This window comes from Gastrolobium bilobum, unplaced genomic scaffold, assembly GCF_033153095.1.
Source record: "Gastrolobium bilobum isolate Gb01-03AN ecotype WA unplaced genomic scaffold, APGP_CSIRO_Gbil_v1 utg16185, whole genome shotgun sequence".
Lineage (NCBI taxonomy): Eukaryota > Viridiplantae > Streptophyta > Magnoliopsida > Fabales > Fabaceae > Gastrolobium > Gastrolobium bilobum.
The window spans coordinates 838,844-910,932 of record NW_026899733.1 but is presented as its reverse complement, the minus strand read 5'-3'; the positions used below and the strand labels follow the sequence as shown (position 1 = coordinate 910,932).

Sequence of the window (72,089 nt, the reverse complement as noted above, 5' to 3'; positions counted from 1 at the left end):
AAGCCAATTGGATCTGTTTCTGACTTTAGAACAGCAATAGAGTTGAATCCTACTATACTAGGGGTAGATTGGTCACTACAATTTGAGAAGGTTTGCCTACGTGCATCCGAAGAATGAACTAAAGCAAGTTCAACATTGTACTGATCCAAGCTATAAATTGAGTTTTCCTCAAAGTTATGATATTGGAATGGGTTAAATCCTTTCTGAATCTGACACGTGTCACTTTTTTAAAATCTGTAGAAATAAAGGAAATAATTAAATAAATATTCAACATTTCTAAGGAAGAAGGAAATAAAGGAAATAATTAAATAAAGGATATTCTATATTTGTGATTAAATAAAGATTTGATTTGTGATGGCTTATGAATGTTTTTCAAAAATAAAATTACCTAAATTAGGTGTGATTGGCTCTTGATTGAAACTCAATTTAGAAGTGATTGGTGATGTGTTAGGATTTGACACGTGTTGACACGTGTCACATTTTTAAACTCAGAAGCCTCTGAGTTCTGCGTTAGTGATTTAATACAAAAAATAAATCAAGATTTGATGTGTGATTTAAATTAAAAAAATAAATTTTTTATTTTTATTATAAAAAAATTTGGTTTGTGATTTAAATTAAAAGTAACAAGTATTATTAATAAGGAAAACAAAATAAAGATTTGATTTGTGATTTAAACTCAAAAATCAATTTGAAAAATATGTGTTAATAAAGGAAATAATTAAATGCAAGGCAGTGCTTGACATGATTGCACCCCAAAGTAAAAAGGAGGTTCAACAGCTAATCGGACGATTAGAGGCGCTAACCCGGTTCCTTCCAAAATTGGCTGAAAATGCCCTCCCATTCTTTAAACTTTTAAAGAAAGAATATACAGCCCATAAACCATATATACAGCCCTTGATCATATTAAGCAAGCATCACTGAAAGGTCACAAAGATGCTAGCTACCTGTACTCAATGATACTGATGTCAGGGGTTGATGAAACTCAAAGGTCGGAGGGATTTGAAATTTTTCGTTTGTTGAAACAATCATGCTCTGTTTCTCTGTGCAGGTTTAATGTTAGACTTTTCGTTAGAGGCCTGTGGATGAGAAGAAAGTTCGTTTCTGAAGGGCCACCAATCTGCAAGCCACACAAATGCCAATCGAACATATGGGAAGATGATGAAGATGTGTGAGTTAGCACAATGATGAAGATATGTGAGTTTTGCAAGGCGGACTTCGAAATTTACCTATTTCGTTGAATGATCATGGTTTAAGTCAATTGAAGGAGATGATTATAGACCATGTTTTGCAATGCAGTCTGCAGTGTTTGAATTTTGGAAATTGCCCTGCATTTTTTCGTTTCCTTTTGGTGTATTTCTGGTCTGTAATTTGTGGATATTTAAGTTTAGTTTTTATGTTGTTAATTTCTATTCTCTGTTTTTCTTCAATTAGTATTGTGATTTGAATGTCTGGAATTTTCTCCATAATTTGATTAGTGTTATCGAGTATTAAAAAATATATATAAAAAATAAAGGGGGCCATCACAGAGATTTAATTGAAAAAAACTATTTTTATATAAGGTTGTTATACTTAGTAATTGAAAAACTAATTGAATAATCAAAATATTTTGATAGATCATGTGAAATAAATAAATTGAGCTTTTACTCTCTCTTTTTTTATGGTAAACGAATAAACTACATATGCTATGAATACATTCAAATAACCTCTAACCAATGTCATCATAATATATTGGTCAGTTTATAAACAATAATAATGCTCCTAAGTAATATTCAGATAAATACATAAAATTTTAATTATTTTTTTTGTTAAAATATTAGTGGCACTATCATATACGAAATGGTCTAAAACAAAATGATTCCATATATGAAGTATGATCTTTATAAGTATTAATAGAAATACAGTTATATTGATAATCAAATAATTAAAATATTGAATTACGTTAAACAACTAACATCTTAATATAATTTTCTTTAAATAATAATTTATTCATCAGTACTAAAAATATAGATCTTAAAATTTTTGTTGGGTAATATATGTAAGAAGATTAACAAATCCCTTTTGTTAATAAACAAGCGTCAACTACATAAAAATGGGGAGGGATATTCTTACTACCAAAAAAATTCACTACCAACCTATTACCTCCACAATCATCATTGGATTCATATTTTCTCTCTCTTCAAAATCTTTTCAACATTCTCTCTCTTGGATCCAATGGTAATTATGAAGGTAGTAAGATGGTAGTATATTTTTTTGTTAGTAAGAATATCCTTCTCCTATAAAAATAAAGATATAAAAAATTGGTTACGAGGAATTATAAATACATTCAAATTTGCAATTTCAAATAACTAACTATTGGACAAAATTAAATGATGTGAGTGGGATATTGTTATTTTTTCAAAAAGTTGGTTACCCAAAAAAAAAAACATTAGTGTGCTTTAATTAAATGAATTTGGTTTTGTTATCAAAAAAAAAAAATGAATTTGGTTTTTTTTTTTTCAATAAATCATTACTTCTTTTCATAAAATAGTATTCAGAATATATAAAATGCATTAACAAATATAATGTAATTAATAATTTCTTAGTTTTTCAGATATCATTTTATTATATTTAGTGTTTAATTAGTAAATATTTTATGTACTATTTTAAAATAAATTAAAAAAAAACAAAATTCTATCTAGGTTTGTTTTAAGTATATGACAATCTTTTCATTTTCCTTATAAGAATACAAAGCATTTACATTGAAAACATCAATTGGCTTGAAGCATACTTTTTCTTTTTGGTGTATCATCATTAGAATTGTTTGGTAGACATTTATAGAGTACAACGATGAGTTATTGAGCATAGAAAAAAGCAACCTCGATTATCATGATGCTGAAGCAAGAGAAGAGGTGGTACAGTAGTTGCATTTCACGTTGAGTCTGATAAGAGAGCAAATATGCTATAGGAGAAACATCATATTGATTCTTAAGCATCCTCTTTATTTGTGCTCCAGCGTTAATACAAAACTTTCTTCCAAATTGCAAATGTCGACGGAAGAGAAGAAACACTGGACTTTCGAAATCTTCCTGTTATAATTCTCCTGAACAATTTAATCCATCGTTTGAATCCGCTGTAGAAAATCAAACTCCAGAATTTGCTTCTTCCGTTCGCAGGTTTTTATTTATTTATTATTGAATATATATTCGAATTTGGTCAATCTTTCTTTGATTTTATTGAGAATGATTAATGTTTCCATCTCTGTTATTAAGTGTTTTTAACCCAAACAGTTATTATGGAGTACTCCCTGTGCAAAATGGGTCAACTTCCAAAAGACAGGTTTTTAGTGATATTACAAATGGTATGTTATTGGATTTCAAATGTTTAGCAGTTTCTTTGTGTTGGGAAAACTCGGTTCCCTCAAGCTCGGCTAAACAGCCTTTGTGCAGAAGTCAATCAACAAGATCCTGATCTCGGATCTCGGCAATACCTCGGCCTGAACTTCACCAGGTCAGGCAGCGCAGCGGAAAAATCAAAACAAAAACAGGAGAGAGAGAGAAAAGAAGAACACAACCAGATTTAACGTGGAAAAATCTTCTTCAATGAAGAAATAAAAACCCACGGGACCTAGTCCAGATCAGAAATCCACTATGAAAATAATGGTTACAAAGAATCAAATACACCAATGTGGTGGTTAACTCAACCTCTCCAACAATGGTGATAATCAAACTACCCTAGAGATGTTTCACTCAAACTCTCTCTAGAGATCTCTCAAATGCAAAGCATAAAGCTTTACTCAAACAATCAAAGAATTTTTCTCTCAAATTTGTTCTCTCAAATCTGACCTAGCCTCCACCCACAACTAATGAGTATATATAGAGGAGGTGGAAATTAGGGTTAGGGTTTTTAGGAAACCCCTCAAATGGGCTTGGGCTTAGCATTGAAGGAGGAAGCCCAACAAATCTCCCCCTCCGACTTCAATGCGTCGGCTTTAGCATCAACCCGGCTCCTTCACAGCAGTCTTCAAATTTTCTTGCTAGAACCGGCTTTGTCATCATGTCGGACCAATTTTGGTCAGTGTGCACCTTGACGAGTTCAAGCTCACCACCTTCCACCACATCCCGGATCCAGTGATACCTCACATCAATATGCTGAGTGCGGGAGTGATAGGTAGAATTCTTTGCAAGATGGATTGCGCTTTGATTGTCACAACCCAGCTCGTACTTGTCTTGATTATGGCCGAGTTCCATGAGGAACTTCTTCATCCACAACATATCTTTGCTTGCCTCAGTAGCGGCAATGTACTCAGCCTCAGTTGTCGATAGTGCAACACATTTCTGAAGTCTTGATTGCCAAGAGACAGCTCCTCCGGTAAATCTCATCAAATATCCTGTAGTCGACTTCCTCGAGTCAAAATCTCCCCCTAAATTCGAATCTGAGTAGACTTGCAACTCGGCTTTGCCTTCTCCAAATCGGAGACATAAGTCTGTCGTACCTCGGAGGTACTTGAAGATCCACTTCACTGCTTCCCAGTGCTCTTTGCCGGGGTTTGACAAATACCGGCTTACCATTCCTACAGCATACGCCAAGTCGGGTCTAGTGCAAACCATTGCATACATCAAGCTTCCGACGGCGGATTGGTAAGGGACCTTCATCATCTCATCTTTGTCTTCATCAGATCTCGGACATTGCTTTTGGTTCAGCTTTATGTGTCCGGCTAGAGGGGTGCTCACTGTTTTGGCTTTGTCCATGCTGAATCTCTTCAAAATCTTCTCAATATATTTCTCTTGACTCAGCCACAGTAGCTTCTTCTGTCTATCTCGGATAATCTTTATTCCGAGAATCTGCTTTGCAGGGCCGAGGTCCTTCATTGCGAAGGACGAGCTCAACGCCTTTTTCAGGGCGGCTATCCTCGATTTATCTTTCCCTACAATAAGCATGTCGTCAACATATAACAACAAAATCAGAAAATCTGCGGCCTCATACCTCTTCACAAATACGCAGTGGTCGGCATCTGTCTTTTCAAACTTATGATCATTCATGAATGATTCAAACTTCTTGTACCACTGCCGAGGTGCTTGCTTCAAGCCATAGAGGCTCTTTTTCAAACGACATACCAAGTCTTCTTGGTCTGGAGCTTGGAATCCTTCAGGTTGCTCCATATATATTTCATCTTCTAAGTCACCGTTAAGAAATGTTGTCTTCACGTCCATTTGTTCTACCTCGAGGTCCATTGAAGCCGCCATGGCTAACACAGTTCGGACCGAGGTCATTTTCACCACAGGAGAAAAAATCTCCTCAAAATCAACTCCTTTCTTCTGATTGCAGCCTTTCACTACAATTCGGGCTTTGTATCTCGGCTTTTGCCCATTCTCTTCATTCTTAATCTTGTAGACCCATTTATTCTTCAAAGTTCGTCTTCCTTTTGGCAACTCAGTCAGCTCATAAGTCTGATTCTCGTGCAGAGACTTCATCTCGTCTTGCATTGCCTTTTTCCATTCTTCTTTCTCTGAGCTCATCACAGCCTCATCATAACTCTGAGGCTCACCGTCTTCAGCAACAACGGTGTATTCATCAGATGGGTATCTTGTAGAGGGTCTTCTTTCTCGAGTTGGATATCTCGACTGTTCTTCAGCTTGAGGACCCGGTTCATCATTCTCATCCCGGATCTCATCATCAACTCGGACCTCAATGTCTTGGTCATCATCAGCTTGTTGCTGATCATCAATTTCTTCATTTTCTTGATTTTCTCCCCCTGCTTCAGCTCGGACAGGAGGGACGAGTTCTTCACGTCTGACAGTAACCCGGACTTTGGGCTTCGAGATGTCATGAATGTTCTCATGCTCATGAAAGATCACATCTCGGCTTCTCACGATCTTCTTATTGATTGGATCCCAAAGTCGGAACCTGAACTCACATCTCGGCGAACCAAGATAAATGCATTCTTTAGTCTTTGCATCAAGTTTGGCCCTTTCATCTTTAGGGATATGCACGAAAGCTCGGCATCCAAACACTTTCAGTTGATTGTAGGCCGCTTTCTGACCTGTCCAGACTTCTTCTGGAATTTCTCCTTCAAGTGGCCGTGATGGTGAGAGGTTGATTAAATCAACAGCAGTTTTAACGGCTTCTCCCCAGAATGATTTCGGAAATCCGGCATTGGATAACATGCTTCGGACCTTCTCTTCAATAGTTCTGTTCATCCTCTCAGCAAGTCCATTCAGCTGAGGTGTCTTGGGGGGCGTCTTCTCAAGTCGAATCCCGACCGCTCTGCAATATGCATCAAATGGGCCGCAATACTCACCACCATTGTCAGATCGGACCACCTTCAATTTCTTGCCAGTCTCCCTTTCAACCATAGCATGGAATTCTTTAAAGGATTGGAGTACTTGGTCTTTAGACTTCAACAAATATACCCACACTTTGCGGGAATGGTCATCAATAAATGAAACAAAGTACTGAGCTCCTCCAAGGGATCTTTCCGACATGGAGCAGACATCAGTATGGACGAGGTCAAGAATATACCTGCGTCGTCTTGGTTGATCCGGTCTCACAAAAGAAACTCGGTGCTGCTTTCCAGCTAGGCAATGCGTGCAACTCTCCAACGCTTGGCCTTTCAACCCGGTCAATAATCCTTTCTTGTTCAGGATCTGTAGCCCTTTCTCGCTCATGTGGCTGAGGCGCTTGTGCCATAGCTCCAAGCTAGGTTCATCTCGAACAGAATTGGCTTCTCCGCCATTGATCTTTCCTTGCATCACGTACAAGGAGCCGTCTTTCTTACCTCGGGCCACGACCAAGTTTCCCTTGGCCAACTTCCATCTCACACTACCGAAGTAGTTCACTAACCCGGCATCATCAAGTTTGCCTACTGAGATTAGGTTCAAACGCATGTCAGGTACATGCCTCACATCCTTCAACACAAGTTGGCACCCGACATCCGTGGTCAGAGTTACATCGCCGACACCAACAATCTTGCTGGTCACCTGATTTCCCATCTTCACGACTCCAAAATCACCACCTTGGTAAGAGGAGAAAAACCTTTGTGTGGAGTAACGTGGAAGGAGCCACCGGAGTCAACAATCCAGGTGCAGTCATCATAAGCAACATTCAAATATTTATCCTCACCAAGGAGGAATATCTCAGCATCAGGGTTTGCAGCCACCGCAGTGGTGCTCTTGTCTTCCCTCTTCTTGGGAATAATCTGATCCGGCTTCACAGAGCCGTTCTTCTCATCATTTTGTAGGGTCCAGCAGTCTGGCTTCTTATGGCCTGTCTTTCCACAGTAAAAGCACTTCAACTCATATTTCGGCTTTGACCGACCTCTGGACTTGTCTCGTCTGTCACGACCTCTACCTCAGCTTTTGCTTCTACCGCGGGTGTCGGATTTCCCTTTGTTCTCAGCAACGTTGGCCTCAGACGTACTCGAAGTACCTCGTTCTCTTCTCCTGGATTCTTCGCCCAGGAGGCTGTCTGTCACGACATCCATCTTCAATTTTCCATCCGGAGTCGAGTTATTCAGGGTCACCACCAGAGTATCCCAGCTTTCTGGCAGCGAGCTCAACAGCAGCAATGCCTGCAATTCTTCATCAATTTTCATATCAGCCTTTGACAGTTGATTCACAATACCTTTGTAGGTGTTCAGGTGTTCAATCATGCTCATGCTGTCCTTGTATTCAAGCTTAACAAGTCGGCGAACCAGGTGTGCTTTGTTCCTGGGAGTCTTCTTCTGAATCATGGACTCTAGCTTCGTCCACAACTCATACGCGTTCGTGAATTCGGACACGTGCTCAAAGAGGCTTTTATCAATATATTTCCTGATCGTGGCTACCGTCTTCCGACTCAGGATCTCCCACTCCTTATCAGTTTTGCCTGCCGGTCTCTCATCAAGGATAATGGGCTCATGCAGATCTTTGCAGTAGAGATGATCTTCCATCATCGGTCTCCAATAAGTGAAGTTGTCTGCGGTCAACTTGATCATATCTCCATCATGAGTTATGCCACTGGTCTCCATCTCGTCTCCTTCAGAACCCGTCGAACCCGGGCTCTGATACCACTGTTGGGAAAACTCGGTTCCCTCAAGCTCGGCTAAACAGCCTTTGTGCAGAAGTCAATCAACAAGATCCTGATCTCGGATCTCGGCAATACCTCGGCCTGAACTTCACCAGGTCAGGCAGCGCAGCGGAAAAATCAAAACAAAAACAGGAGAGAGAGAGAAAAGAAGAACACAACCAGATTTAACGTGGGAAAATCTTCTTCAATGAAGAAGTAAAAACCCACGGGACCTAGTCCAGATCAGAAATCCACTATGAAAATAATGGTTACAAAGAATCAAATACACAAATGTGGTGGTTAACTCAACCTCTCCAACAATGGTGATAATCAAACTACCCTAGAGATGTTTCACTCAAACTCTCTCTAGAGATCTCTCAAATGCAAAGCATAAAGCTTTACTCAAACAATCAAAGAATTTTTCTCTCAAATTTGTTCTCTCAAATCTGACCTAGCCTCCACCCACAACTAATGAGTATATATAGAGGAGGTGGAAATTAGGGTTAGGGTTTTTAGGAAACCCCTCAAATGGGCTTGGGCTTAGCATTGAAGGAGGAAGCCCAACACTTTGTATAATATAGATAGATGTGTCACTTTGTTACTTTAATTTCATTTAAAGTTTTTTTAATTTACATTTTGCTATATTTTATGAACTTCAGCAACTCCTTTGCAAAATACAAACAGCTCATCAAGGTCCAATGGTATCAGCTATGATAGGGGGTAAGGTTTATTCTTTGTAACGAAAATTTTCTATTAATAAAACGTTATTTAATTTGGGAATTAATAAAGGAACTTTTATATTTTATTTGTTATTCTGAATAGATTGTATGAATTTCTACATACGCAAGCAAAATCAACGGTTACACAAACATTTGAGCATGAAGTTAGTGGTTCATATCCAAGTAAAGGTAATGATGTTATTAAATCAAATGTTGTTTTAATACTTTTTCATAACACAATATATTTACAATATTCTTTATTTTTTATCAATTTTATAGACAGCAAAAATGCTAGGCAGAGACGCAAAAGCATAATGGATCGGAAGAAAAATTCTGAGCAATTTGTCAAGTCCCTAAATATCAGTAAAATGAGTGATTTAACCAGTAAGTTATCAACGACTATAAAAACATCTTTGTAGTATACTATTATTTTAAATTTATTATAGCATTCGTATTTTTACAATACAAGAATTATTATCACTATTCTGATATAATTGTTGTGATAGGAATTGATATGACGAATGATGAATCAATGCGTTCAACTGATGGGCCTCCCATATGTGCAGAGAACTCTATATCACAGTATGCTGATACAAAATTAAACTTTTTTTATATTCAGTTATATATATATATATATATTAAATAAATGTTTTATAAGGATGATTCCTGTTCTCATATTTTTTTAATTTTTTTTATATAAGGATGGAAATCTCTTCTCCAATTGATTATTGTCCACGATTAATTTCAGGTGATTTGTTTTTCATTTTTTAAATTTAATTTGCCAATTATGATATTCTTTGTAACAGACTTTCTGTATTAATGCATTTGTTTAGATTATTGGGATGTGGGTGATCCCACTTATGTTTGTAAACATTGTGGAGCACAAATGTGGTACGAAGAGAGAATTAAGAAAGATCGTAAGGCTACCGTTCCTGAGTTTAGCATGTGTTGCGCCAATGGAAAAGTTAAACTTCCTTTGTTAAAAAAAGCTCCTGAAACGTTGCTTGAACTGCATGATAATTCAAGTATAAGGAACCGCCATTTTTTACAAAATATCTGTCTGTATAACATGCTTTTCTCCTTCACATCCTTAGGGGGAAAAGTTGATGGGTCAGTAAATGATGGTTCGGGTCCTTACTGTTTTAGAGTTGGAGGACAAGTTTATCATGCAATGGGCAGCCTTCTTCCCCTTGATTTTCATACTCCAAAATTTGCTCAACTTTATATATATGATACTGAAAATGAAGTTGAAAACAGATTGGGATTCCTAAGGTATATAAGTTGATTTAATTTTTTAAATATTCATTTATGAATCATATTATAATTCCTGAATTTAAGCTAATGTCTGTTATTTAATTGTTTAATACAATTTACAGATCAAACAATAATGAAGATTTGCTCGATCAAAGCATTGTCCTATCATTGAAGGAGATGTTAGATAAACACAACAGTATTGTCCAATCTTTTCGCTATGCTAGAGACCGTTATAACGAAGATCAACTCAAAGGCGTGAGATTGAGGCTTATTCGAAAGCGTGGCAATGATGGAAGACTTTATAATCTTCCTTCCGCATCTGAAGTAGCTGTTTTAGTTGTTGGAGATATAGACACCGCGATGGGTGATAGGGACATCATTGTTGAGACACAGGATGGAGTTTTAAAGCGCATTGATGTTAAACATCCATTATATTTGGGTTTGCAGTATCCTTTGTTATTTCCTTACGGTGAAGATGTTTATCGCGATGATGTCCATCGTAATTCAATTTCTACTGGTAGGACAAACCCAAGATCAACTATCAGCATTAGAGAATTCTTTGCATTTAGACTTCAGATCAGATTGGAGAGTCCCAAGTTCTCCATCAATCTAGAAAACTTTTCCAACAGTTCTTGGTTGATGCTTATACAATGATTGAGCACGAACGTCTTAATTTCATTCGTTACAATCAGGCTAATCTCAGAGCTGATTTGTACGAAAATGTAGTACATGCGTTTGACATAGGAGAAGATACAGCGGTCAAAACAGGCAGGCGTATTATTATACCTTCTTCTTTCACGGGCGGCCCAAGATATATGGCAGAAAATTGTAAGGATGCATTTGCAATTTTCCGTTGGGCTGGATATGGGTTTTTCTTTCTTTATGGGTTTGGAGGCACAGGAAAAACATTTATATGGAATACTTTGTCTGCATCTGTTAGATCAAATGGAAAAATTGTACTAAATGTTGCTTCGAGCGGAATTGCTTCCCTTCTGTTGCCTGGAGGACGTACAGCACATTCCAGATTTCGTATTCCTATTCAGATCAACGAAGATTCAACGTGTAACATAAGCCAAAATTCTACTCTTTCTGAGTTGTTGTCGAAAACAAGCTTAATTATTTGGGATGAGGCCCCAATGGTACACAGATTTTGCTTTGAGGCTCTTGATAGAACACTTAGAGATGTTCTTAGATTTTCTAATCCGAGTTTCTGTGATAATCCATTTGGTGGAAAAGTTGTTGTTTTAGGAGGTGATTTCCGGCAGATTTTACCTGTGATTCCTCATGGTAGCAGACAGGATATAGTTCATGCCACTATTAATTCGTCTCATCTTTGGCCGCATTGTAATGTATTGACTCTGACCAAAAACATGCGTCTAACTTCAGGAAATAGTAATCAAAAATTGATGGAAATAAAGAATTCTCCGAATGGCTTCTTAAAATAGGAGATGGTGATCTTGGAGATGATGTGGACGGGGAATCTATTATAACAATTCCAGATGCACTATTGATCAAAGAATCGGAAGATCCACTTTCAGATTTGGTTGATTTTGTGTATCCGAATATGTTGAATCATATTTTTTATCCTGCTTTTTTCAAAGAACGTGCCATTTTGACTCCTAAATTGGCAGATGTTGCTATCTTAAACGAGCGGCTTATGAGTTTTATTCCGGGTGAAGAACGAACATATTTCAGTTCAGATAGTGTTTTGAAGCAAGATGGAAATTCTGAGCTAGAGGATGTTGAATTCTCTCCTGAGATTTTAAATACCTTCTCATGTTCCGGACTTCCTAATCATAAATTAACTTTAAAGGTTAATGTGCCGGTTATGCTTTTGAGAAACATTGATCAATCAAATGGGTTATGTAACGGCACAAGACTGTTTATTTCTAGATTAGACAACCATGTTGTTGAGGCAACTGTTATTACAGGATACAATATAGGAGAAACTGTCTTAATCCCTAGGCTCACTGTCAGCTCGTCTTCATATACGTTTCCTATAAATTTCCAAAGAAGACAATTTCCCTTGGTGGTTTCATTTGCAATGACGATCAACAAGAGTCAAGGACAATCGCTTTCTCATGTTGGAATTTATCTTCCTAGACCTGTTTTTACTCATGGACAATTATATGTGGCGCTATCAAGAGTAAAGAGCAAACAAGGATTGAAGATTCTTATATTTGATGATAATGGTTGTGTTACAAATAGTACCTATAACATTGTCTATAAAGAAGTAGTTGATTTGATTTCTTTTTGCAGTTCACAAACTTGAATGCATTTATGATGAAAAAATCTTTTTATTTTTTTTAATTTCGTGCATGTCCTTCTGATTTTTTTTACTTATGATTCCGGATAAAGTTATGCTATATTTTTTTAATTATTTTTATATATTTTTAAATGTCGTTAATGTTATATATTTTTTTTTCTTTTTTCAGATTATGATGTGCATTGCTTACAGAACCATCAAAGCAATTAGGAGTAAATTCAATTGGTGGTACAAATCCTATAAGAAATGCCTCTATTATGTTTGTGAAGATTTTGACAGATTGTTTTGTAATAACTGCCAAAAACATTAGAGTGATGACCAACCAAAGTGAGTTATTTTGTCCAACGAAATTTTCTGATTTTTAATGTTTTGTTTTACTACATAATTGAAACTGATAATTTTTAAGTAGTCATTTCATATTTTGTCGAACATCTTATATATGTGTAATATTTTGGCTGATTGTTTATGTGATAACAATTCCCGTACCTATAGTTATATAAGTTAATAATTTTTATTAAACGTCAATTCATTTAGAAGGATGCGACAAGATTCGATCGACAACCGACTGAAATTTTTTTCCCTCCGTGCAGCGCACGGGTAAATAACTAGTTATATTTGAAATATCCCGTCCAATAGAACAATATTTAGTAAACTTTTATTTTAAAAAATATAAACCTTATTTTGAGGTAATTATTTCGATATGCCTATAGTTGCCCCGATAAGATTCTATACACAACACTCTCACTAATAGTATTAGAATAATTTATTTTACTACGATCTTTATAAAAAAAACAAATAAAATAATTCACATGCCTATATGAGGAATTATTTTACAGACTCGTTCAAAAACTCATTATCATTTATGAACGGTTAATTTTTTTTTCACAATTAGATCATTTAAAATTTTATTTTTTTCAGCTATTTATTTAAAATGAAAACAACACTGCTACAATAATCAAACAATTGTATTAATATTTATGTATTTATTTATGGGATAGTATATTGTAACAACCAAATAATATTACTAATAATATTGTTATCATATCTTAATCGTTGATTTTCGTCAATCAACGATTATCATTTATTGCGAATTAATATTTAATTAATGAATTTGATTGCGAAAATAATAATCATTGTTCGGCAAAAAATCAACGATCAAGATATTGTAGTAATATTGACAGTAACATTATTGGGTAATAATAATGGGAATAACATCTATCCTTTTAAAGGATATAAACTTGTATCATTTTAAATCTTAACCGTTGATTTTCGTCCATCAATGATTATAATTTATTAGATTAAAATTATTAACTAATTAATAATAAATTTAGCCAATTAAGTTTGGCCCAATAAAAAATAGAATAAATATTTCCAATCATAATACGTGCGAGTTTGGGGTCAATCACTGTGCGTGGCTAAAAGCTATTTGTTAATTGTTATGATTGGCACGGACATACTGCAAAATCGCACGTGCATTGACCACTAAGACTTGGAAGCTTCGGAGGAAAGGTCAAAGTGGCCCTCTGTCCTCTATCCTTGGTAACAAGCCCTAATCTTTCTTCTGTTCAAACTTCCGAAGCAAACCTTGTACTGCAGTGATCCAATAATAACAACCCCAAGCCCCAATTCATATTATTAGGTTTTGCATTCTCTTCTTTTACTTCAAATTCCAAATAGTTTTTATTTTTATTTTTTGCTTCATTGCGTGAATTGCCTGTTGTGAGTTTCCGTTTCTTTGATCAATTTGGTGCACTGAATTTCGTCCTCTGTTACTTCAATTATCGATTTGAAGTAGCTTAACCGTTATTAATATCTGTGTTTTGGCTGATTTGTTCTTCACAATTCAGTAGCGTAGCGTTTTTACTTTATATCAGTTGTCATGTTTGTTTGTTTTTTTTTGGCTGGAATTTAACGGTTTCTGAACAAACATTGCAATTGGGTTTTGTTTTCCTAATTAAATTATGAATTTTTTTCTATATGAGGGGTCGTATCTTTTTTTAACCTAATGATGTTTTGATTCTGATTACAGTGATAACTTGGGGAAGCAGGATGCCGGGCGTGCGGTATTTGCCTCCTGTAAACACGTTAGAGCAAAAGTTACAGATTGAAAAGAGGCTTGGTAGCGTAAAATCATGCAAATACTTTAGTCTTCTCACGAAATTTCTCAGTCTCAAAATTAGTAAATCTGAATTTGATAGGCTCTGCATAGCAACTATTGGTAGAGACAATGTTCCGCTTCATAATCATTTTATCAGGTCAATCTTGAAAAAAGCGTCTCTCTCCAAGACAGCCCTGCCAAGAAATAGCACAGTGGAAGGTTCTTTGAATGTCAAAACGCCCAATGGGTGTAACAATCTTCAGTTTCTGTGCAAGGATTTTCTTCAATCTCCTCGGAGAGGTAGGACTCCAAACTTGCGTTGCCGCAGATTCAGGGACCGTCCTAGCCCTCTTGGTCCTCAAGGGAAGAACAACGACATTGGGTTTGAGGATTCGGCCCCTAAAATTCATGAGCAGCAAAACACTGTTGGTCCTCAAGGGAAGAACAACGACATTGGGTTTGAGGATTCGGCCCCTAAAATTCATGAGCAGCAAAACACTGTTGATCTACATTCTGTAGGTAGCAAGCGCCCTCTATCTCTGGAAGATGGGGAGGAGGTTGATGAGGATTCTGAAAGCCTGAACATATATAGAAGGAGTCCTGTTCGTGCGCCTTTGGCAATTCCCACCTACAATAAAAGAGCACGAAAACTTTCATGTAAAGGATTACCATCCGATACCGTTACTGATACCTGTAAAAGCATTGGTCAACTGCCTGATGCACCTTCTTTAACAAAAAGGTTGGAGCAGAAATTGGAAATGGAAGGATTGATGATATCAGCGGATGCAGCCAACTTGTTAAATAATGCGCTTGATGTTTACCTCAAAAGATTGATTAAACCCTGTTTGGATTTAGCTGCTTCAAAATCGGGAAATAAATTTAGTGGTCCAATCCAATCTGGTTTGTATGGGCTACCTATTGGTAGGCGTGTGCAAAAGCCAATTGGATCTGTTTCTGACTTTAGAACAGCAATAGAGTTGAATCCTACTATACTAGGGGTAGATTGGTCACTACATTTTGAGAAGGTTTGCCTACGTGCATCCGAAGAATGAACTAAAGCAAGTTCAACATTGTACTGATCCAAGCTATAGTTTGAGTTTTCCTCAAAGTTAGGATATTGGAATGGGTTAAATCCTTTCTGAATCTGATATTGGTTTTTCTCTCATAAATTGCAGACGAAATATTAGTGTAAATATGGGAAGTTTTGAATTCGGTGACCATTCTGTACAGGTTTCAGTGCTGACTGTTTTGGTTTGGAACATTATGACATGTTAAATCATAAAAATATTGCCAACTGTAAGAATTAGGGATCTTCTAGATATCTGTAGGTTATCTCTTTATTTCATTATGATTCTTTTTTTTATAAAACATATATTCAGTCTTTCAAGACCTAGAGTTGTGTTCCTCAGTGTTACTATTTCTGAGTATCATTGATGTGGTGTGTGGTAAATTCTAGCTTTTTCTATATATGCTTGTATAAAGATACTCATGAATTTACATCTACAATGAAAATGTCATCCTTTTAGTTTGTTTCAATTGCATGCAAACTGCTCTTCATATGTGTAAATAGCAGGACATATGAAAATGCTTGTTTTGCTCCACTTTGTTTTATTTGTGCATTTTCTAGAGGTTGAAATTGCAAAGCATGAAAGAAAAATGAAAGATCCCACTGAAACCATTTTGTTTTTGAAAAATGCATATTCAAGCAGTACTAAGTTTTGTTATTTTACCTGCGCTGTTTAGGGATCTAGAGATGTAAATGCTTTCTATGTAACAGTGTTCTATTTTTTTTTATCGCAACAGCTATAAAAGTAATATATAACAGTTGGTAGGGGTGGTGTTGTTCTTTCTTCCAGGGATTGAATTTCATGCAATTAACCTGAAAATCACAAATGTGCTTTTTCTTGTTGGGTATAAAATACTTGAATGTGCAATTACATGCTTGGATTTAGATTCCTAGCAGTTAGTTTCTGATTTCTGCATACTTTAGTTGTACTTTAGATATGACTCAGAGTCCGTAACCTGTCAACCTGTTGGTTTTAACTTCTTGGAAATGTCTATCTTCAACAGAAGTGAATGTTAGTTTGCCTCAATTGAAACAAATTTATAATAGTCTTTTAGATTCTAATGTAAAGCCTCATTCATTCATTTTATTTCATTTTGGTGGTGGGGAAATGATGATCCTATGTGACTGCAATCTTAGTTAATTAAGAATCTTGAAGGTTAATAAAATTTTGGCAGTTTCCCTGTTATGGTGAGCAGCAAGAGTCATGCTCTACCTTGTAGATAGGTAAATCGAAAAGCGCGTTAGTTTTAAATATTGCTAACCTTCTGTTTCAAATTTCACTTATACTTCTACTTCAATATGAATTATTTATTGGGTTCTATTGGAATTTGTGTTTGCTTTGGATAACTTAGATGGTTTTTGCCTTGCTTCTTATATGTGATGTTTTAAGTGTATATAATTGCCCATGTTCCTACGAGCTTTTGTGATTCCAGAGTCTTTGTAACATTCCTCTATATCACACTTCAAGTTGAGCCATGTGTTGGAGAATTTGGCATTCAACTGAGCAGAATGGGATGTGTATCCTAGCCTTGCCCAAATAATTTATCCACTTTCTTTGTGGAGGAGATATTTGGATGACCAGTGAGTTTTTGTTGATGATAAGGGTTACTTGCAAGTTAAGCGATGTCTCTTACCAAGTTACATAGTGTATCTTTTACCAATTTTTCCTGAAGCATTTGTTTGCTGATTGTTTTTGTTAAGTGAAGGTATTTATTGCTTGTTATGGACATGGTTTTTCAACACCTGGCTCTTCAATCTTTTTTGTGTATAGGTCGGTTGTATGCAGATGGTTTGTTTAGACTACTCTTTCTTCACCATCCCTGGTTGGCTCAACTTGTTGAAGGGATTCAGAAAAGGCTCTTAACGCCCTAATAAGTGAATGAATTTAAATTTACCCTTTACCTGGTGGTTAACCCTTCCTAAGTAGATTTCCCTGCGCCTAGCCTTTGATTGGTGAACCTTTTGTGGCCTTATAGGTAACTTATCCTCACCACAACTTTTTCTTACCCAAAAGCAAGAAAGACTAGTCTGTCTGTCTGTCTTTTTTCTTCAGTTTTTCTTGTTTTACCATTTGGTTTAAGGAATCAATACGATTTTTTAATTTAGTTTCTGACTTCCGAAAATCTCTTTTATATTGATGTGGTCCTTGTCTTAGCCCCTCTTTTGAATTTTGTTAGATCCTTCTTGTATGTTTGATGTCCTTCATTATGGTGTATTATGCATTTCCAAGTTATCATTTTTCGCATATTTTATTTTATTTTATTTTCTTTTTGGGTGATGGAATTGTTTTTATTTTATATAGAAAATGGAGGACACAAAGTGCAAAGACAAGATCGTCCTGGTCCACGTGATTTTGAAATTGATTGCGATCATAATTAATACAAATACGGTCAGCAAATTTAACTTAATAGGTTTACACTTGCTTGTTTGTTTGTTATGCCGTTGTATTCGTGCGGTGAAGTTGATTGTCACAAGCCAACAGACGAAGAAAAAAAAAATTAGAAAATTGCCAGTTGAGTAAGCTTATCTAGAAAACTTAAATTAAACATGAAAGAAAAAATATTTGCATAAATCCAATTTTTTTAATGGTATGTTTGGATAATGAAGACTGGAGTAAAGGAAAGATTTTAGGTAAACTTTCCTCACGTCACGTCAAGAGTTTTATGAAACGATAACAAGAAAACGAGAGATGCACAAGTGATCTAAAATCCATTTACTCATTTTATTTGAATAAATTCAAAATTCTTAATTTTGAGAACTTTGAATTATTTGGAACATTCAAACAAAGCAAAACCCAACCTTAACCTTTTCTCTTTCCTTACATTCCTTTCCTGCACATCCAAACATTTCTTTATTATCCGGAAACAAATTTATTAACAACAAATAATCTACCTACTCCTTGCGACTTTCCCACATTAAAAATTGTAAAATGCATTTCACCAAAAAAAAAAAACATGTACTATTTGATTTGAGACTTTGTGTTCAATTAAAGCACGGAACAATCGGTACGAATTTTTCCATTTGCTGCATTCTTGACTCCAACGCGACCCAGTTTGGTCATGGCAGCAATGAAGTTGTTATTGAAAGTGTTGCTATTAGAAGCAAATGAATTAACAGTGGCCCTGGACCTTGTGTCCGTGAAGAGGATTTGATCGGAAGTGAAGAGACCCTTCCCTTGCTGAAGGTTCTGGTAATAAACATTGTCGAATGTACGAGGAGTGGTTGGGTCCATGTTGATGGCTATCCTTGGATCCACATTCCTTGGGCACATTTGTTGTAACTGTGTTGCGTATTGCTTGTTCAATGTTGGGTCCACTGGACTTTTGGGACTGAAGTTGTATATTCTATTGGAGAACCTGTTACAGTGGGAGAATCCAAGGGTGTGTGCCCCTACAAAATGACAATTGAAATTGAATTGGCACGTTGATAGAGGAAGGAAAAGCGCAACACTACAAAGAATTGGCCCTATATTGGTTCACATTTCAAAATGAGGATTCATTTTCACAATTTTTCTGACTGGTTTTTGCATGTGCGATGTTATTTGAATTATTTGGATTGGATGCTTAGGCCCTTCGTTGGGTTTCGAGAAATTTCAAAGTATATATTATTTATTTATTTTTGTACACCAATGACCAAACTAATAAACACATAATTTATTTGATAAGATTTCAATTTAAAATGTACAAATAATTGTGTTTTATTATATTTAATATACAAATTATTTAGCCGATGGGAATCAAATAGTTTTTTAAACAATTCAAGCTAATGTTGTACAATCAAATGTTTTATACTTAATTTTGATTCACTATTTAGGTATGAAATTTTTCCGAGTTTGCTGGCATAGTTAAACTTTTTAATAATTTATTAGAAATTGTATTTTAAAATTTACTTCAATAGTGGATTAAAAGTAAGAATTTATTTTTGATGTACTGTCACTGTCAAAAAAAATTTACATTTTCAATTAATAATGTGCTATTATATCATTTATTAATTTTGTCAAATTTGTTAAATGATGTGTGAGCACTGAGCAGTCAATACATTAATGAATGATAATATAGAAACAAAAATTACATTAATACAATATCAAAATTAAAGTCTAAAACCAAACTCAAAAAACTACAATTAAACTTTATGTAAGCGACTAAGGTTAATTATATATACGGTGTATCAATATATCTATCAAAATAATTCTCCTGCAAAATATATACAAAATAAAAAATCATGATAATGGGAAGATTATTAACTACTCATGTATAAAGAAAATCTCTTATTCTTTATTAAAAATCATTTCAGTCATGGGGTCATGATTTGTTTATATTTTAACTATATTTTTAATGAGGAAAATATTCTTACTATAAAAAAAAATTCACTAACTATCTAATTACTATTAGATCAGTATTTTCTCTCTTCAAAGAATTTTCAACATTCTCTTTCTGATTAAATAGTGATTAAATAAGTAATAAGAATATTCTCTTCATCTTTTAATCTCATAACTAAAATAATATACATCTAATAGCAGGAAATAATAAAACTTTTGGTGCATAAGCACCTAAGAAATTCTATGTGCTTTAGGGGACCACTTAAGAACATTCACGGGCATTACCTGAGAGGGCAATCATGTCAGTTTGGGAGAGCCCGTTTGCCGCAAACAGTGAATTCAGCTGATTCAAATTAAAGCCTGGCTGAGGAAGCCTTCCATTTACATCTGAAGCTCTTGAAACTAGTCCATCAAATCTTCCCAATTCAACCGTATAAGAAGGTCCACCAGCCTGCATATTCAGTTAATTACATCTACTAATTATTAATTAAGCTCCTAATTAATCACAAAATCCAAATAATGTTCACTCGAATTTGAATTATTGAAGAACAAAGTCACAAACCAATGCAACAACATCCCGGGTTGCCAAGGCTAGAATATCAGCACATGAGACTTTGTTCCTGCACTGTGGTACAGCATCTACTGCTGCTTTTGCTTTTATCACTGTGTCAAATCCATCACCCGCCAATGACAGATTGTCAGAGTTATCCTTCTCTGCTTGGTTGTTTCCTGTGGATGCTACCATAATTGAAGCATCACAACCCTGTTATATTGTAAACACAACAAAATTATTACTTAGAATTTTAATGAGTTCAACAAGGTATATCTCATTCCACATTAAACCATGACTAGTACTAACGGGTGAGGTGAGGACGATTCTTATGCGCATTCTTAATTTTACATAATTGTAAAGATACTGTTTTTCGAATTCGAATCCGTGACCTTTCGGTTATAAAAGAACAATTTTAACACTTCTCGAAACTAATAAAAAAGTTACATATATTACTTATACGTAGGGGTTATATTGACAAATTTTTTTTCTTACAAACTTATAAATTACACTAAGTCTGACTGGTCAGACTTCAACCAAGAGTGTATGACCGTCAGACTTAGTGTAGTTTGTAAGAAAAAAGGTTTGTCAATATAATCTTCCCCTTCCTTATAGATAGTAAGCTAATAAAGAAGTTATGAAATTGATTACCTGGACAAAGCAATCGTGAAAGAAGAGACGAAGGGTAGCAGGAACAGTAACAAATGTTTGTTGGAATTTCTGTTGAACAACTTGTCTAACGATGCTTTCAACATTGGGGCAGATTTTAGCATAGTGGTTTGGACTAAGCTGAGCAGAAGTAAGATAAGGATAAAGACACAAACTTAATAATGAGAGTGAACAAACAAGTATAAGATTAAGCCGACCCATTTTGCAGCTTTTGTGGTGGGAGATAAAGAAGGACAAGAAAATGCAGAGATTTTTTTGTTGTTGCAAAGGAGTGAATGATGTTTCAGTGGTAAAGCATAAGGGGGTATATATGAACTATGAAGTCCGAAGTTGACGTGGTAACGACTCATAAGCCAGTTGTCTTCGAATCTTTTCAACATTATTTTTTTACAGCAAGAAAGTTTATTCTTTATTCTTTGAATAATAATAGAAACAATAGTTGGGCTTCGAAAGGGACACCGATCATGAGGTTGGCTATGTCTATGGCCGCCTCGCGTTTCATTCAAATCAATGCTTTAATCTTCGAGTTAGGACTTAGGACCATGGAACGGATCTTATTTGAATCCAAATTTTCCAACTTGCTTAAAGTTGTCGACCAAGTTCAGTTAGCATTTAATAAATCAAGAAGAAAAAAAAGTTAGGGGCTCCTCAAATTTAACACTGGAATATGGTGTAAAGTTTAATTTGCAAATATATACGAGAAATATAATGTGTAACTTGGGTTGAATTATTTACTTTACATAAACCACACGCGGTTGAAATATATGTGCGCTCACAGATTTAATAAATAATCAAAATCAAAAGAGCTTGAAGCACATCACTTTTAGTTTTGAGCAGGGGAGCCACCGACTGTATATACATCACCATATCATCCTGAAAAGTAATGAAAATAGAGTTTTTTTAATACAATAATGGAAATTGAACACATAATCTAATACAAATTACTTAAATCTCTTATCACTGGATAAATCATAGTGGCTTATGAAAATAGAATTTTTACACTACGAGGAACCATATATTTTAAAGTTACGGACAGAAGTTTAGTTTGACTGTTGAGGAGACACTGGTCGGTTTTATAACTATTAATTGGTAGGGTATTAATTAGGCCATGTCCTCTCTTAAGAGCCTCATGACATGTGATGAGGGAAAAGACATTCGCCCTTAGCAGATATAGAAAAAGAGTAATGTTTGTTCATCCAATAAATTGTTGCATTCAAATTATTAATTGCACATACATAACATTGGTTAGATTATTACATGTGGAGAGTGTAGTTCAACTGGTATCTATACTTTGATCGTTGTCAGGGATTGTGATTAATTATTATGCGGGAGTTCGATAGGACACACTCCCATTTATTTTTATAGGATTTTTTAATTTAATGCGATGTTGTCTCTATACAATTTTTTGGAAATGAACGGAAATTCAAATTCTAAACGTGAAAAATACTACTTTTCAACGAAGGAGGTAGTGGGGGGAATAATATCCTTCATATTATGGATTAGCTTACCTGTATATTAATTTATCTCTTCGATTCCATAAAAAGTCATTCATGTTATAATTAGAAAATTTTGAAAATATTTGCAGACTAACTCTAAATAATTAACATATTAGAATATAAATTTATAATCATATACTTATCACACCACGTACTTGAATGCCATTAAAACAACCCCTTAATTAGCTTTTCCTTAAATATATTTTTGTACAAATGATTTCAAGGTGTTTTTCTATTATTATTATTTTTGTAATTTTCTTGTGAGATGCCTTATCCTCTAACTTTGTACTCTTCTTTTCTTTTTTAATGGAATTTCTTCTAAAATCAATAAAAAAATTATTTGTTGGACAATTATTTTGATGGCCATGTGTAGATACAGACATTTCTCCCTGTAAGCAATCAAGAAAACTATTTGTTGAGGAGCATAGTCTTTTTTTTCAAAAAAATTGTTGATCAGATAAGTTCGATCTGGATTATAAATAATATAGGGATGATGAACTGTCCGTGATTCTTATTAAAACAACTTGTAGGCAATTTTAATTTTTTTAAGCCATTTTGTCGGATAGTATTAAGCTTATGACTCATAACTTTTAAACATTGCCCATGGCAATAACGCTACCAACCAAAAACTAAAAATTGGGCAATGGGGTATTTGTTAGAGGAAATTATTTTTTTATCCGAGAATCATGATGTCCAAGAATATAGAGAAAAATGAAATTTATGGGAATATTATCAAAAAATTGTTTGATATGTCAAAATATTCATGATAATGTTGGATTAATTTTTTTGATACTATATTTGGTTGATTGTAAAATATTGCTGGAATGTGGATTGAGATTAATTATCTCCAAAAAATTATCAAATATTCTCATCACATGAGATTATCAAAATATCATCCATTTGATGGTATTTTAAGATATAATTTTTCTTCATAAATATGAATATCGGGAATCTGACTTTTTCGGAAAATGTTTTACAAACTTTATACTAAACGTGGGTAAATCGAATTCTCAATATCACTTTTTAAGAATTTAAAAAAATTTCTTTCTACCAACCTAAGGGTAGCTTAGCGAGTGCCAACGGGTTTGCTTTCGTCAGAAACTCAAATTTTGATCAAAGTAAATTTTTAAAATTCTTTGAAATCAGAGGAAAATCGGTTCCATCTCGTAAGGGGGATTAGTTTCACATTTTCTCCCGTGATAGTAGTTCAACGCATTCTATATTTCAATAAAAAATTAGTCTTGGGGCATACTCCAAAAATAAAATAGTTAAAGGAGATTGTCCGAGGATACTTTCAGATTATTTAAAAATAAAAACAAAAACAAAAACCATCCCCCCAATGATATTAAAAAGAAAAAGAAAAGTCAAGTAGAGGATGCTAATGTGAGTCATAGAATGTAAGCAACTAAGGCAGTTTGTGGTGTTGTGAACCACATGTTCTTTACACTGCCGTGGGAGATAAACGATTTGGGTAACAGTGGTTCGAAAAGGAAAGAGGTCAATTCAAACATTATAAGCTAATTACCCATGTGCAACTACTTTTAATAATTGGCAGCTCATGCACGTAATCTCATTCTTAACTTTATGTCTTTATCTTTGACTTTTCCAGCTCCCTAACTTGCTTCGTTTTTTTCCCTCTTGCTCTTGCAAAGCTTGAATGGTTTCTTAGGTTGGTTTAAGTTCTTATCTAATCATTGTGGTTCAGGTTTTTCCTGGTACAGAGTGTATGGGTGCGTTTGGTTTGAGTAAATTTTTTGTTTTTATTTTTATCTATTATTTTAAAAATATTATTTTGTTTGCATTTTATTTTATTCTTTATAAACATTTTACTAGTACTCTTGTCGTTTGTCGTATTCGTTGGTTTACAGTGTCTAATTTATGATTGGGCACATTCAAGAAACAACAAAAGAGAACGCTACAAAAAGGTACTTTGCTAATAATGTCACAATTATACAGATTTGAACCAATATTTTATATAAGACCACTTGTATTCATTATCTGTATATTTTACTCAACATAATATTGCTTGTCTTTATTTGCCATATTCTCTAATGCCTATTGTGTATATATACACATATATGTATTATTTGGATGAATAGCTTCTTCAAAGATGGTAGAAATTAATTGATTAATTAATAACATTTGATGTGTCATTAATAATATTCTATTGGTGTTTATTATTTAATTAATTTTAAGGAAAAATTATTATTACTTTTACTAAAAAATTAATAACTATAAAAGTACATATGATCACGAGTTTTAATGTACTTAAAATTTGAATATGAGGTGACATTTATATTTTTTAATTTCAACTAAATAATTGTTTTTTCTCTCTCTTAATATTGCAAAAAAAAAAACAAATTACTTCAAACATATAAATGCAAAATTTAACCGCCTAGAATGACCCTTGTCTTTTTTTCCCAAGTAAGAAAATCCTATGTCTCTATCTTAATTCCAAGCATCGGTAAATATAATTGTCATATGTATGGTTCTCTCACAATTGTAACACTTTACTTTAGACATATATAATAGAAAACTATTTAAGAATTACTCAAGATGATAATAAAATCTTTAACTGAATCATTTTCACGAAAATTTAAAAAGCATTCTTAATCTAGAAGAATCAAAAGACATCATGACAATGATGTACTAACCAATAAATTATTTTTTCTCATCCTCCTTCTAATTTATAAGAATCTTTTGATGAGCATAAATTGAAGGGTTTGATTAATCTCATGTTAAAGAAGATAAGTTATCTCATGTCATAGAGATAAATTTTTGGGCTCTACCATCTAAAAAATAAAAAGAAAAAGGTGGCACAGTTATCGAAGGGTGTGTAGGAGAGAAAGTTATCACATGTAGCATAAGAGTAGTTTTTCCCTAAATTGAAATAATAGCTAACATCTTAGGGCTCATTTGGTGGACAGGATAGGATAAATGTAGGATATGATATGAGGCTGATAAGGATAGGATATGATATGGGGCTGATAAACATATATCATGTCCTGTGTTTGATGAGCACATGATTAGCAATCTGATAAGATTATGTAAAAAGAGAAAGGAGAGAAAAAAAACAAAATATAATGCAATAAATATAAATATATTGGGCAACGTGGGGATATATTGGGTAACGTGGGGATATATTGGATAACGTGGGAATATATTGGATATCTAGTATTGGTATCCTGTCCTATTGAATCTTAATCCAGCTCCCCCCATAGGACAAGAAATCATGTATTAGATAGGATAAAATGAGACAATAGGATAAGCTAATCATATCTATTGACCCACCAAACAAGAGATAAAAGTAAGATATATATGATAAATTATCCTATCTTATCTTCTTTATCAGGTGCTCCAAACAGGCTCTTAATAATCAAAAACTATTGTAATTGTTAGAGATATATAAATTCATTAATTTAGCATCAACCATCAGCTTAAGATTTTGGATTGAATTGATTCTTTATATGGTATCAGAGCCTCGGTGTCACAGGTTCAATCCTCACAGTTCCCTATTTAATTAATAATTAATTAAATTTTGTGGAGTTTCTCAGCACAAATAAGTGAATCTGTGCATTGTCTACCATTCAAGCTCAATGAGCTTTCGTGTGAGATATAACACCATTAATGTAGCCTCACTCATCAGCTTAAGCTTTTGGGTTGAATTGGTTCTTTACACAGTATTTCATATAATCGTGAAATATTATAACATTATCTCATATAAATGAGAAAATAATATAATAATATATTTTAAATTAATTTTAGTATATATACTTTTTGTATTAATTTTTTAATTGTCAAGGGTTAGTTCATGATTTTCTTTTTTTCTTTTTTCTCCAGATTAAGTTTTAAATGAATTTTTGTTAAATCAAAATTGTTGTTATTTAATGGAGGCATTTTTTAATTATTAAATATTAAATATTTTTACTTAATATATTATGCCCATGCATGTCGCATCTTTGTTCAGAAATTTATTATTGACTAATATACATCTTTCATAAATTAATCCAATCTTAAATTGTCAGGATTCATTGAAGTTTTTTTTTTTTTTGTCAAAATTAGTTTTTAATGAATGAAAATAAATATTCATTAAATCCTAAATTAGTTTTATCATTTAATTATTTTCTTTTTTCTTAATTTTTTGAGGAAACACATGCATTTTTCATTTTCTTTTTTTTTTCTTTTTTTTTTACTTGATTTTTTACACTGACTCTTGTTACTTTACTCGTTTATATTATCTTTTTTATTCTCTCTCCTTTTGGTGCCCTTGCCTAGCGAAGAAATTTCTCCTTTTTTCTCCATATGTAAATAGGAATTGGATACACCAATAAGCGAATTATAGTATAAGAGGAGGGCAAAAGGTTACATCCTTAAAAAAAAAAAATCACTTGTAGAGAGGGCGTAATTGAATTATTCTATGCTTGAAGGGATAAGTTGTATACTCAAATAATGTTGAGATATTTTAGAAAACTATATATATATATATATATATATATATATATAGGTCATTTGAAAGAGATGTCCAAGGAAGAGACAGTTTTTAAAGCAAATAATTATGAATGATTAATAATTTTAAATTATTGTATATTTTGTATATATCATAGTGTCTGGCCATGAGGGTGACATTATTAAAAAAATCCGCGCTAATGCCAGAAGTTAGACGCTAGAACACTTCAACTGATGTGAAAAGTAGCTGAAGAACATGAAGAACTGTAAATGATTGCTACTTATATCTGTTTATGTGAGAAAAAATGTATTCAAGTAAATAGGAATTTAACTTGAATATTTTTATAAAAGAAAAAACTGAAAAAAAAATTATTTTATTTTTCAGAAAAATATTTCTGCAGTTAATGCAGATAAGTTATCTGAATTTTCTCCTAAAATGACGTTATTTTGGGATTGAAAGATTAAAAAATTATAATTATGATTGACTATAATAATCCCGAAATAAATTAAAATTACAAAACACCATGATTTTCGTCCCAAAGTGATGTCGTATTGAGCTTACTGTAGATAACTTATCTGCAGTAATTGCAGAAAAAATGAACCTTTTATTTTTATATAAAAAATTAGGTATTTAGTGTGGGATAGATATGAATATAAAAAAAATTATTTAGATTTAGACGAGAAAATATAAATAAAAATTCTCTTAATTATAGAAGCTCTAGAACCTCTGACCCAAAACTCATCTTCATTCATCAACATATAGAGAGAGAGAGAAAGGTCTCAGTAGTTTCGAGTCAATACTAATTATTAGTTTTGGCATGTTATGAGATAAGAAACTGCTAGTGAAAATAGTTTATTTAAATGATTTCTCAATAAGGATAATAAGAGATGCAGTCTACTTATTTTTAATAGCTTGATTTGTTTTCGAAATTAAATGTTCTTTCAACAATTTAATGTATTGGGCAAAACTGTATCAATTATGAACAATAACGAAAAAAAAAAAAAAACTAATGCCCACCATTTTGCCAGCTATAATGTTAACTAAGACTCTTTTACTTGTCGTATTGATGTTGACAAAACCATCTTCCCCACAATAATTAAACGTTATCATCTATTATTCTTAAGTGATTTGTCATATACCTGCCCTCAAACTGAAAGACACACAAGAACTTCCTTCTTATTATATCTTTTATTTGCAAGAGAATCAGGTTTCTCAAATCTCGAGTCCTGCCTAATTAAAATTAACATAACAAGGTACCTTTCGTTTTCTTTACGTTTAATTAAAAGGGCATTCAGGATACCAAAAAAAAAAAGGCATTCAGTATTGTTTAAAACATAAAAAGAGAAATAGTAAGGTTTTATGTTATTTACACATCAACTATTATTATGATCTTTATCTAAATGATCGAGTATTAATTTCAATAATTTTATAACACATAATTAAATCAGTAATACCATAACTAACAAGTCATCTTTATGTGGTGTGCAATGTCCGATCCAATCGCGATCGCCCCTTTTTAAACTTTGACGTTTATTATTATTATTATTATTATATGATAATTTTTTTAATATTAGCCTCTGATTGTCTCCAGCATATGTATAAATTTAAGCCAAAAAGACAAAGAATCTTGATCAATCCTAGATAAAAAGGACTGTAATTACTGTTAATTTGATAAATCTCAATCAGAGGTCATGCAACTGATTTCCTTCTGATTTTGCAGGAAAACAGGATAAAAAGAAGCCCAATTAGGAAGCAACAAACTGAAGCCCCACGCTGACAGCGTGGGTGTGGCGCTAGTAGCGCCAGAAGAATTTTTCATCCAGAGGCATTCATGTTAGAAATTTATTTAATTCCTCTAAATCTTTTGGTGATAACTATCACCTACAAGCCAAACTCCATCATACCAAATCATAAAGAAATAAGAACATAAAGGTGGAGGCATACCTGTCTCCATTGCAGCGGAATAACTTTGATCTTGTCACTTGGGGTTTGTAGTCTTTTTCAGTCAAATCACCCTAAAATCAAATTCCTTAGTGTGCCGTCTCTCTCTTGATGGGAAAGAGAAACTAGGGTTGTTATTTGACGTCTTGGGGACCATAACCCTTATAGTGTTTTTATCTTTATTGTTGGGCCAATAAGCTTCCATTATACCTAGTTTGGCCAACACCGGTATCCACTCATTCAGCCCATACTCACTTAGGAATCTATTTGGGAATATTTAACTGATCACTTTAATTTACCCAATATATATAAATAGCACAATATAATTATTAATATAATATGTGACCCACAATGATTATTAGAAAATATAATTTCCTAACAATCTCTCACTTGGGCCACATATTAACTTGAGATAATTATATCATACATCTTTAGTGCGCAACTGTATGCTACTTTTCTTTAGATTCCTCCTTATATACAATCTGGTCCACCTCCTTATCAATATGAGATCATGGCGGCTTTTGTCACTCTCAAGCGTAACTAAACCTTCCATGGTCATCGCATCAATATATTCAATGACATAGATCAAGTATGGATGAGTGGCATGGAAATTACATGCAATATGATCTTATCATGCCTATTTCCAACTGGTCCTACTTTAATCTTTATGAGATCAATCCTAAATTTTTTGCATACACAAAGCAGAAACACAAGCACAAAATATAATACATTTAGAGGGAAAATATCATTGAATTCTTTATTATGCAGAAAACAAACATAAGAATATTTCATTTATTTATTTACATAGAACACCAACATAAAGAACTCCCACTAAACTGTAGTGTCATCGAACAAAACAACACCCATATGAGCAGTATGCTCGTGAAAGACCTTAGGCACTAAGCCTTTAGTAAGCGGATCCGCAAGCATGGAGTTAGTCCCTATGTGTTCTATGAAAATCTGACCACTCTGAACTCTTTCTTTAACAACTAGAAACTTTATATCGATGTGCTTCGATTTTGAAGAGCTTATGTTGTTGTTGGAGTACAACATTCTGAACTGTTGTCACAATAAATCTTTAGTGGCCTTTCAACACCACTTACTATATGCAGCCCTGTGACAAAGTTTCGCAACCATACCCCATGGTTGGATGCCTCAAAACAAGCTACAAATTCAGCGGCCATAGTAGAGGAAGCTACGAGTGTCTGTTTAACACTCTTCCAAGAAATAGCTCCTCCAGCCAACATGTAGACATAACCTGACGTGGATTTTTTACTATCTTGGCATCTAGCAAAATCAGAGTCAGTATACCCGACGATCTCTGATTCATCTGACCTCCGATATGTAAGCATATAATCTTTTGTTCTCTTTAAATACCACATAACCCTCTTGGCTGCTTTCCAATGATCCATTCCTGGATTGCTCAAGTATCTTCCTAACACTCCCACTATAAATGCTATATCAGGGCGAGTACAAACCTGGGCATACATAAGGCTTCCTACTGTCGAAGCATAAGGTACCTTTGTCATTTCTATCATCTCAAGCTTACCTTTAGGGCATTGGGCGAGACTAAACTTGTCTCCCCTAGATATGGGCGTATCTCCTGACGTACAATCCTTCATGACAAATCTATCCAAAATCTTTTCAATGTAGGCCTTTTGTGATAACCGTAGGATACCTTGAGCGCGATCTCGAAGTATCTGTATTCTTAAGACAAAAGATGCATCACCAAAGTCCTTCATCTCAAAATTTTAGTGAGAAGTTTCTTGGTTTCATGCAATAAGCCTATATCGCTAATGGCAAGTAAGATATCATCAACATATAGTATCAGGAATATGAATTTACTCTCACTAAGCTTGAGATACACACAATCTTCCACTAAGTTCACCTCAAAGCCATAGGAGATAATAACCTGATGGAATTTGTGGTACCATTGACGAGAAGCTTGCTTAAGGCCATAGGTGGACTTTTTTCAATTTGCAAACCATAGACTTTGAATCTCCCAATACAAAGTTTTCTGGTTGCACCATATAAATTGTCTCATCAATGTTACCATTGAGAAACGTTGTCTTTACGTCCATCTGATGTAGCTCCAAATCCAAATGAGCCACAACCGCCATTATTGTCCTAAAAGAGTCCTTCATAGAAATCGGAGAGAAAATCTCTTTATAGTCTATGCCTTCTTTCTGAGTGAAACCTCTAGCAACTAGACGTGCCTTATATCTTTCGATGTTGCCATTTGAATCATTTTTGGTTTTAAATATCCATTTACATCCAATGGGTTTCGCACCTTTAGGCAACTCAATAAGATCCCAAACGTCGTTGTCTTTCATAGATTGCATCTCATCTTTCATGGCATCAATCCATTTATGAGTATTAGAGCTTTCTAAGACTTGTTGGAAGTTGATTGGATCATCTTCCTTCAAGCTTAAAATATTTTCATGCTCTTGAAGAAACACAATATAATCATCCGGAATTGCATTTCTCCTTTCTCTAGTGGATCTCCTTAATGGCACTTCTTGAGTTTGTTGAGTTTGTTCTATAGGTGGCATAGGGGTGGGTTCATTATTGTCTTGACCCAAAGCAATGTCAGGGACCAAAGCATGTTCTATAACAATGTCATGAATAGGGACGTGATCATTAATTGCTTGTTCCGCAATTGCATCTTGTATGATGACAATATTAGGAAGAGGAAATATAACTTTCTTCCTCATCGAAGACAACATTCCTTATTTTATCTTCCCCCCAAACTCAACATCCTCAAGGAATCTGGCATTTCCCGTCTCAAAAAAGGATCTTGTAGTGGGATTATAAAACTTAAAGCCCCGAGAGCGTTCAGCATATCCAACAAAATAGCAGCTGATTGTTCTTGAGTCCAACTTTCTTTCATTTGGCCTATAAGGCCTTGCTTCTTCTGGACAACCCCAAATGTGTAAATTCCTTATGCTAGGTTTTTTTCCATTCCATAGCTCATAATGGGTTTTTGTCACTGCTTTGTTGGGAACCCTATTAAAGATATAAACTGCAGTCTTTAGTGCTTCTCCCCAAAGTGATTCTGGCAATGAAGAATGACTAAGCATACTCCTCACTATGTCTTTAAGAGTCCAATTTCGCCTTTCCGCAACACCATTCATGCTAGGTTTACCTGGCATTGTGTATTGCGGGACGATTCCACACTCCTTTAGGAAGATCGCAAAGGGCCCTGGACGTTGTTCACTTGATCCATCAGATCTACCATAGTATTCACCACCACGATCAGATCTAATGGCCTTAATTTTCTTGTCTAACTGAAGTTCAACTTCAGCTTTAAATTCTTTGAACACACCCAATGATTGTGACTTCTCTCTAATTGTGGTACTCTTAATGTAGTAATCAAACATTGACAATAAGTTCTGTCAAATCATAGCCTTCTTGTGGGCCGACTATGAATTACATGGAGAATTCTTGATAATTGTCACATATTTATTACCACAGGTATATTTGTTACTTGGCCAAATAATAACATTCTTGTGGGCCGATCACTATCTGCATAAGCAATAAACACACACATGATCACACAACATATGTTATTTGGCCAAACAATAACCTTCCTGTGGGCCAATTATTATTTGCATAAATAAAATATATTTATATGACCAACCTATTTGAAATCAAATTAACCTTTATAAATTTGGCCACTTTGGCGGCTAACAAATCTATCATATTCAATTTCAAATAGAAACCTTTAGGGATAATAAACACATTTAAAAATAAAATAACAACAATAAAGAAAATTATTCTTTATCAATTCTCAATGTATATATATATATGATGCTCACTGGCAAGTGTACCAATCGCACAAGTAATATAGATAGTAAGTAAAGTATCGTCTCCACAGGGATTGGGTCGAATATCAGTTAATAATTCTTTTCAAGAATGGATGAGTTCAAATGGTTTTGACAAATATTGTCAATTTGTGTGAAATCGAGAACTGAAAATAATGACTTGTTTTTGTATTTTTATTTATGAGAAAAAGAATAATAAAAAGAATTGATGTTTTGAAAATATGAGAAAAACATTGTAGCTAGAGCGCACTCACCTTAGGATCCTCACTTCTTACTTTGGATTGATTTACAATATTCATTTATAAAATTACTCGGATAAATTATTATCTAAAATAATTAGTTAAATCCCAATCCCTTGGCAATTTAACCCATTAATCTCAATTGGAATCCTAATCCCTTAGCAACCCCTCATGAAAATTAAGCGTTAAACTCTATAATTTAGGCATCCGCAATTCAATACACATCTATTCCTAGCATGCATACGAACCGTTATCCTACCCCCTTTCAGGATGAAAACCCCAATATCCCTATCTAGGGTTCTAACCCTCAGACTATTATCAACTATTAGAGTGATCAATTCTAATAAAGAAAATATAAAATACGCGCAGGATAGAGATAAAGACAATTTATATAAACGAGTAAAAGTAAACCAATCCGTCGTAACAAGGGTTCACATATGGTTTGTGACCCTAACTACAATAAAAAGATAACTAGCCAAGCATAATCATGGCTAAAAATTCAATATTCAATAACAGCATAAAATTAAAGATAAATAGATGAAGAAGAAGAAGAACTGTGGAAGAATCCTCCTGAGCTCTGTCGTCGGCCTCCTTCTAAATGGAATGCGATCCCCCTAGGGTTCTATTAAGAGGATATATTTATAAGCCTCTTTTATTCTTCCAAAAATACCCTTCCGAAAACACGGTACTTCTTTCCCGTAAACCGGCGCCAGTTGGCGTCGGTGTGGCGTACGTTTGCGCGGAGTTACTGTCAAATTGTTAAAACCGGAACAAATTGCTCGTGAAGTGGCAACATAGCGCAACATGGAACTTTCCTGTGTGTGGAGTCGCGTTAACAGGCTTTTTATAATTTGTAATTTTCACTCCTCTTTTTCCTGTAAAAACACAACCAAAAGGTGAATATTATTGACATAGAAAGAATCAATATAAATAGTAAATATGTATTTAAATTGCTCTCTTATGACCCAATTCTTATCAATTTTAATACTGAAAAACCACACTTGCCAGAGGCACATCAATATACATATTGTATCATTATATCATTATATCAATAACAATAAATACCTTTTCATTATGAGGCTTAAAAATTAATGCACAATCAACGCACATGTAAGCCTTTTCAAATGAAAGCTTGAAAATGATGCACACAATAAATACCTTTTCATTATAAGACTTAAAAATTAATGCACAATCGACGCATATGTAAGCCTTTTCAAATGAAAGCTTGAAAATGATGCACACAGTAAATACCTTTTCATTATAAGGCTTAAAAATTAATGCACAATCGACGCACATGTAAGCCTTTTCAAATGAAAGCTTGAAAATGATGCACACAATACCCAAAAAATTAAATTTGGCTTTTGACAAAGAATATCAAATCTAAGAGAAAAAAATCCCAAAACCAAAGACCTTAAACATTCGATTTCTTCCAAACTATAGGTCCAAAACATTCTATGAGAATTAATTGTTCATTTAAATTTGCAATTCAAACAACAAACCCTAATTATAAAGCCAAAATTTTTCCAAACATTCCATCTTCAAGAAGATTCAAAAGTTTAAATAATAAACCCTTATTAAACTGCGAATTCTAGATTTTCAAAAGATTGTAAATTTTGTTCCAAAACCAAAAATTACCGTCAGGGAACAAAAATAACAATATATAACTAATACAAAAATACATGAGATGGAACCCACATTCAAAAAATAGTAAACTTTATGCCAAAAGACAATAAAACAAAACTTTTCACGATTCATCATATATAAAAATCACAAAACATAATTCCCTCATGATTCAATATGATTATGGCTCTGATACCAATTGTTAGAAAAAATTTTAATTCCTCTAAACCTTTTGGTGATAACTATCACCTACAAGCCAAACTCCATCATACCAAATAATAAAGAAATAAGAACATAAAGGTGGAGGCATACATGTCTCCATTGCAACGGAATAACTTTGATCTTGCCCTTGGGGTTTGTAGTCTTCCTCAGTCAAATCACCCCAAAACCAAATTCCTTAGTGTGCCGTTTCTCTCTTGATGGGGAAGATAAACTAGGGTTGTTATTTGACGTCTTGGGGACCATAACCCTTATAGTGTTTTTATCTTTATTGTTGGGTCAATAAGCTCCCATTATACCTAGTTGGGCCAACACTAGTATCCACTCATTCAGCCCATACTCACTTAGGAATCTATTTGGAAATATTTAACTGATCACTTTAATTTACCCAATATATATAAATAGCACAATATAATTATTAATATAATATGTGACCCACAATGATTATTAGAAAATATAATTTCCTAACAATTCACGCTCACAGCGTGAAACCAGACATTCTTTCCAACCACGCTCATAGCGTGGGAACCACGCTAGTAGCGTGAACTCCCAATCTTGTTAACAGAACTCCCACGCTAACAGCGTGGGATCCATGCTAGTAGCGTGGGAGGTGCGGACAAATCAGCAATAAATCCTATTCTGAATCCGAGAAAGGTTGTATTGAGATTTACGACGAAGATTTAATCAAGATATCTGAGCAAGACACAAAGTCTATAAATAGCAGCTTAGACTCATAGAGATAATACTTTTGGCTGGAGAGAATTGTGAGGATCAGAGAATTTAGAGAATTCTTGGAGACTCGCGCTGGAGATCAGGATTCCACCGGAGTTGAAGACTGAAGATCATTGAGCTTCCATCTTCTTCTTCTTCTTTATTGCTTTTATGAATAATTTTTATTATTTGAATTTGTTTAAGCCAGCTATGTCTGGCTAGTTTCTTTTTGTGGTTGGGATCACGGACCCAATGTGAATCTTTTATATTTCCTGTATTGCTATTTTATAAGTTACTTAGTTAGTTTGTTTTATTCTTCCTGTGTTAATTTTTCCATATCTTGTTTAGAACTGATCACTCTAAATTATAGGGCTTTGAAGGTTAGAACTCACAATAGACATATTGAGGTTTTAGTCTGGACAAGAGTATAATAACAATTTGTGTATGACCTAGCCATAGGCTTACATAGATTGCAGACTTATAATTCATTTGCTTAATGCTTAATTCAAGAGGGATTACTAAGACATTAGAATTCTGATTGGGTTAAAGGGTTGAAATCACTAAGACATTAGGGTTCAACTATTTTATAAGAAAATAATGAATTGTCTGAGCAAATCAATTAGTTAATTATAAAATACAATATAGAATATAAGGGAGGATAGGAGGTGAAGTGCATCCTGGCTACAGTCTTTTTACAAATTTTTCACCATTATTTTCTTAACATTCTTGATACTTTTGCATGCGTTCAACTTTAATTGTTTTTAAATTTTCTGTTTTGAATTTAATTGCTTTTAAATTCTGTTTTCAAAATCAACTACCTTCGTCATACGAACAAATTTTCTTTTCCAACTTAAAAGGGAATAGTTGAATTAATATTTGGAGCATTAATCCTCGTGGGAACGATATCTTACTTATCACTTTGTTACTTGAAACGGACGGTATACTTGCTAATTTCGCAACAGCCTCTTCCAAAAATATTTGTAATATTTAACCTCTCTTATTAATCTTAATAATACTTGTAGCTTTGATGTTTAATTTTTGTCGCCAATCATAAATATTTTTGGGTCCACTATTAGTGGTGTGTATATAAAGGAAGGATGAGGAGAGAGAGACCAAAAAAATGGACAAATTCAATAATAAGATGATAGCGAGATTTGGCTTCGTTCGATGCTTTTGCTCTTTCTGGACCATGTGCCTTTCCTAGTCTTCGGTACAGCAACCAATGGGCCCAATTTGTAATTGGATTCCTGTTCTCAACCCAAGACCCCTGCTAATCAGAACTTCATGTCATGGACCTTTTTTTTTTTGCTGGTTGTTCACTCAGTTTCTTGTGGCTTTGGCTCATTAGCTGCTATCAATTCCCAGTAACATCGGGAACTATTGATGAAAATGACAAATGGATGATCACTGTTTTTCTTTAGAATTAAGAGCTACATATTAATTGTTATACGGAAAAGGAGAATGGAAGTTGGGTCCCTCATTTGAAGTTTCGGGTAGCAAATTAGTACTCCAAATTAATGTTTGAATCTATGCAAATTTACTGGTGCTATTCATTTAGAACAATGCAATGTTTTTTTCTTTTCTTTTCTTTTCTTTTTGGTGAATGGGCTATGCCAAAAAAAAAAAAATTACATTAAAGAATATCTATCCCTATAAACAGAGCTAAAATCAGAAAAATACAACCATCTAATTTCAAGTTGGGGATCTTGAAAAATATCTCGTTTCATTTATTATAAAGTTAATGAAGATATGAAAAGTGAGTCCATTGAATAGGGTTTTGGTAGAAGTTGATTTTTTTTTTTTTTTGGGTACAAGGTTGAATGTTGATTTTTCGGAAGTGTAATCATAGCCGAAAATTTGAAATTTTGGCAACGAGTAATGTATCCTCAATTGCGGTTTTTGGATTTGGGGCGTTTTAAATTGAAAACGAAAAAAAAAAAAAAAAAAACACCACCTACAACCTATGAAGCACCGACATTTCAAAAATCCTGATGTGTCGTGTCCGACACTTTTTGACACTCTCTAACACTCCGACACTTCCCGACACTCTAACACGCGTTATAGAAATTCAAAAAAAGATTCAAAGTTTGCGTTGCGTTGAGTTTTTAGTTTCAACTGGTAGATTTGTTGGATTACGATTACCATTTTATCCAGTTAAATATAAATATTTAGGATATCTTATGTTTCTTTGCAAAATTGATGAATATTATAAGTTTAATTTCATTTTTTTGTTAAATTATTGAATATCAAATATAATATACACTACATAAATTAAAAATATTATTTAATATCAAAACGTGTTCTAACGTGTCAAAATCTAACATTTTTTTGAATTAACGTGTCGGAGTGTCGTGTCGTGTCACGTGTCCGTATCGGTGCTACATAGCCTACAACACATAAAAAAGTTGAACAAATTAGATTTTGAAACGGGAATTACCAAAGTGTTATTTATAAAATAATGAAAGTTAAATATATTAATTAGGGAAAAGTTATACTTACTACTGATTTTTTTTACTATCTCTTACTACCAAATCTTAATCGTTGATTTCCGTCAGTCTAACGGTTATAATTTATTAAAAATTAATAATTAATAATTAATTAATAAGTATAATCCCATAAATTACAACCGTTAGATTGACGAAAATCAACTGTTAAGATTTAGTAGTAAGAGATAGTAAGAAAAAGAGATAATAAATATAATCTTCCCCTATTAATAAATATATAACCTTTGAATAATACCATGTAATAATATCAACAAATATGATGCTTAATAAGGATGATCTAAATTTTTTTCGAATGGAGTGTAATGCAAAGGAGCTCTTTTTTCCACTAATTTTTTTGTAGAGAATAAATTTTTTTTATCTGGAAATCATAATTTTCAGGAATATGATTAGAAAATAAGTTTTTTGATAATACCAAAAAATTGTTTGGTAGGTTAAAATATTTTCAGGAATGTTGGGTTAATTTTCTTGATGCTATGTTTGGTTGTATTTAATTTTTTCTTGTCATTGAAATCCTGGGTGGTATTCTAGGATAGTATTTTCAAAAAAAATTACACACAAAATAAAATTCCGAAAAAGTCAGATTCCCGGAAAAATTTAAAAAATCATGTACCAAATGATGCATTCATATTTACCCAACCAAAGAATTCCAGGAAAACAAAAAAAAATCGTCTTACCGAACGGACCCTAAAGTACCAATTCCCCTAACCGTCCACGTATTTTTTTTTTTCTTGTAGTCTTGCTATAATTAGTAATTGGAGCAAATCATCTCTTTCAATAGATAACAAATATTTGAGCGTTGGAAAATGTCACTTGTGTAGTTGTAGAGAGTTTAATTTTTGTACTTTAATAAAGTAGTATTCTACTAAAATAATGTTAAAAGTTATCCAGACAAAACATATGGTCAATCCTGACAGTAATAATATATTATATGACACATTTCAGATTTAAACTTCTAAACCCAATATCCATAAGCCTGGGAAATCTTCTCATGCTCGGTGAAATAAATTTAAGGTCCACTCACGTGCCCACTTTTCCGTATACGACATCAAGACTTAATTGACCTATTCGTCTTTCTTTTTTTTTAACAAAATCAGAGGTATCCTCGTTCAAGTTTTTATAGTCATTTTATCTTCGGAATAGGGCTTTAAAGTCTATGTTTTCATTAGAACAATGGTGCTATATCACTAGAAGAAGAAAAATGTGACTAATCCCCCATTAAAGAAAAGCTTTTTTCCTTATGGCCACTAGAGAATTCCATAATTACTTGGGTCAAGGATCAAATCTTGGACCAAGCAACCCTAGGCACTCAACTTTGCCGGTTGAGCTACTCTTAGCAGTTTATTCGTCTTTCTTCTATGGTGTTTGTAACATCAATCAAATTAGTTTTTCCCTTCAACATGCATGGTAGAAAAAAAAATTTAAGTGATCCGAGCCTATGATGATCTTTCCATTAAAGAGTTGACAGTTGAAAATATTTTTTTTCCAGTCTCCTCTTTTTCTTCTCAATCTCTCCTCTCTTTTTCTCTGTGCTCCGTCCCATTGAGTGAAATGTGCTCCGAGCACTAAAATAATTCTCGCATGGTTGGAGCACAATGATGCTATCATTAGCCAACTAGGATTCTCTTTGTTTATATCTGTCTATATCATCATACAAAACTCCATCATAATGCAACAAATACGATAATATCAAAATATGTGGCTAACGTGCTAAATTGTAATAAGTCACGAATTGGTGATGTGGACTTCCTTCTCAATGTATTCAGGCCGCGAATATTATGTATAGCATTTGAGGTTGGGGAATTAAGTGATGCCTGATGTGAGTTTGTCCAACAACTCCTTCCAATATATGTGTTTTGCGGGTGTCGTGCACACTCGTATAGTCATATATGTACACTCGTATAGTCATATATGTATATATGATGGTATAAAATTGAATTCCCACATTAACCTAGCATTAAAGCATGTGCAATCATGCATTGCGTGAATGTATTGTTATTCCCCTGGAACTATATTACCTTGTATGCATCATTGTATGCAAACGAGTAACGAGCCAGTAAAGGTGAAGCACGGAAAATATATATGTTGGGCAACTGAGTTCTTTACTTAGGATATGGAAGAACACCTAGAGCAATGGTGGACTGACATTGTTGCATGTGTCTGCATATGCAAACACAAACATTTGAAAAAAAGATTTCTATAAAGGGGTGAGTAATTTAGATCAAGTAAAATAAATAAATAAGAAGATTGAAAAGAAAAAAGTAAACATAGTCCTAACCATGGTAGTTAAAATCAGGATCTTACCAAAAACTGAAAGAGGATAAAAAATATTGGATTCGTAGTAATACGACAAGTCTCAATGAAAAGTAACTTTCTAAATTTATTTTATTTGTTATTGTAACAGCTTAGTTGACTCTTCATTATTATTTTTTTTATGTTAAGTTAAAGTTTTCTTTTCTTTTCTTGTTTATACTTTTTTAATACATTTAAAATTTTCTTTAAAAAAAAAATCTTCGAGGGAGCTGCCCCCGAACTCCCACCTTAAGTCTGCACACATAAAAAAAAAATTTCTGATTCCGTCACTGACCTAGAGGGTGAACAGGTGTTTCTAAATTTTTCAAAAACTTTTTTTTAGTAGATCCTTGAATCTGTAAAGTTTATACAAAGTTGAACTAACAAGTTCAATTACCACACCAACTCAACAAGATTGACAGTTATCAATTTATTTTGCAAGTTCAGTTCAGATAACAGTCACACAGCTATAACAATTTTATTAATTTTACCTTAGGTCCCTATATGCCGAAAATGATTTCTATATGATGTATATCAATAGAAAACGTACTTGACCTTTTATTTTACAGAGCAAACGTAACAACAAGCTTTCTTACTCAAAACAGAAAATACCAAAAAACAGTTTAAGTGCTACAACAATTATATCAGAACCAATAAGGTGCTACAACACTTTAAAAATATAACAGAAAATTGCTACAGTAGAAATAATAACAAACCAGAAATGGTGTTACTTTTTGTCTCAAAAATAGAATATTCAGAAATTAAATCAAAGATACAAGAGACACACGATATATCCTGGTTCACACCCACTAAGCCTAAATAGGGTGCTACATCCAGACTGAAGTAGTTGCAGATATTTTATTTATCACAAGTGTACCTGTTTTACAAACACACGTCACACAAGCAATCAAAAAACAAAATACCAAAAATCTTCCTAGTGCCTACACTGCTCCAAGCTCTAAGAATACTCTCAAGTCGAACCTACGGAGTTCACCAACTCTTCTCACACAAGAACTCCACTCTCCCTAGTGGATTCTCGAGGCTCCAGGACTTGAGACACACTCTCAAGCCAAGCTCAAGGTCACCAACCCACACGGCTGCACCCACACACCTAGGACAAATTTACAGTATGCAACTACTCCACTTTAACAACCAATACAAAATTTTTCAGAACTGTAACAAATGAAATAACCCAAAAATATAGTGTCCTATCATACCAAATATATCACATTAAGATCAAACTAAGCTCCACAATTTTAGGATTAATGCAGAAAATCAATCCACTATATATGTATTAAAATCTCTAAAATTAATACACCAAGAAGCTTGGATATTACAAAATTAATTCTTTAATCGATGAGCAACAAGAAATATGATTTATATAGAAAATATCACAATGTGAATGGAAAAATCAGATTCCAAATTTTAACAATAAATATTTAAACCAATGAACAACTCAAGAGATTTAATTTTTAGATTATACCACTCAAAATCCCTAAAGCATATGAACTACTAGATCTGAAAATTTCAAATTAAATGCTTCAAATTAAAGATTCACAAAGGATTTGAGTTTCTTGAGTATACCGTAAAAAGTCCCAAAATATGATATGATTTCTTCTCACAAGAACCCTAAATATTTAGTATACGCTTCCAAGAAATACCAGTGTAATGCGAATCCAAGGAACAAATCAGAACAAAGGGCATCCAAAAATCCAGCAATAAGCGCATCCAAAAATCCAGCAGTAAGCACATCCAAAGAACCCAATCTACCCAAAATGGTTTTCTTTAACGTCTTGCGTGTGAGATTGTGTGAGATAGAATGTTGAAACACTTGCAACTCAGTAAGAAGGTATTTCACGAATTTATGCTTGAGCTTTCTCTACAATTTTTCTTTCTCAATTGGTTAAAAAAAAATTCTCAGAGTAGAACCAGGATAAAGAAGATGAATGGCTCAGAGAAAGAGAACTGAGGGAATCACGAAGATCGAAGAGAGAGAAACGAGAATAGATGAATGCACAGCAAAAATAACATGAGTTAACAGATAAAGTACTCTATTATTCATAGTTGAGAAAGACATACCATTTTTATCAAGCAAAGATATCAATTTTCTTTTAAGTAAAGATACTGCTCTAACTTGTTTTAGAATTAGTAATTTACTTAAAGAAAGCACCAAATTTGCAATTCCAACATGAGTTATATCTACCTAACCATCACTGCAATTTTCTATGGTGTTTTTCACTTCTATGACCTCAGTGAGTAAATTCCTATCATTTGTAGTATGAAAGGTTGCACGCACCTCTATCTAACCACCACTCATAAGAGACACTAGCATTTCCATTCTTCGTCATTCAAATGAAAGTTTGAGCTCAGGTTCATTAATTAACATATTAGCCTCATTTTGTGATGTTTTATTCTTTGACTTATTTGGTAGCTTACACTCTTCTTCCTAGTGATCTCACTTTCCACAGTTATGACACTTGTCTTTCTTCATCTTTTGAAGATAGTCTTTTTGGCCTCTAACTATGAAGAGGATTCACTTTTTGGTGACTTGGACTTCTTCTGAGGTTTATTGGAATATGAAACTAAGTAGGCAACTAACTTTGTTGTCCTATTTGTTTCAAACTCTACCAAGAATAGTTTTGATCCTCAATATAAATAAACCTCTTTAATTCATCCAGCTCACTCTGTTCTTCCATTCTATGCATTTCAGTCTAGAAAGAACTCCATTTAGCAAGTTGCTTACTCAATATAGGACCAACAAAAAGATTATCAGACATATCGGATTTATCATCTTTTAGCTTGTTCCTTATGTTCTTAAGTTTAATTAACTGAATTCGTATTAAACTTGAATTCAAAGAACTTCTATACTATGAGAGTTTTGGAGAGCCCTTCTTATTTTGGGAACTAAGCATTCAAGTGATTTTATATCTTTTTCGTCATCTTATATTCACTACATGTTATAGCTAGACAAAGATTTAGAGAATTTAGCAAGTAATTGATGTGCCTCTGGCAAGTGTGGTTTTCTGTGTTAAAATTGATAAGAATTGAGTCAAAAAAGAGCAACTTAAATACATATTTGCTAATTATATTGATTCTTTCTTTTCAATAATATTTCTCACCTATTGGTTGTGTTTTTACCGGAAAAAGAAGTGAAAATTTTAAAAAGCCTGTTAACGCAATTTCCAGACGGGTGTAGCACACTACAAATTCCAGCAGTATGGAGAAGACCGGCACCACACTGGCGCACACCCACGCCAGTTTCCGGACTTCACAGCGGTGTTTTGCAAGTGGCGCCAACCGGCGCCAGTTTCGTGAAGAACCGAAAAGCCACAGTAGCATGGCACCACTTGGCGCCAAAATGGAGCCAAGTGGCGCAAAAGTCCAAGCATGTTGGCGCCATTTTGCACTAAAACTCCATGCCACCTTGCGCCAATTTTAGAGAAAGAACATGGTGCCCAGTGGCGGCATTTTGGCGCCAACTAGCGCCACTTACGTGAAAGCTGTTCCGACTTTTCTGAATTGGACATAGGCGCGGCGCGAAGTAGCGCCACACCGGCGCCAACTGGCGCCGGTTTGCGGGAAATAATATCGTGCCGCGCGAAGGGTAGTTTTGGAAGAAGGAAAAAGAGACTTATAAATAGGATCCTTATGACAGAATTAGGTATTCAGACCTATTCTACTGAGAGAGACAACGGCGGTGCTCCGAGAGGAATCTGAAGATCAAGTTTCTTTCTTCTCCTTCTCTTTAATTTTATGCTTTTATTGAATATTGAATTTTTAGCCATGATTATGTTTGGCTAGTTTATTTTTTATTGAAGTTAGGGTCACAAATTCTATGTGAACCCTTGTTACGCGGATTGATTTATAATTGCTCGTTTATATAATTATCTTTATCTCTACCCTGTTCGTATTTTATATTTTCTTTATTAGAATTGATCACTTTAATAGTTGATAATAGTCTGAGGGTTAGAAACCTAGATAGGAATATTGGGGTTTTCATCCTGAAAGAGGGTAGGATAACGGTTCGTATGCATGCTAGGAATAGATGTGTATTGAATTGCGGATGCCTAAATTATTGAGTTCATCGCTTAATTTTCATGAGGGGTTGCTAAGGGATTAGGATTTCAATTGAGATTAAAGGGTTAAATTGTCAAGGGATTGGGATTTAACTAATTATTTTAGATAATAATTTATCCGAGTAATTTTATAAATGAATATTGTAAATCAATCCAAAGTGAAAAGTGGGGATCATAAGATGAGTGCGCTCTAGCTACAATGCTTTTCTCATATTTTCACAAACCAATTCTTTGTCTATTTCTCATAAGCAAAAATTACAAAAACAAGTCTTTATTTTCAGTTCTCAATTTCACACAATTCGACAATATTTGTCACAACCTTTGAACTCTTCCATTCTTAAAAGGAACAATTAATTGATATTCGACCCAATCCCTGTGGAGACGATACTTTACTTACTATTATATTACTTCTGCAATCGGTATACTTGCCGTGAAGCATCAGTAATCTATACAAAAAACCTTCATCTTTGTTCCATTGATATTCATCTACATTTTTCAAAGGTAGATATAAAATTATTTATTACATTATGGAATATTTCACATTCTTTCATGCCAAATTGGACGTGTAATTTTCAATCATAAAATTCAATAATATCATATTTAAAATATCGTTTGAACTACATTTAGTCATTTATTACATTAGAAGGAGTGCACCTTGTAGTCCACGGACTTCAAAGACTCTAATTTTTGTCAAACCGCTCTATAGAGTTGGAATTTGCCAAAACAGATCCCAAAAAACAAGTTCAAAGCGTCCCAAAACCTTAAGATGGATTATCCCTATTGCCGGAAACTCACCGAAATATTTCCCAGTTATTAAAATTCGCATAAAAATGTACCGGAAACTTCAAATCGCCATATCTCCTTCATCCAATCTCCGTTTAAGGCAAGTGACTACTCAAAATGATCGTCTCGACGAGTAGAACAAAGCCTATTAGGTTTCACTTCCTCAAACTGGCTAAAATTTTTGGGATATGAATCGAAAGGTTGCGGTTGTAGTATCTTTAAACTTAGATACTGGTAAATTCTTCTGTCGAATCGCGAAAGTGATTTAAAATATGAGTTCCTCTCAATGAGATCTTCGAATAAACACTTTACTCGCTCAAATCCGACACACGAAGGTAATACTTCAAGATCGTTGGAGATAATGAGTTTGAGAGAGAGGGATTTCGAGGTGCTTGAAGTATTACACCAAGAGACATCAAATTTGGAATGCTCATCAAAGTTACCTCCAGTTTAGAAAAACCCTAGAGATAATACAAGTTATTGGGCTTCAGCCCATATGAATCAAATAACCATGCTTTCACCTATTGGGCTCGTATGTGAACATACTATTGGACTATAATATCCAACAATATTCAGTCAGCTCTTATTGAATACACACACATAATATACACATATATATGTGTGTGTGGATACAATTGTGGCACTGAGGTTTGAACCTATTACCTTATACAAACTACTCAAACCTCTCACCGCTAGACTAATCATAATGGCTTACACACTATATATTTTAAAAGCCTAATAATTAGACATGATAAAAAAACAAAGGGATTAACGTTTCCCCAAAACGATATTTTTCCTACCATAGGAGATAACTTTATCTCCTGTGGCAGAAGAAACACTTTTTCCAAAAAAAAAAGCTAAAAAAAAAGCTACCAAACTAAATTCAACATAAATATGAACCTTGAGAGGAACCTTCCTCGTATGGAAATTCATTCACGACTAAAGGAGGTTAGAGCTATCCAATCTCAAGACTACTCAGTTATAATCTCGTGTGTGTGTGTGTGTGCGCTTTTAGTAACCTTGTAGATTTGATGGGTTTTGGGTAGTAGTACTTTACGAGGATTATTTGGGTATATTATCTTTCTTTGTTTGAAGTTATTGTTGGAGTATGTTTATCCAATGTTTGGTGGCTAAGGGCATGTTTGGTACATAGTATAGGATAAGGCTTGATAGTATAAGGCTTGATAGTATAAGGCATGATTGTATAAGACCTGATTGAATTTTAATACTATCCATTGTATAAAATAATATATTGTATAAGATAATATCATCTAGTATTTGATAATGCACTGTATAATACTATATATGATAAAAATAAATATTTTTAATAAAAATATCCTTTAATAAAGAATTTATATAATTCTTCAAAAAATGTCATATGATATTAATTTTTATAAAAATTTATTGATCAGCGTGTCCAAAATATAAATTAATCTTTATAAAAATGAAAATATTCAATATTTAAATTAATATATTGAAAAATCAATTTTTATTTTAATAGATTAATATTAAAATAATATATTAATTTTTGAGAATTACATTGGTCAACGATGTTAATACATCAATCTCTTATCAGGTCTTATCCCTCACCCTTAGGCCGGATTAAGTTATACCTCGTTTTGATGTATTAAAGGATTATGTTGCATAAGCTTATACTATACGATGGTCACACCAAACAACTGAAAATGTCATAATGTATAGTATAAGCTTATATTATCATGCCTTATACGTCACATCAAACAGGCCCTAAGCATGTACCATATTTATTGTTGCATGCCTCAATGTTTGAATAATCACCTCAATAAATGCTACCTATCTTATGATTATGGAAAATTCTAGAAGGAAGTGAAGAGACTCAGCTCACCTCCCTATAAAAATAAGAAAACTTTGGTAATAGATGAGAGAGCTTGTGTGATAATTCCTATGAAGAGAAATTTGAGTAAGTGACTTCTTTCAAGAAGAACATTGTAACCACTATTACTAGTAAAGTTTGAGTATAAACCTCTAGTGATATACTAAGGAAAATTGACTATTAAAATCCCACTATTTCATAGTAGAAGATTTTTCTGAACTAGGTCCCGTGATTTTTACTCCTCTGCGTTAAGAGAAGTTTTCTGCGTTAAAACTTATTGTGTGCTTTTTTTCTCTATCTCCATTTTTCTACATTTCTTTGTCTCTACGTAGGGTTGACCTGGTGACTTCAGGCATACCTCCAAATGTCGAGTTATAGTGATTGGCTTGGCATTTGATGATCTATGATTACTCCCGCATTAATTGAGGGATCCTATCCAAACAATTATGATGTGATTGTCGCCTATTTTTTTTTATGATCACCCTATACACCTCTTGTTATTTTTGTCCTAATGCATATAATATTACATGTGATTATAAGAGGTGATCCCTTGAGAATGCAGATGTCAATTTTGGAGATAAATAATGTAATATCTTGTGATGTTATGATTTTTTTTTTTTTAAATGTTTCCTTAAGTGTAATGCATAGCCACTGAAGCACAATTTCCTAGTGAGGATGTTGTAGTATGGATTTCTAATGAGCTTTGTGTCAATAGGATTGTTTTTATGGCCTCTGTATATTATTTGGCCTTTTGGTTTCTCTTAAATACGTACAAAATGAAGGAACGACATTTCTCTTCCCACTTGTTCCCATTTCTCTCTCATTTTTTCCCTCTTAACAACATTTATTCAAATTTTGACAAGGTTGAGGTAAAATCATGAGTTTGAATTCCAATTGTATTAATGTGCGTGATATACTAATAGAAAAACAATGATAAAAAACAAGTAGGTAATATGTGTTTTTGAAAATTGTAAATGGACAATTTTTTTTCGGTTTTAATTGAATTGATTCAGTTTTAAATACCCTTAAATTAGATAGTTTTGAGATTTTTTTTTTTTTTTGATGACCTGAGTATACCAAAATAAAACCATGCAAGAGGACTAGAGATGTTAAAAAAACAGAACGAATCCCATCGAAACCAAAAAAACTAGCTGGAAACCCACAAATTAAATAAATTAAAAAAAACGAACACTAAAAAAAATAAGTGTGTTGGATTGGTTTTTAGATCTAAATGTTAAAATAAAGCCCATGTGGATGGCTATAATACATCAAGCCCAAAAGCAACAATTTTTCTCTGACCAGCTTCATGAGTGGGTGACCCACATAACCTCTACTCCCATGTTGGGCTTCAGTGAGACGTGACTTGGCCAACTTTCTTTAGCTTCTTGAATCGTCCACGGGGCAGGAACAAATTAAATTAAAGGACATATTATTCTATCTATTCTTATTTTGTCTATTTTTGTATCTTTTTCATTATCATTAGATTATAATCTCATTCAAATTAAATCATTTTTTCTTTCTTTCTCCTCAATCCCTCTCACACTTTCTCTTTTCTCTCCTTTCTCTTGATCGATTTGCATAATTTATAACTTGAATTTATATTTGAATTTAAATCCATGCAATGATTGATGGCTGGATAATTTTGCTGGATGAGTATAATTTTTAAAATTCTTTGATCTGATATAATTGAATACGACAGAAACCACAAGAATTTGAATCTAAATCCTTGAATATGATATATTTCAAAATACACGATTACTGCAACGTTTCTACTTTGCTGTTGAAATTTATAATCGAATCAACTTATCTCCTTCTTATTTTGTTTTTCACCTTGAAGTGGGGAAAGTATCTCTATTCTTTCTATGTTACGCCCAACAACAGGTCTGTCAAGTTCTATAACATAGTTTGTTTCTTCTTAATAACCCATTTCAATTTTTTATGTAAATGCTCATAACAACGGTTGAGTTGATGAATTGAGAAAAAAACTTGCACTTTTTTTATGCTGAAACCCCATTGAAGAGAGAGAAAGGGGAGGAGAGAGAAAGAATGAGAGGTAGTTGGAAAGAGAAAGAATGAGAGGTAGTTGGAGAGAGAAAGGAGTAAAATAGTTTATTTTATATTATAAATCTCCACCGTAGGATGAGATTGTAATCTAACAGTATTGAAAGTGGTAGGCAAAGATAGACAAAATAAGAGTTGGTAGAATAACATATCCCTTAAATTAAATTCTCTTTCAAAACCATATGCAAGATATTGGTAAGCTTGCATGGAGGTTTTTTATGCAACTTATGCTGCATCTCCTCTCTTTGCACTTATGTTCCGATGCCAGTATGTTGCGGTGGGGTGTTGGAACAAATGGCTTTCAAAATATGGATTTAGTGTGACTCAATTTTATTTTTTTTGGTAAGCAGTGTGACTCATTTTTTAGTGTAACGGAGTTCCATATTATTTATAAGGATCTATGAATCCAACTCAATAACTTAAAATTTTAGGTCGAGATATAATGTGAGATTATTTATTATAGTTGAAGTAACTTAGTCTGCAGGTGGTGGTGGTGCAGTTCCCAAAACCCACATAACACTCAATTTCAGACTTCAGCGGTTCATTTAGTTTAGAATGGTTGTGTCGCTTTGCATCCATGTGCTCCTATTGTTTACTCTATTTTAAGTTCAAGCGCAGGAAGATTTAAGACATTGGAATAAGAATAACCATGGTTCTTACATTACACCGTGGCTCCTGGCCTTTATTTACTTAATCATCCTCATGCGGAGTGTGGTCACCTGGCACTCCAAGATCTTGCCATAAAAATAAAATATAAAAAATTAATATGATTAATTTCTACATATTTAGTATATGTTTGGATATGAGTATTTTTTTAAAGAAAATAATCTATTTTTTCAAATGCGTTCTTTATAAGATTTTGATTTTAAGATATAGAAAATACTATAGAAACCTTTATATATTGAAATGTACAAGAAGTGTTAGAATAAAGTTTTGACTGTGCAAAATTTATATTACTGTTTCTTTTTCCTGTGTTGTACCCTTAATCTAAATTAAGTCTAAGATAATTTCGAGGACGCATTTTTTACCAAAAGCTCACCTAAAATTCGAATTCAAAAAATTATGATAGAGAATACACCTTTTGCACAAGGTTATTTCCCTTGAATAAGTATCATTACTGTTCTAAGTTAAAGAAGTTATTCCAATATTATGGGAAATGAGGTGAGTAAAACTATTTTTTGTACTAGTTTCAAATAAAATAAGAGTAAAGTACCTTTTGGATACTCAACAAAAATTATGGGATCCATTTTGATCGGCTAGAGAAAAAAAATCGACTTATTGTCTCAATAAAATTCAAAGTAGACTTAGTTAGTTAAAATTGTGGTTCCTCTGAAATTCGAAGACCCATATTAATTCTTCAAGAGGACTAACATGAGTCTATTTTAAATTTTTGAAGAGACTATGAGTCGACTTTTTTTAAGGAAATTAAATTGGACCCATGATATTTATTAAGGACCCAAAATTTACGTTACTCATAAAATAATGTTGTCATTATGATTTCTCGTATCATATTTCTTTTTAAATACTAGTTTTTGTGTTATTTTATTCTGATTGGATTACTTTTATCCAGTTGTTGCTTGAAATTTATTTAACACAATGTGTCTTATCATCACTCATCATTTTAACTATGTTTTTACTGGGTTCGCTTTTTCTGCGGTTACTGTAGATAAGTTATCTGTAGTAAGCCCAATACGAAGTCATTCTAGCCGGAAATCATGGTGTTTTTGTAATTTTAATTTATTTCAGGGTTATAATAGTCTTTATATTTATAATTTTTTAAGATTTCAATGCCAAAACGACGTCATTTTGAGAATAAATGCAGATAACTTATCTGTATTAATTGCAGAAATATTTTTTCCATTTTTAATATTATAGATGAAATAATAAAAATACAATGATATAAAATAAGAAATGTCTCGGTCTGAGAGCATCAAAGAATTTTCCGTGTAAGGCTATTTTAAATGGTTTAGATCATAGTTATTAAAACCGGGCCGACCCTGCCGGGTCGACCCGGGAACCGGTAAACCGGTCATATAACTGGTCTGGTTGAAGTAACGAACCGGCCATGCATCAGAACCGGTGCGACCCGGCCCGGTCGGTTAACCAGTGACCCGGCCCGGTCCCAAAAAAAAAATTCCAAATTTTTATTTTTTTCAAAAAAAATCATAATAGTCATATTTGAATTTTTTTTTTGCTTATTGACTTACATAAGTTATGTACCTATAACACTAATATTATCTCAATTATGTACTATGCATAAAAGTTTGAATTAATTTATAGTTAGAGATGTCTTTTTATGAACCTAAAGCCTCGTATCACGATCATTATATTTTTGTTTGATTTTTTATTTGATAATAATATGTGATTTATTATTTTTTGTATTAAAATATTTGAAATTTTTATTAATTTTTTTTAGATATTTGAGTATGTTTATAATTTTTTAATATAAATTATAAAATTTCATAAAATTACCGGATCATGCGGTTGAACCAGTGACCCGGTACCTCGACCGGGTCAATGACCGGGCCGATTTTAATAACATTGGTTTAGATAAATACACCTTAAGAAATTATAAGGATAAAATTTATACAAGCATCATATATATATATGTGTGTGTGTGTGTATTCTATTCTTGGACAGAGATGTCCAACCCAATAGGCTGGTAAGTTACTCTTGGATCTAGTGCCCTCTCCAAGGTATCTATGGAGGAGATACTCTTGAGTCAAGCAGATCACTGTGCACAGAATACTATAACGGCGTTAGCCAATGGGGTGTGTAGGGGTGTGCATGGATCAGTTCGGTTCGGTTATTGTCAAAAATCGAACCAAATCAGTTTTAAATGATTTGAATTTTAAACAGAACCACTTTTTTTTAAAAAAAAAAATAGTTTTTTAATTTGTCCAAACCAATTTAAAACCAATTTTAAAATCGGTTTGTAGTTCAACAAACCGGCTATCAAGATTAAAACCGGTTTTATAACAAACAAAAAACTTTACATGATAATGGTTCTAGGACGATCTGATCCCTAACGAGAAGGGTAGGTAGATAAGTTAAAACCAACAGGGATAGCAAAAGTGCTTTACATGAAAAGTCGCTGTTGGAATGTTTCAAAGGAGGAACCAGCTTCTGTAAGATCCTTCGTAAGGTTTCGGTAGTGCTCCTTAAGCTTCTTCAACATGCGAACATATTGTAACTTGAGCCACCTTATACGCATCCTCCTAAAGATTCTCACCAGCCCAAGCATTCGCCGCCGTGGCTTCTTGCTACCTAGCCGCACCGTCTGCACCTTCCGCCGCCGGATAAGGGGGAGCCTGCGGCGGGGCTGCCACTGCCACATAGTGGACGCGGTGGAGGAGGGTTGTTGGTGTTGCGGGTCTTGGTGATCTTGAGGCATTGCAAGAGCATGTGGTCGATGATGAGATTGAGGAAGTGAAAGTGGTTTTCGATTTACAAAGAAAAGCGTTTAGAAATATAAAACAAATTTTAGAAACGGTGTAAACCAAAACTAATGGATATCCAATTGTTTTTTGTGGATCGGTAACTAAACGGATATAAAATATAAAAAGTGGTTTTTACATAAAACCACTTTTTAGAAAAAAATTAGTTTTTTAAGTATGGTTCAGTTTGGTTATGGATCGGTTTGGATGTTTTGGACATTTTGAACATCCTTATGTGTGTGTGCACAGTGACAACATAACAATAAGAGAGAGAGCGTAACATACCTTTAGGATTTACCTTGTATTTATAGAAGTTACCTGTGGGTAATATGAATGGGCCTTTGGTGCCTCTGATAAGGGCTTAGGCCTACTTGTTATGCTGTCGTATTAGGATTAGTATCCTTGATGGATAACTATCCGTGCTTCTTACTGATTCAGATCTTGAATTGCCCCTTATTGGGCCTATCACTTAATGAGCCCCTTTTATGGGTCCATAACAGTTGGCCTGCTTACCCAAATTAGTAAGACTATAGATCCTCAAGTCAAGGAAGAGTTAGTCGGGTTCCTTAAGAGTAACTCGGATGTATTTGCTTGGAAATCATCAGAAATCCCATGCATAGATCCCGCCTTTTGCTGCCACAAGTTGGCAGTTTACCCCGGATCCACACCGGTCTCTCAAAAGAAAAAGAAGTTGGGACCAGAAAGGAAACAAGTCCTGGAGGAACACGTGAAGGAGTTGATGGATGCCGGGTTCATTCGGGAAATACAGTACACAACGTGGCTTGCGAACGTTGTGATGGTGAAAAAACCAAACAGGAAATGGAGAGTGTGTACTGATTATACGGACTTGAATAGGGTCTGCCCCAAAGACTCCCACCATATGCCTAACATAGACCAGTTGGTAGACAATTCGGCTGGATTTTGATTATTGTCTTTCATGGATGCCTACTTTGGTTACAATCAGATTCCGATGTACCCAAGGATCAAGAAAAAACTACCTTTATTGCTGAAAAGACCAATTATTGCTACAATGTGATGTCATTTGGGCTTAAAAACTCAGGGGCAACTTATCAAAGGATGATGAATAAGGTGTTTGAAGATCAGCTGGGAAAAAATGTGGAAGTATATATTGATGACATGATAGTGAAGTCATGTGATATGACAGATCATATCTAGGATCTGGAGCAAACTTTTCAAAAACTCAGAAAGTATCACATCCGTTTAAACCTGGTAAAATGCGCGTTTGGAGTCCTAGCTGGAAAGTTCTTGGGTTTCATGTTAACCCACAGAGAAATTGAAGCAAACCCTGACAAGTGCAAAGCAGTACTTGACATGAAAGTACCCCAGAATAAAAAGGAGGTTCAGCAGTTAACTGGTAGATTAGCTGCATTAACCCGGTTCTTACCAAAGTCTGCTGAGAATGCCATCTCATTCTTTAAATTATTAAAGAAGGAAGCAATGGAAGGCTGGAATCCAGAATGTCAAGCCGCATTCGAGAAGGTCAAGAAATGCTTGGCAACCCCACCAGTGTTGTCAAAGCCAGAACCAGGAGATACTCTGATTATGTATTTGGCTGTGGGGGAAGAGGCAATAAGTGTTGTCTTGACCAAGGAAATCGATAAAGGCCAAGAGCCGATTTATTTCATCAGCAGAGCCTTACAAGGTGCAGAGGTCAAATATCAAAAGCTAGAAAAGGTGGCTTTCGTTTTGCTGATCACGGCTAGAAGATTGCGGCCATATTTTCAGGGACATCAAATAATAGTCCTGACTAATCAGCCTATACGGCAGGTGTTGCACAAGCCGGACCTGGTAGGAAGAATAACTAACTGGGAAATTGAGCTCAGTGAGTATGACATAACATATGAAAGTCGGAAGGCCGCCAAGTCACAAGCTCTGGCAGACTTCATAATGGAACTAACACCGTTGAACCCGGAACTTAATGAATCTGGGGATACATGGAAGGTCTATGTAGATGGATCCTCCGACGACAAAGGAAGTGGAGCTGGAATCATACTCGAAAGTCCAGAAGGAGTGACAATAGAACACTCCCTGAACTTGGGTTTCCCAACCTCGAACAATCAAGCAGAGTATGAAGCTTTGATAGTCGGACTAGTGCAAGCTAAAGAACACGGAGCCAAGAAGGTAAAATTCTTCAGGGACTCACAATTGATGACTTCGCAGATAGAAGGAAAGTATCAGGCCAAAGGTCTTCTATTGGTGAAATACCTGAACAAGGTTCAAGAGATGATGGCGGACTTCGATGAAGTGCAAGTTACTCATATTCCTCAAGGGGAAAATTGCTGAGCTGACATCTTGTCTAAGTTGGCAAGTACCAAAAATCCAGGTAACCACTGAACCGTGGTACAACAAAGCATAACTATGCCGAGTTGCGTGATGATCATCACCTCGGCGAATGACTGGAGGCAACCCATAGTGGCATACCTTGAGAAAGAAACATTGCTAGAGGATCGACTGGAATCCAGGAAGCTGGTCCGAGATGCGGCACAATACACAATTATGAACGATCAGCTGTTTAGAAAGGGGTTGCATATCTCCATGCTGAAATGTTTGAACTTGGAAGAAGCAGAATATATTATGGCCGAGATACATGAAGAAATCAATGGCCATCACATGGGAGGCAAAGCTTTGGCTAGAAAGGCCCTCCGAGCTGGTTATTACTGGCCGACTATGGAGGCAGACTCTAAAGAACATGTCAAGAGATATGACAGTTTCCAGAAGCATGCCAAGCTAATTCTTTCACCACCTGAAGAACTGAAATATATATCAGCTTCATGGCTCTTTTTCAAGTGGGGAATGGATTTGTTGGGACCCTTCAAAGCTGCTGAAGGACAATTAAAGTGGTTGATTGTAGCTGTGGACTACTTCACAAAGTGGATAAAAGCAGAACCAGTCACCACAATCACCTCGGCTAGAGTACAAAGGTTCTTTGAACGAAATATTGTCTTTAGATTTGGAATACCAGCTGAGGTGGTAACTGACAATGGAACACAGTTTGCTGATAAAGGTTCCAACAGTTGATGAAAGACTTACAAGTCAAACATCGCTTTGCATCTGCGGAGCACCCACAATCGAATGGGCAAGCTGAAGCAGCAAACAAAGTAATTGTGGACGGTTTCAAAAAATGAATGTTCGACGCCGAAGAAAGTTGGGTTCAACAACTATATTTTGTCCTTTGGGGATACAGAACGAGTACCCAAACTGGAACAAGGGAAACCCCTTTTTGACTGACATATGGTTGCGAAGCCATGATCCCGGTGGAAATTGGAGAACCCTCTTGGAGGAGGCTGAATAGTGTCAAACAAGGCGAGCAACAAAACAGCAAACTGCTCACTGTTGAGTTAGATCTTGTTAACGAAGCCAGGGTGACAGCTCATTGCCGGGATATGATGGCCAAACAGCAAACATCAGTCAGATATAACAAAAGAGTGAGGCCAAGAACTTTTGAGAAAATGACTTGGTATTCAGGAGGGCAGACATTGGCAATAAAAACGCCAAGGACGGAAAGCTAGCTGCAAACTGGGAAGGCCTATACCGAGTTAAAGAGAAGCTCGAAAAAGGAGCGTACGTCCTAGAGAGAATAGAAAGCAAAGGAATTAAGAGAACCTGGAATGCAGATAAGATGAAAATATATTACAGCTAAATCCGGGATCCATCTTCTGAGTTTTGCAATATTTCAATTCAGTTATATTTTCCTCTTTTAGGGATTTAACTAAAGCCGAATATGCCAGAAAATTCATGTAGTTAACAATTTTATATCAATAAATGAGGAATTTTTCTTTTTAAGATTTAGCCTTGTCTTTTTTGATGCATCGATACCAAATATGAGGTACAAATGCAATTTGTCATGGTGGCTCTGATCAAGTCGAAATGCTCCTTATTTTGGTCTAAACACCAAGGGGGACAAGTGACAGTATTGTCTTTACCTTAGATAAAATTGAATTACAAAATTCAAGTTATAACAAACGGTTAAGTCAGTAAAGACAAGACCCATTATTTATACAGACTTACCAAAACGGTTAAGTCAAAACAAACATGCGTCATGGAAAGCGGAATCCGTACAATGCTTTGACCTCGGCCAGGTCAAGAATATAAAACTCGTAAAATGCACAGGTTTAATAAATTTATCTGAGTTGAAAAAATCGACAATAAATATTGGATAAACTCGGATAAAACTTAATGCAGAATTCGTAAAAGCACGGGTTAAAGAACTAAAATCTACCCAAGTTGTAACTCAAGCAGGATGGAAGCAACTCGGACAAGGTTTGAAATAGGTGAAAATTGCCTAAGTTATAAACTCAAATGGAAAAGGTACAAGCTCATTTGTCAAAAAACAATGTCGTACTAAATCTTTAGAAGTGTTCAATGAATGCTCCAGCCGAACACGGCAGACTATGAAAATCAAATACCTAGATAAATGCATCTACGGTAAAGTCAAAAAGTAAGAAATGCAAGACATCAAATCATAAAGCGGAATATGAGAAGATAAAAAAAGGCTCAACGAGCAAATTAAAACCGGAGTAAAACCGGCAATATTCATTACAAATCAAAAAGGGGCTTCAAAAGCCCCACATAGAACTGGAAATTACAAAGGCAACCGGCATCCCAGACCTTCATTGAGTTTTTCCAGCAGGAGGTTCTTCAGACACCACGATCTCCTTAGCGGGTTGGTTAGCTGCCTCGTCACCATCTTCAACGACAGCACTCCCTCTCTCAAATTGAGTAACTGAGTCACCAGCGGGAGAGGCAGCAAGAGGTGGAATGATTTGACCGTTGCTGACATATGCACGAGCATTTAAACTAATTATATTCATAGGCACATCCGGATTAAGTACTTCGAGTTGGTTAAGGGCATTATAGAAGGAGCCGGTGACCGACTTCTCAAGTTCACCCCGGTAAGGTGGGCGTTACCCTCAGCTTCCTTCAAACTATCCTCCATTCTCTCATACATAATCCAGAAGTCCTTCATCCTCACGGCTTCGGCAGCTTACTCATCTCGAAACTTTCCGAGATTTGCCTTGGCCTTTACCAGCTCGGCAGCAATTTGGTCATACTTCTCCTTCAGAGAGGACAAATCGTCCTTCACCTTCAGAAGCTCGGCATATATCTTGGCCCTCTCCTCCCGGGATGCGGATGTCTCATTCAAAGAGCGAAGATACTTTTGCTTAAGAGTCAGCAAAGGCCTCGCCAACCCGGCCATCTTCATACAGCAAAGTTCTAACTTTTCTACCTCCCTAATCTGAGCAGCGGTAAGAGCGGAGGAGCTGTAGAAGGGCTCAGGAGCACAAATCGCATCTCGGAGAACGCTGTTCATTCTTCCCTGCCACACCACGTGTTTCACAAGCTCGAGTGATGGAGAAAGAGGATGAGCTTTCATTGCTTGCTGAGCAGAAGCAAAAGCACCAGCATCAGCAGCGCCCTCCTTATCTTTGGCGTTGCCCGCAATAGCAGTACCTTTAATAGCCGACGTGCCTTTGGTTTTGCCGGGGTCATCCTTCAAAAGATCATAAGCTTTCCTTTTCTTTGGCGACCCGGCAGAGGTAGCCTTGGATTGATTCAAAACTGACAACCAGCTTGGGGGCTCATTTTGTTGGTTCTCCATGCTGGGTACTGCAAAGAAGAAACAATAAGATATAATCATCGAATGCAATATAACAAATATGTGTGTATGGGTTTGGGGAAAATGATCCATACTTAGTTCAGCATCAAGATCCTCCTGGGACTTGAAAAGAAGGGATGCGACACTAGCATGCTTATGCGATTGAAGATATGTACCAATGACAATGGCACTGTCGACATCAGAAGGGCTCAACTGGGACTCTTTGAAGCGGTAGCTCGAAGGGGGAAGTTGATAATGGTCAAATGACCAGTGCAAGGGAAATTTTCCCTCTACATCCTCGGCATTATAGTTATCAACAAACCATACGCTCTTACCGGAATGTACAGAAACTTTAAAGAACTTGTCTTTAAAGTTCTTGAAAGAATCAGTGTGAACTCGAAAAAGTTTGCGACCAGGGATACCTCGAATGGTAACCCAACCTTTTCGTTCCGCCGGTTCACGACCGGTTCGAGGAGTAAGCACTTGAAAAAAGAAAAAGAAAACACAGACAGAAGCTGGAAGAGTAAGATATGCGCAAAAACGCTCAAAAGCTTTAATAAAACCCCAACCATTGCGATGAAGTTGGGTATGGGCTATCTGAAGGTGGTTCAAGAGATCAATTTGAAACTCGGTCAAAGAAAACTGGATGCCAAGCTGAGTTACGACATCTCGGTAAAAGAAAAAGAAAGGGAGCTCTCCTGAGCTCCCACTAGAGCAATCGGGTCGCCCTCCCGTGGGGGGACTATATCGTAGTTCTCTAACTTCCCAATAGGAAGATCCGTCACGTCGTCCGGACCCATCTCGGAAGCAGTATTTAAAACCTCATAAGTCACCCAGGAAAACTAGGATATTAAAGAGGTGGAGGGACGTGGGGAGTATGATTCGGTAGAACTCGACTCTTTTACTAGCTCTGGAAGAGGAGATGCCATAAAACCTAAAACAAAAAAAGAGCTGGATCAGAAGAGAATGGGCATACCTGAGTAAAAAAATGCTATCAGAAGAATCACTAGAAAAACGATGAAGTCGGCAAGTCGGAGATCATGATTGGGTCATCTGCCCCACCAGATGCGGAGGTAGACCCTAGTATATCTCCATGCCGGCAGCTAGCCAAAGTAGACTCGGCTAAAGAGTCACATCCTTGCTCGATAAGCTTGAAACTTAAGTAGACACAAGAGTAACAAGGAACACTTCTTGGGAGAGGGAAAGAATGACGGAAATCCCGAACGGTGGATAAAGGATCAGGATGAATCATAGGTCTGCTAGAAGACTCAGACCCGAGTTGGGGAATTTGATGGGAGGCACGTCTGTTTGAAGTAAGACGACCCCTACCCCGGATTGAGGAACCTCTACCTCGTGGGGGCCCTAAATCCCTATTAGACAACCCGGGCCTCCCCCGAGATCTACCACCACAGCAACCATGAAGCATGGCTTCCCGTTCTTCTTCTTTGGTCCTTGGAATCCCCTAAAGCTAGAAACGGGCATAGGGAGGAATCTTTTGCAAAAAAATCAGAATCCTCCTCCTTCTCCCCCTTACAACACAAAGCTGAAGAAGGAGGGTTTTTCCCCTCATTTGGTTAAAAAACTAAATGACACAAAGATTTAAAATAACAAGGAAGGAAGATGAAGGCAAGGTGATGAACACCAAAATGCCAGAAGGGAAGCAATACACAACCCCTTGAAAGTGCAGACTGTGGGTGTAACGAGAAAACAAAAGAAAATCAACGCAATAGCATATACGGGGCAAAGAATTCAAAATTGAAAAAGCATGCTCGGGTACAGATGATCAAACGCAAGCATCTCAAAACAGAAGCAACAAAAAACAAAAGATGAGTGAAATATCTGTTGAAAGGGATGAACTAGCAAGAATATGGAGAAATGCGTTTGAGACGCTGAAACTCAAAGAAATGCAATTTCTGCACAATGCTCAGAAGGAAAACAAAAGCACGTAATATCAGACGGAGGCTTATATAGGCATGAGTAGTGACCAATGGGGTTACAAATGGCAAAGGTCAGGGTTACTAAGGTCATTGCACTTGTAAGTGATAACCGCAACAATCATGGGTGGTAACCGCAATCGTCATGGGTGGTAACCGCAACAGTCGGGAATAGCAAAGGTCAGGGTCACCAGTGTCATTTCACTTCAAAAAGCAATGATTAGACAACTGAAACGATGCTGCTAATAAATGTGCACGAAACGCGAAAACGGCATAAAACGGCTGCGACACGCTAAATCACGCGGGCAGTAGCACGTGGCAGAAGAGAATGAGTACCACTCATAAACCAACAAATAAGACAGAATACGTACATATACAACTCTCAACCGAGTTAAACGCCTGATGCTTGGGGGAAACTCGCCAGTTGGATCCCAACTACTCAAGCACATTCGTTACCATGTTGCCTATGTAAAAGTATCTCGCCGGGTTCATGCAAAAACCTGTCGACCACATAACCAGAAGGAAAAATCAAGACATGCGTTGTTGTGAAATCGGCAAGTATACCGTTCGTTTCAAGTAATAAAGTGATTAGTAGAGTATCGTTCCCACGAAGATTAATGCACCAAGTACTAGTTTAACTATTCTCCTTAAGTTGGAAAATAAAATTGGTTTGAGTTGTGAAAGTAATTGATTTTGGAATTCAAAATAGAATTTAAAAACAATTAAATTTAAAACAGAAAAGTAAAAAATATTAATTTTGAACGCATGCAAGAAAAGATCAAGAACGTAAGAAAATATTGATGAAAAATTTATAAAAAGAATGTAGCCAGAATACACTTCACCTCTGATCCTCCCTTATATTCCTATATTGTATTTTATAATTAATTAATTGGTTTGTTCAAACAATTTATTATTTCCCTATAAAATAGTTGAACACTAATGTCTTAGTGATTTCAACCCTTTAACCCAATTAGAATTCTAATGTCTTAGTAATTCCTCTTGAATTAAGCATGAAGCAAATGAATTATAAGTCTGCAATTTATGTAAGCCTATGTCTAGGTCATGCACAAATTGTTATTCTACCCTTGTCCAGATTAAAACCCCAATATATCTATTGTGAATTCTAACCAGCCCTATAATTTAGAGTGCCCAATTCTAAACAGGATATGGAAAAATTAACACAGGTAGAATAAAATAAACTAACTAATTAACTTATAAAATACCAATACAGGAAATATAAAGGATTCACATTGGGTCTGTGATCCCAACTACAAAAAGAAACTAGCCAGACATAGCTGGCTTAAACAAATTAAAATAGTAAAACGAATTCATAACAAAGAAAGAAAAGAAAAAGATGAAGAAGAAAGATCAATGGTCTTCAATCTTCAAGTTTTCCGGAATCCTGATCTCTAGCGTGAGTCTCCTCCTCTGAATATTGTTGCCTCTGTCGAATTGTGTCTTGAGTTTCCAAGATATGCCTTTTTATAGGGATGAAAACTATATCTTTTAATTTTCATTATATCTCAATGGAATCTTCACTAGAATTTTCTATCATATCTTTGATTCAATCCTTCAAATCTTCCCTTTTTTAATTTAATGAAAAACTTTTCTTAAAAATATTCAAAGGAAGATTTGATAAGATCTTCAATGATTTAGAAATCCAAAGCAACTTCTCTTGATATCTCCAATTATATCTTTATTAAGCTGAAATTATTGCAAAATATCAGAAATCTTATGAGAATATTATTGAGAATAAAATAACAATTTAATTATAATTCTCATAACTTTTAATTACTTTTAATTCAATTTTATGCTCATATTGACCCTTAATACATAGTAAATTAGAGACTCATCATGCGTATAAGGTATGATGCTTGGGGGCAACTCGCCAGTTGGATCCCAACTACTCAAGCACATACCAAACTCGGTGTACGAATATGTAAAAGTTTTCAGGGGTTGATGCTCAACCTACCGATATAAGGAACGAAGAAAAATTGTCCTTGAGATGAGCTACAAACTCGGAATAGGTATAAGGGCTGACGCTTGAGGGGCAACTCGTCAGTTGGACCCCAACTGCTCAAGCTCACCCTTAATCCAGAAAAAAGGGATACGAGAAATATCTCACCGGGTTGATGCTCAGCCCATCGACATAAGGTGCAAGAGACACCCTGATGGAAAAAACTCCAGAATATAAGGAGCTTGCAAAAAGTTTGCAAAAACTCAAACGCACTCAGCCTAACAAAAAACCTGAAAAGACGCACAAGCAAATTCTCCCCGGCAACCCGGATGCCCAGGTAGCCTGGCTGAGGGGCAACTGTTATGGACTCATATAAGGGGCCCATTAAGTGATAGGCCCAACAAGGGGAAATCCAAGATCTGAATCAGTAATAATCACGGATAGATATCCATCAAGGATACTAATCTTAATATGACAGCATAACAAGCAGGCCTGGACCCTTATCAGAGGCACCAAAGACCCATCCGCACTACCCACAAGTAACCTCTATAAAAATAAGGTAAACCCTAAAGGTACGTTACACTCTCTCTTACTGTTATGCTATCACTGTGCACACACCCCATTGGCTAACACCGTTATAGTATTCTGTGCAGAGTGATATGCTTGACTGAAGGGTATCTCCTCCATAGATACCTTGGAGAGGGCACTAGATCCAAGAGTATCATACCAGCCTATTGGGCTGGACATTTCTGTCCCAAGGACAGAACAATATATATATATATATATATATATATATATAGGTAGGATCCTTTGACACTAGTGTCAAATTTAAAATTTGACACCTCATCTAATAGCCGTTAGATAAAAAAAAACAACGACTCTGATTTGTAAGCATGTGACATCATTGATTTTTTTTTATCTAACTACTATCATATAAGGTGTCAAACTTCAAAATTGACACTGGTGTCAAAGGATCCTACCTCATATATATATGGGAAAAATTTTTGTAACAACCAATTAGGATTACTACCAATGTTATTACCAATCAATTTCACTGTTAGATCGATTATGTGGATCCAACAGTTATATTTATTTTCATCTTTATATGGTTATGATTCGTCAAATTTAAAATTTTATATTTATTTTCAGACACACACACACATGTATACAGGTAGGATCCTTTGATACCGGTGTCAAATTTGAAGTTTGACACCTCATCTAAGAGCCGTTAGATCAAAAAAGATTAACGACTTTGATTTGTAAGCATGTGACACCGTTGATCTTTTTTGATCTAACAGCTCTCAGACGAGGTGTTAAATTTCAAATTTGACATCGGTGTCCTATCTCTCTCTCTCTCTCTCTCTATATATATATATATATATATATATATATATATATATATATATATATATATATATATATATAATATTTTATGCTTGGATTCGTTGTTGTCGTTTAATATCCACTTCAAATGGGACCCAACAAAAAACACAAGCCCGTATATAGGTCAGACTTTTCAGCAAACCCAATGGACCCACCGCCCCATAAGAATGCACCTTCCTGCCCCGGCAACGCGTGCTTCCACTCCACGTCCATTTCTCTATCTCTCTCCATCACCTTTTTTTTTTTTTTTTGGTTTAATTTTATTGTGTATTGTATAATATTGTGAATTCTAGACAGAGAGAGAACCGTAGCCTCATAAGCATGTTGTCATCTTGATAAAGGCAAGAGCATACATGAATCTAATTTATTATATATTATATTGATTTATATACACATATACTCGCATAGTATGCACATCTGTTTGTAAATTAATATCTAAAGCGAGCACATAACGCATTACATTATTAACATAGCACCCACATGGCCAGATAACATCTATAATCATTGCGCTTGGTCTTCCGAGTGATGCTGAAAACCCCATCACATAGCATATTGCACCTATTTTTGCACAGTACAGGTACGAAAATCCATAATAGACTATTCACTCTTTGCTCTCTATCAATGTTATAGAATCGAACAAAAGAATTAAGGATGAGATAAACCCATGATTTTTTTTATTTTTTTGTGTGTGTGTCAAACCAAAGGTTGGATTTGAGATCCTGATGAGAGATACCCCACTTATCGTACGGTCAGGATCAATCTGTCGGCGGCAAAGAAGATGCCACCTTAAGCTCCTTCATATAGGCACGCTTCAATTATACAACAACATTTTATAATGTGCAATTTGTTGTTTATTATAGTACAACAACTGAGACAACTATTTTATGGTATAGAAATTTTAGGTGCATGTGATTCACCTCAGCAGGGGTATGCATGATTTGTCTTGAGAAAACCAAGGCCTTGTGATCCTCAACAATTATATAAATTGTAATAGTGCTAATAATGCATATATTTATTTATTTTATTAATTTAATATATCTGCATTGCTGGACCTGTCTCAGGCATCACTTCCACAAAACTTGAATCACATTGGTCAAGGCACTGAGATTTGTTTGGCATGCCTCTAACCCTCATGCAATAGCACATTGGTTTCTGTGTCTTTTTTTAACAGAGAATCTTAAATTCCACAACAGTGTTGTTGTATTCTATTTAATCTCCAACAGGATACACTGACGAGCCTGATGGGGAATGTGAGAGCATATTAGCATAGTCTTCATCAAATTAAACAAGGTTGTCGCTGACGTTGTGTTGAAAGGAGGAGTTTCTTGCCTTTCCTACATAAGATCTCTTTTTATTCTGTTGTCTTCTTGTTCAGCACAAAATTGTGCTATCCCTTGGCTATTTGAATTCTGGCAGGTTAGAAGCTAGATTCTATTTCTTACAACCTTTTTGCGTTGGAATTCAACTGCTAACTTGCCTTTTGGTTCATATTGATGTTTGTGATACGATTTTTTTTCTTTTTCTTTTTTCATATTCTTCTTTAAATTTACCACCTGATTTTTGAAACTGATAGATGACCCCTTTCTTCCCTTTTGGCCTGCAAAATTTTGTTTCATATTCTATATGTCATCGTTTTTTATTTGCATAACTTTTATGAGTGTGCAACTCTATTGAGCGTTGAAGATGATATGTTGATATATGTTTGGAATTTTATCATGCCATTGGTGTGATAATTTAATGTCAGTTTGCAATATTAGACTGTAGAATGGGTATAAGGCAAATATGGAAGCCTGAAGAAATTTTTTTGAATGGTTAAAGTCATGTATGAAGAACATGGAAAATTACACCTAAATCATTCATTCCTTTAAATCTCTGGAGTTATATATATAGATGGTTGTCTGCAGATAGTTTAACAAAGGTAAAATTCATTATGAAAAGATATAAAAATTAATTTTGGTAGTTGATATCATGAATGAGAGAGAAAGGAAAATGCAAGGGTTAAAAAAAATCAAGTTAATGAGTATCCTTATGGCCCTAACTGTAATGATATTGCTTCTTCAAACATCTTTTGTAAAATGGGTATATGAAAAGAAGAGAAAAATATTACCACCTTGATAATGTATTTAAATATTGCAATAATTGAAAGGATAACTTGAATAATGACATCATGTGTGTACATATACGAGAAGTAATTATTATGGTAGGAAAATTCAACAGATAAAGGTGTCGGAAGATATTTTTTTGCTGGAGTTCATTCATTTGTGGTCGAAAGTTTTGGAAGGAGAGCTAGCAAGGGTACAGACAAATTATACCAAAAGGAAGTTGATGTCATCATTTTGTACTAGTGTTTCAAGGCCATTATAGCCATGCTTTTCATCGAACCATCCTATTTTCTACATAAACAACTTTTCATTGATCAACTACATTCTGTTAGAAATTTCCTCATTTAAGCTTAACTGTGTGATATAACTTATATGAAGGTGGAGTGATATCATAAAGATGCACATCTGAAGAGTTAACTTTGTATCATTGGTTCAAAATTATTTCAACTTTGCTGAAGCTAAATAGATCACCGATGGAGAAGTTTGTTAGGTCCTGTGACAAAGAATACATGAGGATGGCTATGTTAAAACATGAAGAAACTTTCAAAGAACAGGTACTTCTCTCTTCTATTATATAAAGAACCAATTTAATCCAAAAGTTTAAGTTGATAGATGAATGTCACGTTAATAGTTCTATATTATATTTTAACACAATCAGGATAAATAGATAAGAAATCTTTTACAGGTATATGAACTTCATCGTTTGTATCGGATCCAAAAGATACTGATGCAAAATATGGAAGCAAGAGGAGGTGTTGATGTAAGCGAAAGAGCATGGTATTTCAAGAATGCCGTAAGTTTGACTCAAAATGCTAATCATATAGGTGCACAAGAAAAGCTTCAAATGAAATTTGATCTTGAACGGCCTGCAGAGGAGCACATTGCAGAATCAGATGATGGAGTGCTAGAGATCATAGATGAGACTGAGATTGAGTTAACATTAGGCCCCTCAAGTTACAACCGTAGGAAGAAAGCTGAGACAGCACTAACTTCAGATTCAGGACATAGCTTGTCTTCTTCTTCTACTGGATCCAGCCATATAAACAAGACAAGATGCAAGACCCATCATAGCAATCTTACAACAAGAGAAGAATCAAGTGGAAGCATAATACGCCTTGTCCAGGTGCCGGATTCAACCTCAGGGTTCCAAAGTGGAATTAGAAACAGTTTTGAAGAACAATTAAGACAAGAGAGATTAAAACAGTCACCTTGGCTTTTTCAAGTATTGAATCTGAATATGACTTAAAAAAAAATCTAAGGTCAATGTGATATATTTAAGTTTCTGTTTATGAGTTAAGACTAACTTTGTGAATGATGTTTGTGTGGAATGTTCTGCCAAGTTATCAAGTGTGGTGGGGTTTGATAGATGATATCTCGCATAAATTATCACTTTTTTCTGTGTCCAGACCCAATACTGTTCACAAATCACACTGATATTTATTTGGTCCAACAGCCACTCACATTACAATCATCCTTTCATGAATTATGGTGGACGGCCATATGTTGAGTTTATTAAATTCCAACAGTTTAGCACTTTGTCTGAAAGGCAATGATATATTCCATTTTGCTTTTCAAGTCATTTGATTAAGTTCCCACCTTCAAATTCGACCTTTCAATAAAGCAATTTTAGATATCTAGTTTTCCATAATATGACAAAAAATTGTCTATCATTATTCCTAACAGACAGTGAGTCCTTTCTCCCAAGATATCTCTCTAAAGCAACTGAGTCCAAGCTGATATAGTTAGTTTTTAGTTTTTAGTTCATTCCCAATAATAATAATAATAATAATAATAAATTGTGGTTTTGCAGGAGTGAGTGTGGATGGTTTTATGCAATGGCATAAAAATGATTAAAATTTTGGGTGATATATTAATGCAAATAGGATTCATCTGATAATATTGTTTACTTTCCTTAACACATTAAGTGGGTAAGTGATTTCTTTTCTTCCCCCATTCACAAATCACATACTTACTAGCCAACAAGAAGTTGGAGATCAAGGAGTGCCTGTCTGCCATCAGATAGACAGCAGATTCTCTTGCAAATACTTAAAACATCTTTTAACATGTTTAGGTTAGGTCTGTCCCAAATATATATAAAACTTACTACGTTTAATGACTTTAGAATATGCATGAATCGAAACCAAACCATGATCTCTTTCCTTGTTTGATTATTATAGGCTCAGACAACACGGACACTGCTAGGCTGTCACTTGAATTATTACCTTTTTAAAGGCTCTTTTATCGCAAAGGACTAAATAATTTAAAGACAGACCCCACTAACTGCTGTTATCAGATATTGTATTTATCTTATGGTTGCTAGGAATATATACTGTTGTTGTACCGTTACAAGTTGACCTGCCCAATATTTATGAACTCATTAGTAATTTCAATTGTGCCTTAGTTTTGTTTAGAATAAAATGAATATTCCCTGCCTAGTCCAATTTATGCTTTCATTTGTTGCTTGCAAAGAACGAAAATTCTGGCATGTGAAATTTTATATTGATTTATGCACATGGTTGATAGGAGGAACAATGTTTTTTTTCTAACGATAACCTATGTTAGAGTGATTTTATCATTCTTGTAATAGAGCATTAATGCTTCCTCTCTCCGGCTAGACTGTAATGCAAGCAATTTTTCACCACCCTTTAGAAATTACAACAAAGTTCTTGACGTAAGGATCATGATAATATAATCTACACGAGTACAACACAGAAGAAGTAAAACTAGGAAAGACTAGTCCTGTTTTCAAGCCTTTGAAAACTAACTTTTACTCAGCACAATGTCATGTGGAGACTAGGAACTACCAATGGTCTCAAGATATGGAGTGGCGTCGATGCTTATCTAGTTTTATGCGACTTTTAGCAGAGTTTGTGACAGCATTGGCGCGTTGAAAAGGAGAAAGACGGCCAAGTTTTTTGGACACTGAGTTTAAGAATGATTTTCGTGGCAGAGGAGGCTTATCAGCACAAGGTGAGGCATTTACTGTGGGACTGCTAGATGCTGATTTAAGCGTAGATTTCTCCATCTCTTTTAGTTTCATTTTCAGTTGCACTAATTCTAATTTTAGTTCTTCATTTTCTCTTCGTAAGCTTGTGAGCTCATTAGAAACTGGATTAAGCTCAGTGGAGTATACATTCAGCTTTTCATGAATTGAAGGAGATTTCCAACCTACATTGCCAGCCATGGTATCGCGAAGCCGTTGCTGTTCATAATAGAGAACTTGAACCACAGTTTGGACAGGAAGCCTGTCATTTTGAGCAGCATGTGCACAAGCCTCTCTTGATAACTTCTGACAGTCCATCACGCTGCAAACTTTCTTTCTCTCCATGTCACTTAGAATAGGATGAGCCTGAGAATTGTTAAGTTCAATTTTGTTATGTAGCAATTAAACTATGATAACATCAAACTAGTCAAATACTATAATGTGAGTGCTTGTTTAAACAAAGTTACATCAATATAGTACGACCATATAAGTATAGAAACGCACCTTAAGATAGATATCTATGGCCCTATACATCCCATCTTCTGTTGGTCTTGATTGTTCAGGAATTAGTTCAGCAAGACTCATGAATTTTGGAACTGGTAAATTTCTATCAGTGGCTATTTCAGCAAGGTAGTTCTCCATTAGCTTTCCAACCCGACAAATATCTCTTTGTGGAGGAGAAAAATATTCATCATCTGTATTGTAAGAATCATTTCCCATTTCAGATTCTAGGTAATTTATCATTATCCGCTGCACTGTATCTACATCAAACAATGTGTCCCCGGTACATGAATAAGAAGGAATAAGAAGATCATCTAAAACAGCTTGTCCTAACTGCATAGCCATCTTCTTCTCCAAATCAAGCCTGCAAGCAACAGTTGTCTCGAGATATATTGCTGCACGTAACAGCATAGAAAGAAAGCTAACTGACATTGCATTCTTATCTCTTGGCAGAAGGCTCACTAGTGTCTCTAAAACAACCCTCTTCTCCTGCTCTTGTTGAGGTTCAAGCTTCTTCCTTCCCTTTCCAAATATCTCCTGCTCCACACAAAATAAAAAGGTTCAAGATTCAATACATAAAACCATATTTATGTGTAAGTTTTCCATTTTTTAGTAAGGGGTCTTACCAAACCTCTTAGAGATTTCTGTGCATAGAGCATTATAATAGGTCCAATAGCATACTGTTTAAACCCTCTTGCTGTCATTGCAATTAGAACTCTTTGGAAAATGTCAATTCTGAGAACTGTTAGATCTTCAGCCCACCATTCAACTACTGGCCTCTGGTGTGATGCCATGGAAGACACCATTTCATCATTGCTACTGTTAATTCTCCCAGATGAACAAAACTGGCTTTCCTTGGAGGCTATGTATGAAATTGCATCTATGCATCGGTTCACCAATTTTGCTTTCTCTGCAATCTGAAGAAGGTTTTCTGACATATGTAAGATAGATACAGCCCCTGCAATGGTCTTAAGTGCCACTTCATTCAAGTAAGAATCAGTCCTTCCCACCAAATTTCCAACTGCATAATCATCTGTCATCTCAAGATACTCTGCCACACAGCGAAGCATAGTAATATTTTCAACACTTATTTCGAAATTTATCCCATAGCAGAATTTTGCTGCCAGTTCAAATCCTTCTGCTCCACCAGGAACATCAGAGAGTTCAATGAGTGAAGCATCAGCATCACTAGATTCTGAGACGAGTTTCCTTATGTATCCACACTTGGAAACTAATGGAAACTGCAAATTACATTAGAAGATGTTTACAAAAATTCAACAATTATTGACGCCAAAATAAACATTTCTATACTATTAATATTCCACACCTATATGTCTTGCTTCTCAATCTATGTTCCTTATGTAGATGAAAAGCAAAGAAATGGGTGAAAAAACTTTTGGCATGTATGATATGCATATCAACAATTGACTGACAATATTCAAGAACTAGATATAGTTACTCTTCATTTCAGATTAATAAATTTGATCTATGCATCAAATAGTCCGTGTTTGATTTGGTTTGGTACCTTATGTAACGAGAAGGAAGCTTCTCCAACTTGTATAGTGACATCACTTGGAATCTCATGGGAAAAAATCCTGTAATTAAGTAGTTGAAGTCACGTGTTTTCATTTAGTAACTTTCTTCATATCCAAGTAAAGGTTAGCACTTAGCAGTAGCAAATGTACGTTCCAAAAGAAAGTTGGGAGCGTTTGGCATAAGAGAAACCAAAGAATGAGTTTCAAAATATCAGAAGCATACCAATCACTTGTTCTCTTCATGGCACTAGAAATAAGCTGCTTCTTCTTTAGAGACAAGTCACCAAGAGCTGGTGTAGATTTCTCTTCATCACCATCCACCATGTCAATGCAAAAGGGTAAAAGGGTAAGCCTTTGAGACAGTTATAAGCTCACTCGAGATCATCTTTTATACTAATAAATTATATTGGCAAAAGGGTAAAGGAAGCAGAGTGCTTCCTTTATATCCGTTTGAAACTTTTTAGCTCAAAGCTGAACTGAACAAGTAGTATTCGGGAATAACAAGGATAGAGTTAGAACTTACAACCTGAAGCTTATCAAACGAATCATCAACCTTTGTGAATTCATAAAGTAGGGTCTTCTTGCATGCAAGAAAAGCAACCCTATTGAGGGTAGGGTAAGGAATATGAGTGGTACTTTGGACGTTATGAATAAGTGGAGGGGCAAAATACAAGTTTGTGGCATGTGGTTTGTGCTTTAAGGGAGTTTGATTGCAAAGGATGAGATCAGATAGTTGCTTGTTGATTGGTGTCTAATGGGGTCTGTACTTCTTTTTCCACTAGGGAAGTTTTAAGTTACTACCATCCACTACCGCTAAGTTGTCTTGCCTATTGTCCTTTTCATGAAGCTTTGCCTATTATTGCAATCCAATTATGCTAAACTGGAAAGAAAAAAAAACAAATGAATTGCAGAAATAAACATGCATGCTGATCCAAATATTGTCAAAACAGCCAACGGAGAAAATGGTTCACGGACCACGATGGATTGTAAAAAGTGTTCAAACTTGTTGCGAATTCAAATATGACTAGTCTTACGTTGGTTAAAAATTGATTAAGTAAGGAATTATAAAAAATTGGAAGGACTCAAAAAAAAAAAAAAATTGTAGAATTGGAGAATACACCTGTGTGAACTCACTTGGATTTTTTTTAATGAAATTAAAGTGATTGTGTTATAAGTTATATGCATGCAATAATAAATACAAGGGTTCTTCTTTTTGTCCACAATGGAAAAAGTTGTGCAAGTAATATCATCCAAAACATTTCTTACGAATTTAATGGATTAGCATAGTGGTCAAGGAAATATATATGTTATTGAAATTCATCATTTGAATTTGAATTGTAAGATAATTAGTATTACTAAATGTGCGGTACTTTTTTAATAGAACTCATATAATCTAATCATATTAACAATTAATTTAAATATTTATAATAGATACTGCTTAACTAAAATTTATAATCATATATTACTTTCTTGTACACATGTTCCTTCATATTTTTCACGCACGCATGACTCTTTACACGTTATGGTCACGTAACCTCACACTTAATGAGACCCAGAGGCTGAAAATGATTATGACATCACACTTTGCTCACTTGGAAGGAATCTCCAACCTCCTA

At 34.8% G+C, this 72,089-nt stretch overlaps 4 protein-coding genes and 1 pseudogene across 6 annotated transcripts; 3 read left to right on the top strand and 2 right to left on the bottom strand.

Moving 5' to 3' along the window:
• The first annotated feature begins 10,645 nt into the window (after positions 1–10,645).
• Positions 10,646–12,267, top strand: LOC133293148 (uncharacterized; annotated as a pseudogene).
• A 1,537-nt stretch (positions 12,268–13,804) lies between these two features.
• Positions 13,805–15,585, top strand: LOC133293135 (uncharacterized). The gene is made up of 2 exons (XM_061491672.1): positions 13,805–13,900; positions 14,291–15,585. The coding sequence occupies exon 2, from the start codon at positions 14,311–14,313 to the stop codon at positions 15,409–15,411; it is 1,101 nt and encodes a 366-aa protein (XP_061347656.1). The 5' UTR covers positions 13,805–13,900; positions 14,291–14,310; the 3' UTR covers positions 15,412–15,585.
• Positions 15,586–18,261: 2,676 nt separating this feature from the next.
• Positions 18,262–21,325, bottom strand: LOC133293084 (peroxidase 51-like). Of its 2 annotated transcripts, none has more exons than XM_061491611.1 (4): positions 20,945–21,325; positions 20,306–20,506; positions 20,029–20,194; positions 18,262–18,815 (listed from the first exon to the last, which is right to left on the bottom strand). In XM_061491611.1, the coding sequence occupies exons 1-4, from the start codon at positions 21,161–21,163 to the stop codon at positions 18,412–18,414; spliced, it is 990 nt and encodes a 329-aa protein (XP_061347595.1). In that variant the 5' UTR covers positions 21,164–21,325; the 3' UTR covers positions 18,262–18,411. The 2 variants fall into 2 exon arrangements, with proteins under 2 accessions (XP_061347595.1, XP_061347596.1); XM_061491612.1 differs by having other exon boundaries at positions 20,315–20,506.
• A 43,060-nt stretch (positions 21,326–64,385) lies between these two features.
• Positions 64,386–66,982, top strand: LOC133293130 (uncharacterized). 2 transcript variants are annotated; one of them, XM_061491667.1, is made up of 3 exons: positions 64,386–64,768; positions 65,833–66,008; positions 66,140–66,982. In XM_061491667.1, exons 2-3 carry the CDS (start codon positions 65,928–65,930, stop codon positions 66,698–66,700), a joined length of 642 nt encoding a protein of 213 aa, XP_061347651.1. In that variant the 5' UTR covers positions 64,386–64,768; positions 65,833–65,927; the 3' UTR covers positions 66,701–66,982. The 2 variants fall into 2 exon arrangements, with proteins under 2 accessions (XP_061347651.1, XP_061347650.1); XM_061491666.1 differs by lacking the exon at positions 64,386–64,768 and having other exon boundaries at positions 65,722–66,008.
• A 1,117-nt stretch (positions 66,983–68,099) lies between these two features.
• LOC133293124 (BTB/POZ domain-containing protein SR1IP1-like) lies at positions 68,100–70,797 on the bottom strand. Its single transcript, XM_061491661.1, has 5 exons — positions 70,697–70,797; positions 70,464–70,533; positions 69,565–70,179; positions 68,942–69,475; positions 68,100–68,803 (listed from the first exon to the last, which is right to left on the bottom strand). Exons 1-5 carry the CDS (start codon positions 70,795–70,797, stop codon positions 68,267–68,269), a joined length of 1,857 nt encoding a protein of 618 aa, XP_061347645.1. The 3' UTR covers positions 68,100–68,266.
• Between the last annotated feature and the right edge of the window lie 1,292 nt (positions 70,798–72,089).

Bases quoted from the DNA above. Each gene is read 5' to 3' on its own strand.
- LOC133293130 (XM_061491667.1), top strand. From the start codon at position 65,928: ATGGAGAAGTTTGTTAGGTCCTGTGACAAAGAATACATGAGGATGGCT. The intron at 66,009-66,139 runs GTACTTCTCTCT...AATCTTTTACAG, and splicing joins AAGAAACTTTCAAAGAACAG to GTATATGAACTTCATCGTTT.
- LOC133293135 (XM_061491672.1), top strand. From the start codon at position 14,311: ATGCCGGGCGTGCGGTATTTGCCTCCTGTAAACACGTTAGAGCAAAAG.
- LOC133293084 (XM_061491611.1), bottom strand. From the start codon at position 21,163: ATGGGTCGGCTTAATCTTATACTTGTTTGTTCACTCTCATTATTAAGT. The intron at 20,507-20,944 runs GTAATCAATTTC...ACAATATAACAG, and splicing joins TTCACGATTGCTTTGTCCAG to GGTTGTGATGCTTCAATTAT. The intron at 18,816-20,028 runs GTAATGCCCGTG...GTCATTTTGTAG, and splicing joins TGACATGATTGCCCTCTCAG to GGGCACACACCCTTGGATTC.
- LOC133293124 (XM_061491661.1), bottom strand. From the start codon at position 70,797: ATGGTGGATGGTGATGAAGAGAAATCTACACCAGCTCTTGGTGACTTG. The intron at 69,476-69,564 runs GTAAGACCCCTT...TGTGTGGAGCAG, and splicing joins AGAAATCTCTAAGAGGTTTG to GAGATATTTGGAAAGGGAAG. The intron at 68,804-68,941 runs GTGCGTTTCTAT...AACAATTCTCAG, and splicing joins CCATAGATATCTATCTTAAG to GCTCATCCTATTCTAAGTGA.